The 64,733-nt window shown below is 52.3% G+C and overlaps 1 protein-coding gene across 1 annotated transcript; it reads left to right on the forward strand.

The window, feature by feature from the left end:
- Positions 1–40,074: 40,074 nt before the first annotated feature.
- Positions 40,075–60,480, forward strand: DLL1 (delta like canonical Notch ligand 1). Its single transcript, XM_007950499.1, has 12 exons — positions 40,075–40,128; positions 40,447–40,755; positions 41,296–41,356; positions 41,521–41,778; positions 43,679–43,739; positions 44,107–44,237; positions 44,339–44,508; positions 44,616–44,832; positions 46,066–46,855; positions 46,947–47,181; positions 55,915–56,038; positions 60,422–60,480. The coding sequence occupies exons 1-12, from the start codon at positions 40,075–40,077 to the stop codon at positions 60,478–60,480; spliced, it is 2,469 nt and encodes an 822-aa protein (XP_007948690.1).
- Positions 60,481–64,733: the final 4,253 nt, after the last annotated feature.

Genomic DNA, 64,733 nt, shown 5'->3' on the forward strand with positions numbered 1-64,733 from the left:
TCGTGGGAACGCGCACATTCAAAGTCACCAATACGTGCAGTTCACTGTATGTCAAGTATACCTCAAAGAGTTGTTTTTAAAACATCAAATTCACTGAACGTTTGTAACCTTTGAGATACTGACTCTAAATGGAAAACTGCCGATTCTAGAATGTAAGAAAATGTAGAAAGTAGTTCAAAGGATTAGATACCACAACATGGAAAAGATCGAAGCAGACTTCTTTACACAGTAAAATCTGCGAAAGCTGGAACCTATAGAGGGCAGAAACCTGTCAGAGAAGGACAAGTCAAATATTTCCCACAAACAGTGACAGAAAGTGGTCAGATTACAAAGGCAGGAGACTTGCAAGACCCAGAAAAACGAGGCTGCCCTGTGGAGTTCTGGTGCTCACAGGTTCACTGCGGAAAAGGACGTAAGATGTCCTTCCATATGATGGTGCCAACTGAGGTCCTCCACTGACCACCATGAAGGGGGAGGAGAATCACCATCAGCATCAGCCCAAAGCTGATTCCTATGAGGCAGAGGTCAGGCATGTGGCCACCTCCAACCTTTCACCAATTCTGACACCAGCCGTCCTTCCCACGGCACCCTTCCCTCTGCTGGGTTCAGCAATTATTGCGGTGGCCACACAGATCTCACACATCACAGACCATATGCACAACTACTCGGTTTATTAGGGAAGTAAAGGTTACAATTCAGGATCAGAGTCAACTCGGAAGGAACAGGACAGCTACTCCACAGCTGGCATTGCCAGGCCCTCACTCTTGGCGTGGGCCCTGCTTAGCAAGTGTTACAAAGCTCTTTAGCTCTGTGGATAAGTGCCTAGACGTGCCCCACTCAGTCCAGGAGCCTCCTGCCCCAAGGCACTCAGCTCTCTCCCTTCTTGGGCTGGTCCCATGCCACCGACACCACCCCGTGTAGTGTTTAGTTACGGCTGTCCCTTGGGTCTAAGAGGTTCTCAGAGCAGGCAGCCGGGTTCCAAAGGATGCACTCTGCTCCTGGCTCTCCTCCAACTGCCAGTCTCTGGGATTGGCTCCTTCTAAGCTTAGCAGGATGTCAAAACTGGCCAATCCTCTACAAGGGTTCCATGCACTTTATTTGCATGGCCCTATCCAATCATTTCATGGGACTTAGAGAACCACGGCTAGAAGGGCCATATTAAAGCAATCCACCACACCACACTTCACTTAGGTCATCAATAACCAATAGATAATAATAGATAATTGATGGATACCAGTGCCACCCATGGTCAGCTTGCACATTGCACACGTCCCTCCAGAGGTGGCTGCTTGAGCTCAGTGGTCTGTATTCCACTCTTGTCCTCTGTAAGAGGGCTCAAGAAGGGAGTCCTCAGACCAAACAGAGTCCACAACCCCCAGACTGCAGACCCACCACGTCAGTGGGAACAAGGTCGTCAAATGAGAATGCCCTGGCCACCACCAGCTCTGATGTCCGCTCTGCTCTGTGCAAGACGGGCACGCGAGGGCATGAGTGGGCCGAGGGACAACACCTGTGGGTGATCTCCAGGGATTCACTAATTGTAAATGGATACTGCTCCAAATGGTAGGAGGCAGGCCATGTGCTTCATAGACACTGATGACTAAGCAACAGAGTAATTGCGTGGACAAAAAGGCCACATACTTCATGATACCATCTGGCACACCCTGTCTGCGATGTGACCAAACGTGGCAGGAATACGAGTCTAGTCACTGTTAAGGTCTCCCGGAAACTGTGAGCTCAGGTATGAGTGACTTCAACGTGGCCACGGCAGCTGCAGGCTGCTTTGCACTGGGCTTGCGGCTGGCCCACTGTTTCTGAAGCAGTGTGGTTGACCCCCACCACTCAGCCACTGTAGGCTGGCAAACAGGTGCAAGAGTGTGAAAAAGGCTGTGGGAAGAGTATACCCCACACCTCGATCTCACAACTTCTAGGCCAGCGGCCGACGCCCTGCAGCTCTGACAAGCAGGCCTTGGCAGGTTGAGGACGGTCCAAGGACACTGGTACTGACAGCATCTGGCTCTTCTAGAAGCCGAGCCTGGTTCAGGTTGTTCACTGGGAGAGAGGATCCCACTTTAGCCCCACAGCTCCAGAGGGGGAAGAAGCCAGGCCCAGCTAGAGAGAGGGCTCTGCAGGCAGGGGGCCAGAGCCCGACCACCTTCACCGCCAGCTCCTCTCACCTTCAGGGTGGCACCTCTCCTCACCAGTAAAAATGGCTTTCTTTCAAGTCATGTGCTACTAAAGCTGCAGGCGACAGGCTAGAATTCTCAAACCATCTTTTTATTTTGCAAGAAGGCAGGCCCAGTCTTCAGCTTTGATTTTATTCAAATGTGTACCCTCCTCTCTCAGGGCAGGGGTGAAAACTCACACCTTGAATTCAGCTTCTCTGCCTTCCCCACGCCAACTCTCCCTTGAACAATGTATCTCCCCGTGCTCTGGCGGCATCCTGCATCCCAGAAGAGCTGCCTGAAGGAAGGGTTCCTCCCAGAGCTTCAGCACCACCAAGGCTCCAAGGTTCGCCTTCTCCCATCCCACCTCATCCCTGGCCTCCAATGCCGGCCCTGGTGCCCTGAGACAGCAATGCTTCAGCCACAGAAACCTACAGGCCGTGGCTTTCTTAGGAGCCCTGGTGGCGTAGTGCCTAAGGCATTTGACTGCTAACCAGAAGGCAGGCAGTTCAAACCCACCTGCCTCAGAAACCCAAGGAGAGGTCGTCATGATTCGGATGGACTTGACAGCAGTATGTTGCATTTTGTGTTATAGCTTTCTTAAGTTACTCTGTTTCAGGCCTTTGATTGCTGGCAGCACCTACAAAACCCTCTCAAGGTTGTTACTGTAGGACAGCTGCAAAACCACACATGCAACACACACAGAGCTGCCGACAGGCTGTGTGCCCTGGTGAGGAGGTGCGCTTATGACCTCCCAGGGTTTGGTACATCTTTGTTTAGTAGCTACATTATGCCTATAGCACTGCACTGCTCCACTGCTGATGTTGTCATCCTCAGATGCCCACTGCAGACATGCAAAGATCAGATTTATGAAATATTGATAATGTTGTGTTGTTATTAGGTGCCACTGAGTCAGCTCCGACTTGCAGTGACCCTACATACAACAGAATGAAGCCCTGCCCGGTCCTGTGGCAGCCTCACAACCGTTGCTATGTTGAGTTCATCGTCACAGCCTCTGTGTCAGTCCATCTCGTCGAAGACCCTTCCCTTTTTCACAGATGTTCTCCTGTACCCAGCACTATGTCCTCTGGGGACTGCTCTCTCCTGGCAACATGTGCAAAGTACAAGAGACAGAGTCTGGCCACTCTCACTTCTAAGAAGCATTCTGGCTGCATTTCTTCCAACACTCATTTGTCCGTTCTTCTGGTGGTCCACGGTACTTTCGGTATTCTTTGCCAACACAATTAAAATGTATCAATTCTTCCTCGGTCCTTCTTATTTACTGCCCAGGTGTCACATGCATATGAAGCAACTGATAATACCATGGCTTGGGTCAGGCACACCTTAGTCTTCAGAGAGACATCTTTGCTTCTGGACACTTTGGTCTTTTCCAGCAGATCTACCCAGTGCAATATATCATCTGGTTTCCTGACCATTGCTTCCGTGGATGTTGACTGTGGATCCAAGCAAGAGGAAATTCCTGACAACTCCAATCTCTTCTCCATTCATCATGATGTTGCTCGTTGGTCTGCTTGTGAATGTTTCTGTTTTCTTTATGTTGAAGTGTAATCCATACTGAAGGTCTGCTGAAAGTCAAGAAGACTTGAAGCACTTACTGATGAAGACCAAAAACTACAGCCTTCAGTATGGACACTGACAATAAAAGGCAGTAATACAAAAACTAGAACATAAAAAGAAGAGGTATTCAACTTACATCACAAGTGACTTATCCAGGAGTCAATGGGACAGAAGCCCACAGTAAGTCAGGGAGCACCTGGGAAGTCATGTTATGATGTGTGAGGTACAGCACATGCGTGGAGCTTTCCCACCTGCACGTTACGCAGGGAATGTCCTGCCTCCGTAGGCAGAGTAACTGCCTTCTGGGTAGATGCCATTGTCTGCTGTCAGTGTGACACCCACACATCATTGGGCAGGAGAGATTCCTGATGTTTTTGAGCGGCTAAAGAGAGTCAAGACCCAACAAATTCAGACTCCAATCGTGGGGGTGAGTCAGTGCCCTCACACTGACAGACTGGTACGGGGACAAAGCATACACAGGAAATTCCACGTGGCACCCAGTAGGCAGGCACAGCTGGGTGCCTCCTGGGGCCCACGGCCCCACCCCTGGGAATGGCTTCATGCTGCCCTACAGCCACCACCCATCCACGGGGACAAGAGGAAAGAGACACGGAAGACCCCTGAGTCTGAGACACTCACAAACACAAACAAAGGGGCCTGGATAGGCTTGTGGTGGGTGAGGGAGGCACGTGCAGAGCATGGAGGGGCCAGACAGACTGTGCACCCACGGGAAGCCCCACAGCTTGGTAGTGCCAAGGTGCACCTTCCCAAGGCGAAGACGCAACCCTCGCACCAACAACATGGGCACGTGCACATACTACGCACGTCACAAACCAGCGAGGGAGCCTGGGGCATGCATCAATGCTCCCAGATGGGGCTGCCAGAAGGCGCCAGACACACTCTGCAGGCGGAGGTGGCCCGGTCCCCACGCCGCATGGTAAGTTCACCACCTCAGCAGGCAGAAACCCACAGAACAGTACCTTGTTCAGCACGTGGATGCAGATCAGCAGTGGGCCGCCCAGCAACACTGCCTGTCCTGTGGGATTGTTGGGTCGTAAGCTGTCACGAGACTGACAACGCTGGCTGGCTTCAGGGAGAAGCATCTTTTCTAACAGGTGACACTTTGAGGGTGAGAACAGAGCCTGCCACACATAGGCCACAGCGTCTGCATGACTGATAAGATGACTACCAGGTAAGGAAGCCAGCTAGGTCATGATGGCCTTAGTCACAGGAGCCACCAGAGGCCCCGTAAGGTCCGAACACATTCTGTGCCATCCAGTCAAGTGGCCCAAGGACCCTTGTGACATACCACATGGAGAAGTCACAGAACGAAGGGCACCTCAAGTCCTAACTACCCATTCAATAGCAGTGAGGCCTTGAGCAAGACACTAATTCTCTAAGCGTCAGTTCCTCACCCAAGATCATTCCTGAGACCTACCTCCTAGGTAGCTGTGGTGCAACCTTATTTGTAACCATATCATAAATTTGTTCCTCTAGGATTTATCAGTTGTCTAAAGTTTAGTAAAATCAGTCTAACACCAGTTAAGTCTGGAATTATCCCTAAATTTAAAACAAAGCCGCTTATATCATAGTGGGTTTTATTATATTTAGGATTTTTACAAGCTTTTTTTTTTTTTTTAAAAAAAGTCAGAACATATTTATTTGTAAAAAATACACATTTTCTGATTAAAAAAGGAGATACATTCTTTGCAGAAAATTCAGGGAAAACAACAACAAAAGACCCATAATCTCATCTTCAAAAGACGAGAACAAACATTCTAGAACACACACTTCAGCTATTTCCCATTGTTCAATGTTTTTACAAATTGGGCTCTTACTCTTCTGCCTTCTGCTCTTAGCGTCTAATGTATGTACTCCCAAGTCATCATCCCAGCCCTCTCCCACAGTGGCATTCCAACTCACAGCGCCCCTAGAGGACAGGGTAGAACTGCCCCACAGAGATTCCAAGGCTGTCAATATTTATGGAAGCACACTGCCACATCTTTCTCTCATGGAGTGGCTGGTGGGTTCAAACTGCCGACCTTCTGGTTACCAGCCCAATGGTTTAACCACTGCACCATCACAGCTCCTTTTTAAAGGATGCACAGGGTAAATGTAACATGGGTTGTTTAACCTGGCTGTCCAACACGTGGCTATTTCCAATACTGCACACCACATGGAAGAGTTTGAAACACATCCTTGCATATATACCTTTGAGCACATCTCCCATTAGTTGCTTGTGATAGATATTAGACATGAAATTCCTGAGTCCAAGTGTAAGCACTGGGGGGTAGTTTTTCTCCAGCATGACTGCACCATTCACAGACCCACTGCAACCCGTGAGTACTCAACAAGACCAGTCAGCTCATGACTACTCAACAAGACCATGCCAGTTTTTTGAGAAGTTTGGTTGAGGTAGGGTCCTTGCTCTCTAGTAAGGTGGGAGGCTCTAGCAGCTTGCAATCTGGCAGGGAAAACATCCAACAAGCAACAATCACATGGTGTTAATGGGAGTTAGGATGAGAAAGTGCAGCATGCAGGGAGCACTTGGCAGAGAGACCAGACCCAGTATGCAAAGATGATACTGCAGAAGTGACTTTAAGCTGAGACCGTAACAAAGGCAGCACTGCTCAGCGAAGATGGCAGAGTATGTGCAGATGGCTGATGGCAAGATTAAATGAGACAGAAAATAACAAATGCTGGTGGGGATGTGGAGAGATTGGGACTCTTATACACTGCCTGTGTGACGGTGAAGTGACACAACCACTGTGGAAAGCAACATGGCGATTCCTTAGAAAGTTGGAATTGGAACCATTGACCCAGCAATCCATTACTAGGTATACATCCTAGAGAGGTGAGAGCCAGGATAGGAACAGATACATGCACGCTCATGTTCATCACAGCACTATTTACACAATAGCAAAAAGATGGAAACAACCTACGTGCCCATCAGCGGAAGAGTGGATGACCAAACTATGGTACATATACTACTGGAATGCTATGCAGCACTAAAGAATTATGTAGAGTCTGCAAAACACTGCATAATATGGATGAACTTGGATGACATTATGCTGAGTGAAATAAGACAATCAATAAGTCAAGGACAAATACAGTATTAGTTCGTTATTGTGGAGGGTCAAGGTAAGGTTTATATACGGAGGGAAACTTTCTTTGTTGGTTGCCAGGGGTGGGAGGGAAGGGGACACTGCAAAAAAAAAAAAAATTGACCCATGTCACTTTAGTTTTATGTATTTCACTGTACATAAATTATATTTCAATAAAATGCATTAGAAAAAAAATAGGCTTATTTATAGTCATGAATGGGGGAAAAAAATAATACGTACAGGTGGAAGGAAGGACGACTGACAAGAAATAAAACGTTTTCAAAGTGCATAATGTATCTTTTTTTTTCTTTCTCTAAATGGCTACTTTTAAGGTGCTTAAAAGCAGCTCTGGTGTCATAATGCCTACGGTATTTGACTGCTAACGAAAAGGTTGGCAGCTCAAACTCACCAGCCACTCTGTGGAAGGAAGACTGGGCAATCTACTTCCATAAAGATTTACCGCCTTGGAAACCCAATGGGGTTTGCCATGAGTCAGAATTGATTTGATGGTGGCGAGTTTGGTTTTTGAAGATGCTTAAAACTTCTGTTGTATTCAGGAGTTTAACATACCCTACAATTCTGTTTACATTATTATTATTATGCTGTTTATGTTATTATTCTGTTTACGTTAAGTTCATCAAACTTGGAAAATGGGGAAGGGGCATCAGGAGGTCTCCTGTTCAAGAGACATGGGGTAAATGAGGTCCTCCACATGGGCTTTTGCATCTGTGGAAAAATGATGCAGGCGATTTCCCCCCTAAGCCCTGAGGAACTGTCACCTTTGCTCCAGTACACCGTTTTAGGGGACCTTCCAAGTTATTTTTCCCCCAGTGTTTGTTACTTTGGGGGAGGGCAGGCAAGAATGTTACTTTTATACAAGACCCAGTTGACAGATATCTCCTGGGTTACTGAGGATTGGCTGGGCTCCAGTCTGGTGGCTCCAACTCATAGCAACCCTATATACAACAGAATGAAACACTGCCCAGTCCTGTACTAGGCTTGCAATCCTTGCCATGCCTGAGCCCATCGTTGGAGCCACTGTGTCCATCAGTCCACCTCATTGAGGGCCTTCCCCTTTTTTGCTGACCCTCCACTTTACCAAGCATGATATCCTTATCCAAAGTAGGTGAGATGAGGTCCTGCCATTCTCACTTCCAAGGAGCATTCCAGCTGCACTTCTTCCAGGACTGATTTGTTCGTTCTCATGGTACTATGAGTATTCTTCACCAACAGCACAATTCAAAAGCATCAACTCTTCTTTAGTCTTCCTTGTTCATCATCCAGCTTCTGCATGCACATGAGGTGACTAAAATACACCATGGCTTGGGTTACTGTTCAAGGAGACATCTTTGCCCTTCATCACTTGAAAGAGGCCTTTTGTAGCAGATTTGCCCGGTGAAATATGTCATCTGATTTCTTGAATGCAGCTTCCACTGGTGTTGATTGTAGAACCAAGCAATACGAAATCCTTGACAACTTCAATCTTTTCTCCATTTATCATGATGCTGCTTACTGGTCCTTTTGTGAGGATTTTTGTTTTCTCTATGCTGAAGTGTAATCCATACTGCAGACTGTAGTCTTTAATCTTCATCAGTCAGTGCTGCAAGTTATCTTCACTTTCAACAAACTAGGTTGTGTCATCTACATATTGCAGGTTGTTAATGAGTCTTCCTCCAATCCTGATGCTGCATTCTTCTTCGTGTAGTCCAGCTTCTTAGATTATTCATTCAGCATACAGATTGAATCAGTATGGTGAAAGGATACAACCCTGACACACTCTCTCCCTGATTTTAAACCATGTAGTATCCCCTTTGTTCTCTTTGAAAGACAGCCTCCTAGTTTATGCACAGGTTCCTCATGAGTACAATCAAGTGTTCTGGAATTCCTATTCTTCTCAATGTTATTCATAATTTGTCATGATCCACACAGTTAAATGGTTTTGCATAGTCAATAAAACATAAGTAAACATCTTTCTGGTGTTCTTTGCTTTCAGCCAAGATCCATCTGATATCACCAATAATATAATTCACATTCCCTTCTGAATCCAGCTTGCATTTCTGGAAGTTCCTGTCAATATATTGCTACTACAATTTTTGAATTATCTTCAGCAGGATTTTGCTTATATGCGATTATTAATATTGTTAGATAATTTCCACATTCTGTTGGATCACCTTTCTTTGGAATGGGTACAAATATGGATCCCTTCCAGTCAGTTGGCCAGGTAGCTGTCTTCCAAATCTCTTGGCAGAGCTGAGTGAGTGCCTCCAGGGTAGCATCTGTTTGTTGAAACATCTCAATGGGTATTCTGTCAATTCCTGGAGCCCTGTTTTTCATTAATTCCTTCAGTGCAGCTTTCACTTCTTCCTTCAATAACCCTGGCTCTTGACCATATGCCACCTCCTAAAATGGATGAACATGTACCAATTCTTTTTGGTATGGTGACTCTGTATATTCCTTCCATCTTCTTTTGATGTTTCCTGCAGCATTCAGCATTGCCCACAGAATCTTTCAATATAATTTTTCTTCAGTTCTTTCAGCTTGAAAAATGCTGAGCATGTTCTTCTCTTTTGGTTTTCTCATTCCAGGTCTTTGCACATTTCATTATAATAATTGACTCTGTCTTCTTGAGCGATCTTTGAAATCTTCTGTTTAGCTCTTTTATCTTGTCATTTCTTCACTGGCTTTAGCTACTTGCCATTCAAGAGCAAGTTTCGGAGTCTCTTCTGACATCCATTGTGGTCTTTTTTCCTTTCCTGTCTTTTTAATGACCTTTTTCTTCACAGATGATGTTCTTGATGTCATCCCACAGTTCCTCTAGTTTTTGGTCATTGGTGTTCAATGCATCAAATCTATTCTTTAGATGATTTCTAAATTCAGGTGGGATGTAATCAAGGTTATATTTTGGCTCTCGTGGACTTGTTCTGTCTTCAGTTTCAACTTGAACTTGCATATGAATAGGTGATGAGCTGTTCCTGGCCTTGTTTTGGCTAAAGATATAGAGCTTCTCCATTGCCTTTCCACAGATGTAGTCAATGTGATTCCCGTGTATTCTACCTGGTGACATACACATGTGTAGCCATAATTTTTGTTGCTGAAAAAACGTATTTGTAATGAGTAAGTTATTGGTCTTGTAAAATTCTATCACCTGATCTCCAGCATCACTTCTATCACCAAGGTTGTATTTTCCAACTACTGGTGATTCTTCTTTCTTTCCAACTTTTGCATTTGTGGTAGTTACGTTTGCGTCTCATCTTGGCTGGGTCTAGTTGAGTGGCTGGGCAGCTGGTGGTAGTTATTCCCCATGATGAGACTGGCAATCAACTCCATGGTGGGATCTACCACAGCTGAGTAGCTGCCTTTGGGATGTGGTCTGCTTCCTGTATATAAGAAGCCTTGAGAATTGTCTCTATCCTATGGTACGCTTGGAGCCTGCGTGTAGCCGTGTCGTTGCAGCCTGCTACGTATGCTCTGCTGACCTTGGGACTTAAAAGGACTTAAGTTAGTGGCCTGCCGTGTGGTTTGGTAACATTAGGACTGTGCCTTTTTACTTGTCAACCTTGGGGCTTCTCAGCCTCAGCAGCTGTCTGAGTGAAGAAAAGCTTCTAGCTCCAGTGGGCTGGGAGCAGAAGGCAGAGATGGAGCCCAAGGCTGAGGGGCTTTCACCCAGCCCCTAGAGCCTGGCACTTTGAACTTGGACTTAATGCCTCTAAATTTTAAGAATAAACTCCTGTTTGTTAAGGCCATCCCATTTGTGGCATATTTCTTGTCAGAGTGGCACTAGGTAATCAGAACAGTATTCCCATCACCAGTGGTAATCAACATATCCTGATGGCATGTTTGGTCAATTTCAGAGCAGTAACTGACTATACAAAAGAGTAAAAACCCAGAGGGTTGGCAGGCTTCTTGCTGACAACAGCTGGGTGAGGAGTGTGTCCCTTGAGACATGCAGGCCCGGTACTTAACACTTTTCCAGACCTAGTAAAAAGCCAAGCTGCAGCTGAAACAAAAGTCACCACAATGAGGGCAGCAGCTCAGAGAGCAGAATGGAGCAAATTAGAACCGAGAGCTGCTACATAGCTAAAAGCTGGGCCAGTCACTGGTCCAAGGGCAGGGAGCCCAATGGCAGAGAGCCTACCAGAGAAGCCACATGGGGTCCCTCCCGGCAGAGAAGGCAGCAGTCCACAAGAGATGTGTGCCAGCTGATTGCTGCCTTAGAGCAGTCTGAATGCCCAGAAGAAGGGATGTGCTCCTAGCCATGAAGAGCCACCCAGACCTTGCCTGATGCTTCCTGATGCTGATCCCGGGTGTTGCTGTTACTTTCAAGATGACCCAGATTTCGAGTTGCAGCCTGTAACTTCCCTAATGAGCCACAGAACTGTGAGTATGGTCTTTGATTTTCACCTGACCACTGTAACAAATTACTAAACCCAGCAGAAATGTAGAGTGCCACGGGGGGAGTGGCTGGTGTCAGAAATAAGGGAGAAGCAGGAAGACAGAGATATGCGTGACCTCTGCCTCACAGGGACCAGCTCTGCACTGATGCTGAGTCTTACTGCTCATCAACTTAGACAATCAGACATTTCAGAGCAACAGAAGAGAGATGAGGAGGCTGCAGTGCACGGGGCCAGACTGTGCGGGTCCCTGCACACCTTGTCGAGCTCCTGCCCAGGCAAGGGAAGCGGGTGTGCATCCTACAGCGCAGCCATGCCTACAGTGTGGAAGACGGATGGAGGCAGGCAAGACGGGGAGCAAACGGGCTGTGGTGGCCAGGAGCATTCCCAGCTATTCAACAGCCAAACACCTTTCCTACCCGGGAGAATCTGGAACTGGGGGGTACGGAGCCCATCCCCACTGCTGACCCCCAGCAACACCCTGAGGGCATATGGTGGAAGCACAGAATTTGCTTCCCACCTCGCCAGGCAGACCTCATGGATTGCACGTGGTGCTCCAGGTCCTGCCTTGCATAGCACCCAGCACGCACTCATTGACTGTGCACATGTTCCAGGCTCTAGGACACTTCCTTGTACAATAGCTGGCAAACCTCATGGATTGCACATGGTGCTCCAGGTCCCTGTGCACAAGGACCCGGCACACACTTGACTCTGCACAGTGCCCTAGGTCCTGCCTTGCACACCACCTGCACACACTCATCAACTGTGCATGTGCTCCAGGTCTCTGCCTTGTACAGAATCCAGACAGACTCATCTACTGTGCACATGCCCCACCTCTAAAGCAAGGCCCCCTGACGGAGATGCTTAACTTGGGGAGGGAGTTGAAGGCTCAGGGTCCTCAGAAAAGCAGCAAGCAGATCAGTGGTTCCTGGAGGGGAGTGGCTCACAGGTGTTGCCATGTGTCAGATGTATGGAATACCACACTTCCTTCCAGGAGTCTCATGGCCGACTGCACCCTCGTCCTGCTGGCTGGGACTGGATCCCTGACCCAGCACCATGTACAGAGAGAGTGGAGACTTGGGTTTTGGCTCTGGTCAGACCCCACTGTGAGAGGCAACCCTGAGTGACCTCCAGGACATAGGTCCAGAGAGCAGACAGGATCAGTGATGCCCAGATCTGAGCCTGGACTCCGTGCACCAGGCCCAAGCCCTGCCTTACACCAGTGAAGCTGAGTGTAGCCAGTGGTCACTGCTGCTAGGCCCATCCACACTACGGGGTGTCCTAATCACTGGCCCCTCAGCAAACACAAGTGTCATTGAGTCACCTCTGACTCATGGTCCCGACATGTATCAGAGTAGAACTGGGCTCCAAAGAGTTTAAATGGCTGGTCTTCTACAAGGAGATCAGCAGGCCTTTTTTCCTCTGGGTGGGCTTGAACCTCTAATGTCCTCCTGGTACGCAGCTAAGCATGTTAACTGTTTGCACCTAATATGACAGCCCAGACTGGAGTGGGGCTCTGGCCTCCTCTTGCCCCACTGTAGCTCTCCAAACCACCAAGAGAGAGAAGGCTCACGAAGAAGCCAGCCTTGCCACCACAGTAGACAGGAGGACGCAAGCACACCTGTGAGGACGCCTACAATGCCTCATGCGCCCAGAGTTCAGAGGAAACAGACACAGTGAGAAGCAGCAGCTAATGAATGAACGCTCAGATGCTTTAGTCCCAGGGGCCTGTGCACTGTTCGCCCATCACTCTGACAATCAGCTGTGAACAGTGATCCTGTCTGCCAGGCCCACAGGACAGAAACCCGGAATGAGAGCAGCTGGGGGCAGGCACAAAGACCAACCACAGCAAGGAGGCTGACAGCTGACATAGGAAAGGAGAGAGAAGCAGCAAAGATGAAAGATCAAAACTCCCAATAGGGGAAACAGCTGCCTGCCCCTCAATGAGCCTGAGAGCCGTCACCCTTTAATCACCGCCTAACAAATCCTAACACATCACGTTAAACATCTACTCAGACCCTCACAGAAGGGTCGTCACACTCAGCATATTCTATCTAAGAAGCAGGGCATTAAGAATTTTAGAAACAACCCCATCCCAACTGGGGTATCTTGTGCTTTAGTGGGCAAAACTCAAGTCTCTCCAGGCAACACTCAGTCACTTCCCTGCTGCGCGGGGCCCCACATCTATTGAGTGACCCTGTAACAACTCACACAACGCCAGCATGAACAAAGAGGGACTACACAAACTGGTCCATGTTACATAAAGTGTTTTAGAATAAAAGGTTTCTATCCTGGCTGCAATGACAGGCTCAAGCCCAGCAAGGACTGTGAGGCTGAGGCAGGACCAGGCAGTGTCTTGTTCTGTGGTACGTGGGGTTGCTATGAGTCAGACCCGACTCAACAGCACCTGACAACATGCTGAGAGCAAACCAAACACGCTCTTTACTGAGTAAAATTCGTTACAAGGAATGGGGGCTACAGACCAGCTTGTGGGGCCTAATTTACTGCACAACTGAAGACAAATCACTAACCTCTTTGTACAGCGATGTCCCCAGCTATAAAAATAAGGCCCTGGTCTGTCTCTCAAGTTTGGTGGATTTTACAACTACTACAAAGCCCCTTCCAGCCACTCCTCGGAAGGAAGATTGGGCAATCTACTTCCATGGAGATAAAACCTCGGAAACCCAAGGAGGGGTCGCTATGAGTCAAATCAACTTGACACTAGTGAGTCTGGGTTTTGGTTTTTACAAGGCCCCTTACAAATGCCTTTCTGTGTTTACGTCAGTAACTTAAATGCTAAGCAACCTGCTCAGAACCTCTGCAGGTTTTCCCAGCAGAGCACCTTCCAGAAACAGATGTCTGAAAAGCAAATCACAATAAAAGGTGATCTCATCCGTCTGTGACACTCAATGGGAATAACTGACAGAGTCAGGGTGGGCTCATCTTCAGAGCAATGAGAGTGACAGTCCGGTGGTCCCTCCAAGAGGCTTCCAGTGGCCAATGTTGGTTTCTGTGGAGATCTGCTCTGACGGTCTCAGTGAGGCCAACTTCCATCTCACCACGTTTGTTTGCAGGAGGCACCCGACAATAATACGCATCTAACAGCATGCACTTAACTTTCTAATCAAGGCTCAGTAAGGTCCTGTGACATGCAGTTGGGAGCCTGTCACCTACCTCCCTGACAGCAGAGCAGCAGGAGGGAAGGCAGGTATCGGTCAGCTCCTTGCTCTCCTATTCTCTCCCCCAGTCTCCAGAGCCTGCACACACGATGAGGAAAGGGTCAGACGTGTGTGTGCCAGGATGGCAGGACACAAGCGGCTGGTCTGTAAGATCCAGGATTTGTACCTGGGAAGTTACATGATGTGACAAGGTCCTTCCCAGGGCCTGACAAGTGATTGGCCCAGAGCTGGAGGTGACCCCGCCCAGGAGCAGCACCCAGGCTCGGGCTCTGGCGGGGGGAGGATCACGGAGCGCTAGACCCAGCAGTGCCCCTGAGGCTGCCGACTGCAGCCTCCTCCACGTCCGGATGAGAAAACGATGGGCGGCAAAGACTTCAGCGCACACGGAAGACAAGGCGGTTGGAAGTGAGCCAAGGAAACCGAGGCAAGGTGGTCAGGAAAGTGGCTGTCAGCACTGAGTCGCGAGGCTGGCTCTGGGGCTGCTTGGGACTGTCAAGGACCCCTTCTGGAAGGAAGGCAGAATGAGGGTTCCCAAACTGCAGAGTGGCAGGTCAGAGAAGCCCATGGTGGAGAGAGTTCAGACAACAGGGGTGGGGGGCACTGGGGAAACCCCCAGAAAGAGTGAAGGCTGGCGGGGCGGCTCCTAGCAGCAGTGTCAGTGACCGGGAGGGAGCGGGCCCCAGAAGTGGCAGCATGGTCCACAGAAGGGGAGTCACACCCAGCAGAAGTCGGGCTGGCAGAATGGAGGACAAATGCTGGTCAGACCCTGATCATGGCAGGAGGTGGGGGGCACATGCTCCACAAGTTTCCTGCGCCATGTCTCTGAGCCATCCACTGAAGGGCTCATGCCACAGGCCTGGGCCTCACAGGATTCCATCATGCCATTTCCATACCTCCCTCCAAAACCTAACTCACTGCCACGGAGTCGGTTCCAACTCATAGTGACCCCCACTGGGTTTCCCAGTAGGTCAATCTTTATGGAAGGAGACTGTCCCATCTTTCTTCTGTGGAATGGCTGGTGGGTTTGAACTGCCAACCTTCTGGTTTGCATCAAACATCTTAGCTACTACGCCAAATCCTCCACACCAAAGCTGTGCCAGGCTCCCGGCTCTGAAACTTTCTGCCTGGGCTGCCACATCCTGTGGTGTCACTCCACACCCACATCCCCACAGCTGCCCGGCTTGTCTGCGCACCAAAATCGGATCCACCCCTCCTCGCTCCCAGGGCTCTGTAGCTCCCTGCTACTCCGTCCCTACCGCACATCTCTCCTCAAGGCAATGGTCTGCAGTCCCCGAACGGACCACTCTGCTGCTCAGCCAGGAATGGCTCTTCAGTCTCCCCCAAACCCCTGCTGAGCCCTGCCTCCGGGGCCACTTCTCGCCTCCTGGGGCCCACCTCTCTTCCGGTAGGTGCCCGTCCAGCTCTAAGTGCCGGTTTTTCGCTGGCAAGGAGCCCTGGTTTCCACCCCTGTATTCCTGGGAACCCAGAACCTGCCAGGTGCCGAGACACGTTCGGGGCAGCTGAGGACATGCCACATACAGCAGCTCTAGGACGCACGTGCAGAGGCCACAGGGACCGCTCTGAGGACGCCCACCAACGTCATGCGGTGAGGCAGCTAGCGGCCACAAGTCTAACACCGAAGGACAACAGGCCAGAAGCAGGAAGGGTGGGTCCCAAGGCCACCAGACCGGTGTCCGCGCCGGTGCGGGGTCAGAAGTGACACTGGGTACAGACAGAGCTGTGACCTCACAGTTGGACTAAGGATGGCGCTAGGGAGAAAATGTGACGTCACAGTTGGGTCCGCTTCGAGCTGACATTACGTCACAGCCGGGTCAGGAGAAAGGTCTGTCATCACAACCGCTGGGAGGGGCAGAAACGACGTGGCGACAGGACCTTGGCGGGGGTAAGCGGGGATGGCACAGCCCGGGCAGCCAGCACCGCGCCAGGACGTGACGGCCAATGCTGTCGCGAGCGCGGCGCGGAGGCAATTACAGGACGGCCCGCTTGGCCTGCCCTACCTAGAAACGCAGCCACAGCCCAGAGCCTCTCTCTTCCTCAGCCACCGCCGCCGTCCCCGCCGTCGTCGCGCGAACTTCCGGTTCCGCTGGCGCCGCAGAAACGCGCGCAGGCGCGGGAGGTATGGGACGCGCGGAAGGATGGGCGTGCGCAGGCGCGGGAGGGCCCCAGAGGCGCAGGAAGCCTGCTGGGCACAGGCGCTAGGTCCCGTTGCTCCGGCAACCGTGCGCTGCTCGGCGGCACAAGTTTGGATTGAATGAATGTGATACCGCTGATTTACAAAAGAGTTCCTCGTGACCACCCGCAGGGTGGCTCATGAATAGAAAACTGGTACTAACCGGAAGTGGACGGGCTTTGACGAAGGAAGGCTTTGAGACAGGCTGAAGAAGCTGCTTCCTCGTGAGGCTTGGGGAAGGGCGGCGAGAATCAAAATGGGGAAGTCGGGCGGTGGAACGTGGGCTTCGTGGTGCTGAAGAGCCACGCCTGCCATGAGACCCCCTCAGCCGCCTGATCCGTAAAGTTGGGGTCAGAATGGCCTGGCCCTTGTCGAAGCTTTGTGAGAAAGGGCTGACGGAAGCCGGCAGGCTGGTTGGCCAGTTACAAAAGCAAAAACCGTGGCCATCAAGTCGATGGCGACCCTGTGTGACAGTAAAACTGCCCCATAGGGTTTTCTTGGTTGTAATCTCCAAGGAAGCAGGTCGCCAGGTCTTTTGTCCCTTGGAGCGGCTGGTCGGTCCTATGTGGAATAATGACAAGTGTGCCAAGGCTGCTGGTAGCTGGCCCGTAGTCACTGCCTTGGAGTGGTTTCAGACTCATAGTGATCCTGTAGGACAGAACAGAACTGCTTCATAGGGTTTCCAAGGCTAGGAAATCTCTACAGAAGACTCTCATTGTTCTCTTATGGAGCAGCTGGTGGATTTGAACTGCTGACCTTTTTTGCTTAGCAGCCAAATGTCTTAACCACTGCACCACCAGAGCTCCGTATTGAGGTTTCAAAAAGGGACGTAAAATGGCCAGATACTGTCCTGAGAAAGACCTGTTGATTACCCTCAGAGTGTCTTGCAAAGCATTTGACACACTGGGCACTCAATTATTACCAAACGGAAGTGACACCTCATGCACCTCAAACTGTTGGGACAGGACTTCACTGTTCAGCATGCCGGGCTTCCATTTCTTGTTTGTGTCTTCTGAGAAAAACAGTATCAATAGACGGCAGTTAGCACTGGAATATGGCATCATGAATTGTCGAAACTCATGAGGAACATAAATCAGGACCAGCACAAAGCTGGTTCTGTGAGGCAGAGCTCAGGTACGTCTCCACCTTCTTGCTCCATCTTTGCTGAAGCCACAGCGCTTGCTCGTCCCTCTCCGCTGGACTTGATAATGCATTGCAATGGCACACACAACTCACAGACCATACTCAGAGTTAGGAGGTTTATTAGGCAACAGGCTACAACTCAGGATCAAGGTCAACTTAGAAATGACAATACTAACTCTGGATCAGGTCAGAAAGCATAAGGCAAATTCTGCAAGAGTCCCCAAAGTGGAGTGCACATTCCTTTCTTCTTCATTGGAGGGCAGCTTCTGAGAAGGACAGCTCTCCACCATCAACCTCTCTGCTTCTAACTGGCCCAGCTCACAGCCAAGGTAGCAGCTTGCTCAGCTCTCTCGGCTCCTGGTCTCCTAGCAACAGCTCTCTGCTATCAGGCCTCTCAGCCTTAGCTCTCCACTGCTGACCACTCAGCTGCTAACTGGCCCAGCTCACAGCCAGGTGGGATATAATCAAGGGTGTATTTTGGCTTTCCTGGACTTATTTTAATTGTCAGCAGGACTGGTTCTTTCTAGAGGTTCCAGGGGACAATCTGTTTCCTTACTTTCCCAGCTGCTAAAGGCTTCCTGCACTCCCTGATTCAGTTTCTTTCTCCAGCTTTAAAATCCATCACTCCAACCTCTGCTCTGTCATCATACGTGTTCTGTGACCCACTGCTTCCCTCTCACAAGGGCACTGGGTCCACTGATTCTTCAGAATGATCTACCCATCTCAACATCCTTGTCTCAATCACATCCACAGAGGCCATTTTGCCATGTTGTTGTCTGTTGTTAGGTGCCATTGAGTTGGCTCCAACTCATAGCAACCTCGTACAACAGAACAAAACACTGCCTGGTCCTGTGCCAGCCTCACAATCCTTGCTATACCTGAACCCATCATTGCAGCCACTGTGTCAATCCATCTCATTGAGGTCCTTCCCCTTTTTCATTGACCCTCTACCAAGCATGATACCCTTCTCCAGGGAGTGGTCCTTTCTGATAACATGACCAAAGTAGGTGAGACAAAGTCTGGTCATTTTCACTCTCAAGGACCATTCTAGCTGCAGTTCCAGGACAGATTTGTTAGTTCTTTTGGCAGTCCATGGTACTTTGAATATTCTTTGCCAACACCACAACTCAAAAGCATCAATTCTTCACTCTTCGTTATTCATTGTCCAGCTCTTACATGCACAAGAGGTAATTGAAAATACCATGGCTTGGGTTAGGCATACCTTAGTCTTCAAGGAGACATCTTTGCTCTTCAGCACTTCAGAGAGGTCTTTTGCAGCTGATTTTCCCAGTGCAATAAATACATTGTGTGATGTCTTGACTGCTGCTTCTATTGGTGTTGATTGTGGAACCAAGTAATGTGAAATCTTTGACAACTTCAATCTTTTCTCTATATATAAGAGACACATTCATAGGTTTTTTGGGATTAGGTTGTGTACATCTTTGGAAGGCCTTTATTCTGTCTACCAGTGCAGGGAAAAGGAGTCAAAAACAGATGGAACAAGTAGAAATCAAAGAGTAAGATGGAAGACATAAGTCTAACCATATCAGTGATTATATAAAATATAAATGGTCTAAATTTTCCAATTAAAAGAGATTTTTTTGTTTGTTTGTTTTAATTTTAATTTTAAGAGCTTGTTTTACATTCAACGTCACGCATAAATTTAGTTTCATTCCCCATTCACCATGTCCAACTCTAACCCAGTCTCCTCCCCTCCCTACCCTGCAACCCTCCCCCTGTGCCCCTAATAATTATGCATTCCTGTTTGTCCTGTATTTCCTCAGTTTGAATGTTGGTCCTTTGGTGTCCCATGATCTATTGTTCTAAGGGCTGTATTACCATTGATTGTGTGGGTGCAGCATTCTGGGTTGAGTGGTCTGCGTGTACATCTTGTTAACTATTGGGTCGAGAGCCCGCCCCTGGGGGTGAGTTTTATTCCAGGTGCAGAATGTATTTCAGGGCCATAGTACTGGGAGTCTCACCAGATTTCATCTGCCCAGTAATTCTGGTCTTTATTGAGTTTTTGGATTTTGTACCATGTTTTCCCTCCCACTCTATCCAGGATCTCCAGATTTGATTCTTTCCTGAGTGGTTGGCATTGGTAGCTGGGCACTATCCAGTTCTTCTGGTCTCGAGGGCCATCGTGTCCTAGGATTGATTGCTTCTAAATGCCCCCCTCCCCCTTTTTTTTGCGTTCTTCACTTCCGATTCTAGGAGACCATTAGCTGCATCTAGGAGACCATTAGCTGCATCTTAGGTGGCTGCTTGAAAGCTTTTAAGATCCCACTCACTACTCACCAATGTAGGATGTGGAGCAATGCTTTTATGTATTTTGTTGTGCCAATTGAGTCTGGTGTACCCCAGTACTATGGTCCTGAGGTAGTAGCTCTATTGGGTCTCTCTCCCATAGGGTCAGGATGTCTGTGAGGGATTACTCTGTGTCTGCCTTCTATTGTTTCTGTAAGGACTGCAGGTATTTTGTATCACTGGTGTCTGTAGAAGATTAGCCTCAGCTGAGTCTATCTTTGGTCTAGAGTATACGTCTATTCGCTGACCCCTGTCTGATAATCTCAGGTGTTTATGTGTTTATCTGTATAGCCTAGTGTTTGGTGTTAATGGCAATGTGGTATTGTGGACACATTGGTTGGTTTTAGCATCTGTCGTCTATCACTTATGTGCACAGTTCGGTGTCCTCTCATTTCCCAGTGTTATCACGGTGACCATATATATATCCTTCCCCCTACTCATGTCAGCGTGTAAGCCCCAACTAGCGCTAAATTAATCCCTCCATTCCCTCCCCATCCCAGTAACCTACTAGGTGAGTTCCCTTTCCCAAGCAAACCCTTCTCTGTCTTTTTAAAGTAATGGGCTCATACAGTACTTCTGCGATTGACTTATTTCACTCAGCATAATGTCCTGCAGGTTCATCCACATTACGAGATGATCTGTGTATCCCTCATTGTTCTTTAATGTGGCATAGTATTCCATAATTTGGTTATCCACTCATCCGTTGATGGGCATTTAGGTTGTTTCCATCTCTTTGCTATGGTGAATTGTGCTGCAATGAACATAGGTGTACGTATGTCTGTCTGTGCACTCTCTCTCACTTCTTTAGGATATATTCCTAGTAATGGAATTGCTGGGTAAAGACATAAATCTAACCATATCAGTGATTATATAAAATATAAATGGTCTAAACTTTCCAATTAAAACAGCTTTGCATACAAGATTTTTTTTTTTTAAGCCACAGAAATATATATACCATGGTGTATGTGTTTCCTGGGGCTACTGTAACAAAATACCACAAACTACGTGGTTTATAAGAACAGAAATGTATCATCTAATAGTTCTGGAGGCCACAGGTGAAAATCAGGGTGATGTCACATGGATTTATCCTGAGAGAGAACCTGCTGCGTGCCTGTCTCCTAGCTCCTGAGCTCCAGGCATTCCTTGCTGGAAGCGCCAGCACCTTGACTTCCTTCTGTCTCCTTGTCTTGGCATCTCTTCTCCTCTTCTATAAAGACACAAACCATAGTGGATTAGGCCCCACCCTACTCCAGTATGACCTCACATTAGCCAAACTGATAACATCTTCTGAGATCCTATTTGCTTAGTCACATTCTCGGCACAGGGCTTTGGACTTAAGCATCTTTCCCTGAAGGCTGAATCCAATCCCAACACGTGCAAGCACTGGTCATAAGGAAGCTGTGGAGGCTCTGTTCCTATTGGTTAGAGCAGTGCGCAGAACAAGGTATTAGCAGAGCTGAGAAAGTACATTTCATACTTATAAAAGATTCAATCAAGTCATAACCATCCTAACTGTGGATGAACCTCCAAACACAGCTTCAAAATACATGAAGCTTCAAAATACAGGAAGCAAACACTGAGGGAGAAATTAATCCACTCAATTATATGCCTATGTGGTATTGCAGAAGGACAGACACATACATCAATGGAACAGAATCAACCTACTGCCATCAAGTCAGTTCCTACTCATAGTGACCTGATAAGACAGAGTAGAACCACCCTGTAGGGCTTCCAAGACTCTGAATCCTTACCAAAGTGGACTGCCTCATCTTTTTTTTTTTTTTTAGGATTTGGGTGAAGATTTACAGAGCAAATTCACTTTTCATACAGCAGTTCACATATACTTTGTCTCATGTCATTGACCAAAATTTACAATGCAGCAGCTCCCCTCCCACTTCCTCCCCACAGTTACCTCCTCCCAGTGTCCATCCCTTCATACTCTTCTGCACCCTGAGCTATCTCCCTGTGCATAAGCAGCCCTTCCTTCTCCCATGATTGTTCTCTCCAGGGCGTGTGTCTACTTGAGGTAAATGTTTAACTCACATGCCTGTACTTTGTTTGACTGGAAACCACAGTTGTGGGTTCAATTCCAGACCTGAAGGGCAGCTAGGGGCCATAGTCTCAGTGGTTCCACCAGGGACTGCCTCATCTTATGTGGAGCAGCTGGTGGGTTCGAATTTCCCAACCTTTTGGTTAATGGCCAAGTGCTTAACCACTGCACCACCGGAGGTCCTAGAAATAGACCCACACAAATATGCCCAATTGATTTTTAACCAAAGTACAAAAGCAATTTGATCAAGAAAGATTGTCTTTTTAAGGGGTGGTGCTGGAACAACTGGATGAGAACAAACAAACCAACCTCAATCCAAGTCTCACACTTTGTACAGAAATGAACTCCAAATGAATGATGAACTGAATGAGAGTCATAAGAAAAGAGGAGGAGACACAGGAGAAAACGTGGGGTCTCAGGCTTGGCAGAGAGTTCTAACACGTAACACCAGAAGGATCAACCATAAGAGGAAAGTTGATAAGTCAAAAATAAAAATGTTTGCTCTGAGAAAGAAGATGAAAAAACAAGCTATAAAGTGGGAGAAAATGGTTGCAAACTACCCATCTGAAAACAAAGCACACCAACTAGCAACTAGAAAGTATCAAGGGTTCTCAAAACCTAACAATAACCAACAAAATGCAGTGAGGACAAGGGCAGAGGACATGAGTGGACATTTCACTAAAAAGATACACAGATGGCAAATAAGCATATGAAAAGATGTTCCAAATCATTACCCATTAGGAAAATGAGAATTAAAACCACAGTGAAATACCACCACATGCTTATCAAAATGGCTAAAAGGAAAACTAGTGACAACACAAATGCTGGTGAGGCTGTGGGGAGACTGGACCACATGTGCATTGCAGGTGGGAATGCTGAATGACACAGCCGCTCTGGACAATAGCTTGGCAGTGCCTTTAAAACTCAACGTCAGCTTCCAGATGACCCAGCAGTTGCTCTCGCGGGCATTTCCCCAAGAGAAAACCTGTACACAAATGTTTATAGATGCTTTATTCATACCAGACAAAAACTGGAAACAACCCAGATGCCTTTCAATGAGTGAAGGGGGATGCAGACAGTGGTGGACCCGTCCCATGGAAGACTACTTAGCAATAAAGAGGAACAGTGGCTACATGCGATGACCTGGGCCAAGCTCCAGAGGATCACGGGAGTGAGAAAAGCCAGGCCAGAAGTTTACATATTGCACGAGTCCCTTCACATCACGTTCTTGAAGTGACAAAATTGTAGAAATGAGCTGCTTGCTGGAAGCCAGGGCTAAGAGGGAAGGGCTTGAGGGAAGTGGGAGTGGCTGTGGGAGGGCACCATGATGGACACCTGTGGTGATGGAACATTCTGTATCTGGGCTGTACTGATGTCAATATCCCGGCTGTGGTTCCTGCTGGTGCTGCAAGGTGTTAACACCAGAGGAAGGGCTCTTCTGTGTGGCTACACACTACTGCATGCATATCTGCAATTTGCTCAAAATAAAAGGTTTGATTTTCAATATTAAACCTGACAGAATCACAAAAGAAATAAATTCATAAATGTCCCTGGAGATTTTGACACTGTCAGTAACTGACAGAACAAGTGGACAGAAAATAAACAATGTTGCAGAATGCTTGACCAGGCGCAGGTGAGTACACGTTCTTCCAACGGCACGTGGACATGCACCTGGGAGCCACATGGTGGGCCACCAACCATGTCTCAGGACACATCAAAAGATGAAAACCAAGCAAATAAACTCTTTGACCACTCTGTATATGGATTTGTCTCCCCTGGGACTTAAAGAATGCCATCATCATGCTGTCCCACCCAGCATCGCCTCGGATCAAGGGACTCACTTCACCAGGCTCACATGTTCCCACCATTCCCATGCAGAAGAGTTGATGCATCTGAGTTGTGATATTGCCAAAGAATACTAAATATCCCATGGATGGCCAGAAGAACAAAGAGAATGTCTTGGAGGGAAGTAGAGCCATAATGCTCCTCAGAAGTGAGGATGGTGAGATTTTACCTCTTATGCTTTGGATGTGTTATAAGGAGGGACCAGTCCCTGGAGAAAGACACTATGTTACGTAAAGTAGATGGGCAGCAAAAAAGGGGAAGACCCTCAATGAGAGGGATAGACACAGTAGCTGCAATGATGAACACAAGGATAGCAATGATTGTGAGGATGGTGCAGGAGCAGCAGCATTCTGTTCTGTTGTGTGTGAGGTCATGATGGGTTGAAACTGAGTCGACGACACCTAACAACAACAACCATGTGCTCCATCATCCTGAAGCAGCTAACTTCGTAGGATGATGGAATGGCCTTCTAACGACAGCTACAATGCCAGCTAGGTGGCAATACTTTGCAAGATTGAGGCACTGTTCTCCAGAAGGCTGTATATAAACCAGTGTTCAGTATATGGTGCTGTTTCCCTGATAGCCAGGATTCAAGGGTCAAGGAACTAAGGGGTGGAAATGGGAGTGGCACCACTTACTATTAACCCTAGTGATCCACTCAAAAAGTTTGTGCTTCCTGTCCTTGAGACCCTATGCTCTGAAAGTCTGGAGATCTTAGTCCCAAAGGAAGGAACACTCCACCTGGACACACAATACCGATTCCATTGAACTGGAAGTTCAGAGTGCCACCTGGCCATTTTGGGCTCCTCATGCCTCTGGATCAACAGGGAAAGAAGGGAGTTACTGTCTAGGTTGGTGTGGTTGATCCTCCTTACCAAGGAGAAATTGGGTTTATATTACATAATGGAGGTAAGAAGAGCATATACAGAACACAGGAGACTCCATAGGATGTCTCTTAGTACTGCCATGCCCTTTGACTAACGTCAATGGAAAACTACAGTGACCCAATTCTGACATAGTACTAATGGTCCAGCCCCTTCAGGAATGAAGGTTTTGGGCACCCTACCAGGCAAAGAACCACGACCAGCAGAGGTGCTTACTGAGCCCAAAGGGAATAAGGAATGAGTGTTAGAAGAAGGCAGTTCTAAGTACTGGCTACGGCCATGGGGCCAATGCAGAAATGAGCACTGTAGTTGTCATGAGTATTTCTTCCTTGTATGTGTACATCAGGTGCTTTCGTTTTCTTCAGTTATAAAACATAAGATGTAAACTGATGCATTTTTTTGTTGTACATGTGCTAGTTGTATCCTGTTAGTGCAAGTGTTGTTGTTGTCATTTTTAGGTGCCATTGAGTCAGCTCTAACTCTTAGCAACCCCATGTACAACAGAAGAAAACACTGCCCAGTCCTGTGCCAGCCTCACAATCCTTGCTATACCTGAGCCCATCGTTGCAGCCACTGTGTCAATGCATCTCATTAAGAGCCTTCTCCTTCTTCGTTGACCCTCCACTTTACCCAGCATGATGGCCTTCTCCAGGGAATGGTCCCTTCTGACAACATGACCAAAGTAGGTGAGACAAAGTCTGACCATTCTTGCTCCCAAGGAGCATTCTGGCTGCACTTCTCCAGGACACATTGGTTAGTTCTTTTGGCAGTCCATGGTACTTCCAGTGTTTGCCAACATCACAAATCAAAAGCACCAACTTTTCTTTGGTCTGCCTTGTTCGTTGTCCAGCTTTCACATGCATATGAGGTGACTGAAAACACCATGGCTTAGGTTAGGTGCATCTTAGTCTTCACACAGACATCTTTGCTCTTCAGCACTTTAAAGAGGTCTTTTACAGCAGATTTGCCCAGTGCAATGCATCATCTGATTTCTTGAAGAGCTCTGGTAGCATAGTGCCCAAGGCACTTGACTACTAACCAGAAGGCTGGTGGTTCAAACCAACCAGCCACTCCTCAGAAGGAAGGTTGGGCAATCTACTTCCATAGTGATACCGCCTTGGAAACCCAAGGAGGGGTCGCTATGAGTCGGGTCCGACTCGACAAGCACATAAAAACAACAACAACAACAACAACAAGCTTCCATTGGTGTTGATTGTGGAAGCAAATAATATGAAATCTTTGACAACTTCAGTCTTCTCTCCATTTATTATGATGGTGCTTATTGGTCCTTTAGTGAAGATTTTCATTTTCCTTATATAGAGGTATAATCTGTACTGTAGACTGTAGTCTTTAATCTTCATCAGTAAGTCCTTCAAGTCAAATTCACTTTCAGCAAGCAAAGTTATGTTGTCTGCATATTGCAGATTGTTAATGACTCTTCCTTCAATCTTGGTGCCATTTTCTTCTTATATATTCCAGCTTCTCAGATTATTTTCTCAGCATGTAGATTGAGTAAGTATGGTGAAAGGATATAACCCTGATGCACTCCCTTTTTGATTTTAAACCATGCAATATTCCCTTGTTCTTTTGGAAGACAGCCTGTTTGTCCATGTACAGGTTCTTTGTAAGCACAATTAAGTGTTCTGGAATTCACATTCTTCTCAATGTCATCCATAATTTGTAATGATCCATACAATCAAATGCTTTTGCATAATCAATAAAACACAAGTAGACATCTTTCTGGTATTCTTTGCTTTAAGCCAAGATCCATCTGACATCAGCAGTGATATCTCTTGTTCCATGTCCTCTTCTGAATCCAGCTTTCATTTCTGAAAGTTCCCTGTCAATATACTGCTGCAACATCACAAATTTTTGAATTATCTTCAGCAGTTGCGTGTGATATTAATGATATCATTCAATTATTTCCACATTCTGTTGGATCACCTTTCTTTGGACTGGATACAAATATGGATCTTTTCCAGTCTATTGGCCACATAGCTGTCTTCCAAATGTCTTTGCATAGACAAGTGAGTGCCTCCAGTGTAGCATCTGTTTGTTGAAACATCTCAATGGTTATGCTGTCAATTCCTGGAGCCTTGTTTTTCACCAATTCTTTCAGTGCAGCTTTGACTTCTTCCTTCAATACTGTTGGTTCCTGATCATATTCCAACTCCTGAAATAGATGAACATTGACCAATTCTTTTTTTTATACATGACTGTGGATTCCTTCCATCTTCTTTTGATGTTTCCTGCATCATTCAATATTTTGCCCATAGCATCTTTCAATAGTGCAACTCGAGACTTGATTTCTTTTCTTCCATTCTTTCAGCATGAGAAATCCCAAATGTGGTCTTCCTTTTTGGTTTTCTAACTCCAGGTCTTTGCACATTTCATTATAATAACTGACTTTGTCTTCTTGAGCTACTCTTTGAAATCTCCTGTTCAGCTCTTTTATCTTGTCATTTCTTCCATTTGCTTTAGCTACTCTCCATTCAAGGGCAAGTTTCAGAGTCTCTTCTGGCATCCATTTTGGTCTTTTCTTCCTTTCCTGTCTTTTTAATGACCTTTTGCTTTCTTCATGGATGATGTTCTTGATGTCATCCCACAATTCCTCTGGTTTTCGGTCATTGGTGTTTAATGCATCAACTCTATTCTTTAAATGGTCTCTAAATTCAGGAGGGATATATTCAAGGTCGCATGTTGTCTCTCATGGCCTTGTTTTAATTGTCTTCAGCTTCAACTTGAACTTGCATATGACCAGTTAATGGTCTGTTCCACGATCAGCTCCTGGCCTTGTTTTGGCTGAAAATACTGAGCTTCTCCATGGCCTCTTTCCACAGATGTAGTCAATCTGATTCCTGTGTACTCTGTCTGGTCAAGTCTACATTTATAGCTGCCATTTATGTTGTTGGAAAAAGATACTTGCAATGAATAAGTTTTTGGTCTTTCAAAATTCTGTCATGCAATCTCTGATGTCATTTCTATCATCAAGGCCACATTTTCTAGTTACCAGTGATTCCTCTTTGTTTCCAACTTTTGCATACCCATCACCAGTAATAATCAACACATCTTGATTGCATGTTTGGTCAATTTCAGACCACAGAAGTTGGTAAAAGTCTTCCATTTCTTTGGCTTTGGATTTGGTGGTTGGTGTGTAAATTTGAATAATAGTAGTATTAACTAGTCTCCCTTGTAGGTATATGGATATTATCCTATCACTGACAGAATTCAGGACAGATCTTGAAACATTCTTTGTGATGATGAATGCCATGCCATTCCTCTTCAATTTGGCATTCCCATATTAGTAGATCATATGGTTTTCTGATTCAAAATGGCCAAAACCAGTCCCTTTCAGCTCACTAATGCCTAGGATATTGATGTTTATATTTTCCATTTCATTTTTGACAACTTCCAAGTTTTCTAGATTCATATTTTGTACATTCCATGTTCTGACTATTAATGGATGTTTCCTCTCACTTTGAGTCATGCCACATCAGCAAATGGAGGTCTTGAAAGCTTTACCCCATCCCTGTTACTAAGGTCAACTCTACTTTAAGGAGGCATCTCTTCCCCAGGCATATTTTGAGTGCCTTCTGGCCTGAGTGGCTCACCTTTGGGCACTACATTGGACAATGTTTCAGGGCTATTCATAATGTTTCCAGTAATATATCAGACAGTGTTTCACTGTTATTCATAAGGTTTTCACTGGCCAATTCTTTGCAAAGTGGATGGCCCCTTCCAAGTCCATCTTAGTCTGAAAGCTCCACTGAAACCTGTCCACCATGGGAGACCCTGCTGGTATTTTAAATACCTGTGGTATAGCCTCCAGCCTCACAGCAACACATCACAGTACAACAAACTGACAGACGAGTGGTGGGTTAGTGCAACTATGACTTTGTAATTGTCTTTATTTAGAGATTGTATATGGTTAGGTGTGCCTAACCCAAGCCCAAGACAATTTTCAATTGTCTCATTGCTAAAGGGCCAAGGAGGCCACATCTCCTTACCTCCTCTAAGCCCACAAGAGGAGGACAGAATCACCCATCAATAGCCCAAGGCCTATTCCTGTGAGGCCAAACATGCTGCCTCCCTCCAGCCCTTTCATCAGCCCTGACACCAACCGTTCCTCCCGCAGCACCCACCACCTTTCTGCTCAGTGTTTGATAATTCGCTGCAGTGACCACACAGAACTCATAGATTATATAGGGGTTTATTAGGGAAGCACCAGGCTACAACTCAAGTTCAGGAACAATGCTCAGTTTCTCTCAGCCTGCTGTCTCTCAGACAACAGTCTCTCTCAGTCTCTCTTCCAGCAGTGCGTGTCTCTTGTTGCCTCTCTCTTAGCAATGTCCTTCTCTCGGTGTCTCTTTCTCAGCAGCACATGGCTCTTAGGAATGCGTGTCTCTCAGTAGCACGTCTTTCTCAGCCAGCAATCAGAGATACTTCTTCTGCCTCTAAGAGGCCTCCTTTTGAGCCTGGCAGAGTGGCCAAACTAACCAATCATAACATCAGAATTCTAAGCCCTTGAGAGAGAGCGAACATCCCAGAACATTGCTTTGTGCCACTCTCAACAGAAATAACCCAGGTGGATAACTTGTAAAATCAGGAGCTCCTCAGTTGCTCACAGCAAATTCCACCATGGAATTTACAAAGACTTATGGCTAGAAAAGTCATACCAGGTAATTTACTACACTGCATTCATATGCATATGTGAGCTGGATAATGAATAAGGAAGACCGAAGGAGAGTTGATGCTATTGAATTGTGGTGTTGATGAAGAATACTGAAAGTACTATGGACTGCCGAAAGAACTAACAAATCTGTCCTGGAAGAAGTGTAGCCAGAATGTGTCTTGGAAGTGAGAATGGCTAGACTTCGTTTGACCTACTTTAGTCATGTTATCAGAAAGGACAACATGGATTCCCTGGAGAAGGATGTCATGCTTGGTAAAGTGGAGGGTAAATGAAAAAGGGGAAGGCTCTCAATGAGATGACTGACACAGCGGCTGCAACAATGGGTTCAGGTATAGCAAGGATCCTGAGGCTGGCACAGGACCGGGGAGTGTTTCGTTCTGTTGTACATAGGATCACTATGAGTTGAGCTGACTTGACAGCACCTAACCACAACAACAACATGTAGTTTAAGGTGATGTATACAGGTGCCAAGTTGACAAGGGGTGGATTGTGGTGGATAAGGTTGTGTGTCAACTGGCTGGGCCATGATTCTCACTGGTTTGGCAATTATTATGTAATTATCCCCTGTGATGAGATCTGATATAAGGTAATCACCTCCAGGATGAGATCTACTATGGGCAGCCAATCAGTTGAAAGGGAGTTTCCCAGGGGCATGGCCTACATCCAACATATATGGACATTTTGGCAAAGCGCTCTGGATATTTGCTCAATCTGGATCTGCAGCTGGCTCATCATCATGTCACCTCTCTTCTTTGGACTTGAGTTAGTAGCCTGTTGTATTGCCTGCTGATCTTGGGATTGTTGCCTTCACAGCCTTGAGCCAGCAGCCTGCCATCTCATCTACCAATCTTGGGTCTGTCAGCCCCTGCCACTTCCTGATTCAGGAGAAGCCTCCTAAAACCATGTGAGCCATTTCTTTGAGATAAATCTCCTCCCATTCCCCTCTCTATATTGAAGCTTCACTGGTTCTGGTTCTCTAGAGAATGCAGCTTGAGACAATTCGATGTCAATAACGGAAAAGCACATCTGGGAAACTCCCAAGTATTCAGGTCTTAAGACACATTTAAGTCACTCCTAGGTCCAGGGTGAAGGTACAAGGCAATTTAAAATATACTTTGAAGGAATTATAATGAAAACATGACATACCAAGATTTGTAGGATGCAACTAAAGGAGCACGTGAAGTGAAAGTTGGAGCCTGAAAGGCATGTATTAGAAAATTCCTAAACCAATGATCCAAATATTCGAAAGCTAGAAAAGTTACAGCAAATGAAGCCCACATAAGTAGGAAGAAAGAAAGGAAGATAAGAATAGAAATTGATGCAGTAGGGAACAGACAACAATGGGATCAATGGGACTGAGAGCTGGTTGTAAAGAAAACAGATAAACCCAGCGACACAGTAATCATGATAGAAAGGGCACACATCACCGTCGACAAGGAGAGGCAGTCCGCACATGGATTTTACTTACACAAGGCTTCAGTGGAGAACATGCTGAACACCTTTAGATGAAATCACCCATCTCAGATGCTCAGATCCAACGGCAAACCAAGGAGGAAGTCTGAGCAGCCCTACACATATTGAAGGAATGCAATCTGTCAGTAAAAACTCCCACGTAGAAAATTCCAGGCCCAGATGGCCTCACTGGTGAATTCCGTCCAACAACAAGGAAGAATTAATATTAATCCTACACAAACTGGGTCAGAAAACGGAGAAGAGGGAGACTTCCCGATGGTTGGTGCCTCATGGGATGGCGGAGGCCCAGTCTCTTCTTAGTTGGGACCCTTGGTGTTGAGTGAGTGAGCCCATAAAAGGACTGGCTTTTCTCCCACCGACCTCTGCTTCAGGACAGGCAGGGCTAACCTTCCCCCACCTGTGAAGTGTGAGCCTGAACCACTCAGGGTTCTGTTGTTTACCTGTGGGAAGCTGACTCTTCTGGTGAATGAGGACACATGTCCTAACCCTTAACACATGTACTTGTGTCTACTGAGGACAGTTCCACTCACCATGCAAAGAACATAGTTTGTGATTGTTTCTAGACAATCTATTAGACGGCAAAAAGGAAGCTAATTAAAGGACAGCTTTATGAAAAAGAAAAACCAGATGAGCCGATGCCCCGTCTATCGATCTCATGAGTCCTTCGGCAAGCACTCTGCAATCATGGTGCTGATGACTGACCAGCATGCTCCTCCCACCGCCCATTCTCCTGCGAGAAAAACAGAAGATTGACCTTCCAGTAGTGCCCACCCTGTATTTCCTGGTGGGAGGTGGCATGCGGGAGGCGGAGTCTAATGGCAAGAAGGAAGGAAGAAGTTGAGGCTCAAGGAAGACACCCCTAAAAGCATGCTTTGTGTTCTGGGATTAAGAAATGTTGATTTGAAGGTGAACAAAAACTTGCCCAATTTTGTCCCCTGGTTTTTTCCTCCAATGCTGGGCCTGTTTATTGGGGTCCCTTTCTCTGCAGTCCATTGATTGGAGCAGGGCTTGCCAAGCCGTCGCCTAGCAGCAGGATGCAGAAGCCTCATTCCCATCACAATGGACAGAAAGGGAAGAATGAGTGCGGTTTGTTTAAACTGCCCCTGTCCTCATTCACAGCCTGATGTCCATGCGCATTGTGGCACCCACAATGGCACTAAAGGGCTCATTGTGGCCGAAAACAAATCAAAATCGAATGGTGGATGCAGAGATAAAAGAGTCAAGCAACAAAATTGCTTAAAAACACCCCAGCTTCCATCAGAGATTTACGTTCCCTTGTGGCTGTGTGGCCTATTGACCGTGTTTATAACAACCACGAGAGTTTAACAAACAAAAAGATAAAGGGGGACTCGGAGCCCTTCTCCGGTACTGCCGCAGACCCCGCGCATCCCCGGCCGCTTGGGAAGCTGTTTACTCGTTATTGTTCCCCTGTTTGCACAACATGTGGGAGCCACACTCGCACTTGGCCTGTGTTTATCTGCCTGCCGATAAACATGCCCCAGCTCTGCCCAAGTGGCCCGACAGCATCCCCGCACAGGCGCCCCCAGCCCGGCCCGCGCGCCAGCCCACGGGAGCTGCGGCCAGCACCCAGGCCGACTCTGCAGACAACAGGTGGAAGGCTGAATAACTTCACACGTTCTGCGCGAGAGGGGGTGGGGAGGAAGAGCGAGAAAAAGGAGGGCGGGGGAAGGCTTTGGGGGGCCGATGGAAGGATTAGATCAGATGTTATTGCTAGTGAAAAATTAAACAGGCCGGGACTCTGGGGAGCACAGATTAGTATCTTCAGCGACTCCGCGCGCACAAAGGCCGCTCATTGTGTTGGTCGCAGCGCCTGGGAACGGGACGCGGCACATGCCGCCCGGCCCGCAGGTGCTCACATCTGTTCCCCCGGCAGATGCTCGCCGAAAGGGGCGCGGGGGCGGGGCGGGCTGCGCAGCCCGGCCTTCGCTCTGGTTGCCCCGGGCGGCCGGCCGCGGCGCGGACCCAGGAGAGGGACCCTAACTGCACGTGCCCGGGGACACTCGAGGAGGAGCGCCCCCCAAGGCCGCCCCGGACGCCGTTTTAGGCCTCGGAGGTGTTTTTGCGCTTGCTTTCTCCGGGGCCCTCCGGGCAGGCATCCTCCTCCCTCGCGCGCACCAGCTCCTGCCAGCTGCGCCCACAGTGGAAGGAGCCGGGCGGCGACTCGCTTGTTCCCTTCGCACGACAGCGACCGGGGCTCGGACTGTGCCCTGGGAACCGGCCGGCGGCGAGCGGGCAGTTCCGGCAGCCCGCGGCGGTCCGTCGTGGAGGGAGTCCACGACTCCTGGCTGCCTCCACGTCGCGGCTGGCCCCCCTCACGACGCCGTCTCCCCAGTGGAGGAGGGGCGGGGCGGCTCGGGCCCCGCGGAGGCTGCAGGCGGGCGCAGGGGCGCAGGTCTGGGTATTAGCCGGGGTGGTCTAGCATTGCCTGCACCTCGCTCCCGCCGCAGGGCTGAGTCGTCCCTGCGCTCCCCGCCACCAGGCACGCGGGCTGCACGGGGCTCTGCGGTGCCCCCCACCCCGGCTCCAAATGAGCTCCGTGGCTCCATCAGGCTCTCGGTTAGAAAACCCAGTTTCCGCCGAGATTGGGGCACGGATCTCCTTCCCCTTGCCGGTGCGGGGACGGTGGGTGCAGTCACCCCTCTTTGGGCCAAAGCGACTCGCGGGTCCAGCCCGCGCCTAGGGCGTGGCCTCTCGGCCCCATCCCATCGAGTCACCCCTGGGACCCCCTTCGCCCCGGCCCTTGCCCGGCTGCCCATGGTAGCCAGGGGAGGGAATGAGTGTCCCCGGCCCTGAAAAGCTCCTCCCTCCCTGGGGACTCGTCCCGCTGTTGGTTAGGAACCAGAGGCGCGTGAGGTCCCCGGGGGAATGCGGCGGGCGGCGGGAGACCACACGGTGTCCCCTCGTCCTGCACCCCACCCCCCAGTAGCCCCGAGGCGGGACCCGTGGCGCACCGCCGACTGGCGCTCAGGCCCTGCGGCGGTCCACCTGCCTCGCCCCCACGCCACCACCTCCAGGAAGCCCTCCACCTGCCTCGCCCTCACGCCACCACCTCCAGGAAGCCCTCCGGAGCGCCTCCAGGCTCGGGTCCCGGGCCCCGCCCCAGCACGCTGAAAACCAACCGGGCTGCGAAGGCGGCAATGGGCTGCACCTACGGGCCCCCGCCCCGCGCAGTCGGACCGGTGACTCGCGGAGGGGCCGCGGTCAGATTTGCACAGGAAAGGGCCGCGGAGCAGCTGGCCGCAGTAATCTGATCTGCAGACAAAGGCGGCCCGCGCGGCCCCGGGATCACAGGTAAACACACGCGCTTTGTCATGGAGATGAGGCTGCGGCGGCGCAGAAGCAGACGACCCGCGCTGGCGAGGGGCGCGGCGCCGCGCAGGAAGGAGAGGGGCGGAGGGCCGGGCTGCGGCGCATCCATCATCTGCGCCCCGGGCTGGCCAGCTGAGCCACGCGACCCGTCCTTTCTCATTCAAATAAGCACATGCCTATGCAACTTCCGCAGACCTGCGGCCGTGCGCCTGCGAGTCTCCACGCACAGGAGAAGGTTCGCCAAGCTCACTGGGCGCGCGGCACCACGTCCCGGACTCATCTCGCCCCTTCACCCCAACCCAAGCAAACCACCACGTGGGCTGGAGCATTCCTTTCCTCGTTGCGGCCTCCTGTCCTATTGAAAATGAGAAAGATTACGTTACACGCCGGCGACCCTGCCCACACGGGCCGTTGTCTAGCTCCCCGGGTGCCCAGTCGCCCAGCCTGTGGCCAGAGAAGCATCCGGCCCCGATACCAGTTTCTCCCGGCGCCTGCCTCCCTGCCTCCCGCTGCCATGCCACAAATGCGTCAGGCGCGACCGCATCGCTGGGGGTGCCCGCGGGCCACTGCTGCGGGACACTTGCGCACAGGCCCTGTCTCCCCTGTCTCCCGGGGGCCCAGGGACGGCGGCCGTGGATGGGCTGCGGGTTCCCACTTGATCCTCCTTTCCCACCGATTCCAGCGAAACGGAAGCTTCAAGAGTGTAAATATAGGGTAGAGCGGCCACCCGTGCTTTTTCCGGGTGTGGGTGAAGGGATCTCTGTTAGCAAGTGCTTTCGCCTAGAGACACCCGTGGATAACTGCAACCAACGGAACGCTTATCTGTAGTAGCCAGGGCCAGCTCGGGCTTGTTGAGGAAGCAGGCCAAGGTGGGAGGGGCGCGAAGGTCAAGAAGTCCCATGTTCTGGGTCTCTGGGGCTCCAGCCTCCAAAAATAACCGCAGAAGAGTCCATCACAGCTCCACAGGGCTAGAGCCATCTCCCCCGGGTAAATGTAGGAGCTCGGGGAGGCAGGCCGGCCCTTTCCGCTCCCTCTGAACTGCTTGGAGACTTCAGGACTGTGACTGATGACGGGCAGGCTAGGTTGTCTGGAAATGTGCTGCTAATACTAAACAGGCCTCTCGTTCTCTCTCTGTCTCTGTGTCTCTCTCTCACTTTCTCTCTGTCTCTCCGTGTGTGTCTCTCTCTCTCATAAGCTGGCATGTTTGACCAATTTGCCACCTGAAAGTTTTTTATTTTGCTGTTTCAAACAAGGCACCTGATTCTTTTGTGGGGATCAGAGAACCCCTCTGTTGGGTTGACAGTATTCAGTTGGCATGAGAAAACACCTAAACCCAGCGTGGCCTCCAGCCTTGTCTGCACAGAATGCCGAACCTGTGGCTGGCTCGGGGTCTGCAGCCTGTTTGGCATGGCATTGTTTACTGCGACCACCCGGACCCCCTCCCTAGCCTTGGCGCACACACCTACCTACAGAGTACCACCCGTCCCTGGACAGAGGGGGTCGGAACAGGGTCGAGTCCCAGCAGTGTGGGGTCAAGATGCCACTGAGGACGGGAAAATTCATTTTGACAGGATAAAGACTGGGAGCATGGCTTTTATTCCCAGGTGGCCTAATGAAATTGTGGGGAAGCTCCTGGGGCCACAGCACGAAGAGAAGCCCAGATGCCAGGGGGGGGGGGGGGGAAGACACAGGCCCGGTGATCACTCAGCCTGAGGCCGGCCCATGTGAGGTCACTCGGGCACCCAGAAACACCACTACTGGGCAGCATATCCCCCTGCGGTTCCTGCCGCTGACGTAGTGGGGGCCTTCTACACCCTAATGAGCCCCACTTTGTACAGCGCATTTGCTAAGACATCAAGACGTATTTCAAAGAAAGTGTCCTGCAGGTTAAGGATTTAGGGTGTGTGGGGAGGAGGGGCTCCGGCTACTGGGGCCAGCCTGGAGGAGAGGCCCTTTAACACACTCCAACTTAAGCTCCCTCCCACACTGGGGGCTCAGAGTATAGAGACATGCAGTCAGGGAGTGAAAAACGCCATTTGGTTCTGAGCAGATGGCTGGCTAGGGGGCTGATGGCGTCTAAAGGCGTGTCATCCCCCTTCAGCTTGAGTCCCTAAGGGCTCCCCTTGTCTTCCCAATCAATGAAAATTAAAGTGCAAAGAAAGGGTGAATAGTTGGGCCTCGAGTCTCTCTTTTGTTCGTCCCAGCTACTGGTGCGCAGGAGTTAAACTACAACCGCGCCTGTGGAAACAGCGCAGTTAAACTGTCTCCTGGTTAGCTCGGCTTTTGAAAGACTGGAGAGCAGCAGACCTGGCGGGGGGCGGGGAGAGAGAGAGAGAGAGAGAGAGAGAGAGAGAGGGAGTGAGAGAATGAATGAATGAAGAATCAGGAGAGGCAGAGCAACACAACAACAAGAACCAGAACACCACCAGGAAGGGCTTGCTGCTAGACTCCCCCGCGCAGAATCGCGTGGCATAAATTAAGCTGGGAAAGAATGAGCTGGGGGCAGGGTTCTGCGCATTTACCAAGCCTTTCAGTTCCGCTTTGCGGCCGTAATCGAGAAATCTGGGCGACTTCAGTGTAACAAACGCCGCAGGATACGCGGAGGTTTGTTAAAGATTTCGGCCAAGTCTCGCTCACCTCCCCCCCACACCTCTCTCCAAAGTTTAAGCCCTTGCGTGTGCAACTTTTTATTCCCAGTTTTCTAAGCAGCCTTTCCAATGAACCTGGGTCCCACTGCCATTTTGTCAGGAAAGATCCCTGAGAGCTCATTTCTTGCCAAGTGCCGCCGGGACTCCGGGCCCCACCCAAGCCCACATTCCCGCACGAGGTACTGCCTCCTTTCTCAAGAAGCAGAGCTCTCAGAAATCAGCTTTCGGCGGAAACCTCGACCAAGTGAAACAGGATGCTGACACTAGGTGGCAAGAGTCAATTAGGATTCGCGCTGGTCCAGCCCTGCGGTGCTGGGGCCAGGCCCCACAGAGCCACCGAGGGCGGCCGAGCGCCGAGCCTGGAGGCACCGAGTCGGCGGCAGCTTCGCCCCAAGCCTTGGAACGTTCTGCGCCGAGCGGTCCCAGTGTCCTGTGGGAAGCCAGGCCTTGCCCACTGCGCGCTGCCCCTCCTGCAGGCAGCTACGGCGAACCCGACCTTTCCCACTCAGCCCTGCCGAAACTCGCAGGTACCTGGCGAACGACTTCACGAGGCACTGCCACTTCACGACTGATGTTCGAAGTGGCTGTTTCCCGGGTTAGAGGGGCCCCTCCCCTTCGTGGGCATCCTATGAGAATTTGTGACCAGGACAGTTGCGTGAATGAAATGCACATTTTGCTACGGGAATGCACGTTTACACCCTGAAGCGGCTAAGACACGGCCCACCCCTCCAGCGAGGCCCCGGAGGGCCACCGCTCTCATGGCCCAGCCCCGCCTGGAACGACCCACAAGGATCAGAGTGACTTGACTCGGACGCTCACACCTGGCTTCCCAGTGAAGCTGCGGCGAGGTTTGGGAGCGAGATGGGGTTGAGCGAGGAGGGGAGGGAGAGGTGTCCCCTATTCCACCCCAGCGCCAGCCCCCGCTAAGTCAGGAGTCCCTGCCCCAACCTTCCGGCTCCCAACTCCGCCCTGGAAGCAGGAGGGTAACTTGGGTAAGTCCTGTGTGATACGTGTGTGCTCGGCCCTGCCAATAAACTCATTTCCCTTAAAAAAAAAAAAAAAATCAAAACAAAAGTTCCTGCGCCCGACGGCCGTGTACAAAAATAACCGGGTGCGGTGCGGGGGCGGTGGGGGCGGGGCGGCCGGGCGCGGGCGGCACATTGTGGCAGCGGCCGTGGCGTGCGCCGGGGGAGCCCTTTCTCCGCGCGCATTGTACGCGAGCAGGTGCTGGCCGCATTACCATACAGCTGAGCGCACAAAGGCCTACTGATTCAGCCGCGCACAATAACAAACTGCCTAATGACAGCCACGCGAACGACACACACCAAACTCACTTTTTACCAAGCGGAGGGAGGCCGAGGGGGGAAAGTGCCTGCAGAGAGGGCGGCCGAGACCCGCGGGGGACGGCGGGGCGGTGCGGGGACCGCGCCGGGGAGGCCATGCCGAGGGGCGGGGGCCCGGCGCGGCCGTGGACAGGAGCGGGGACCCTGGGCGCCGCGCGCTCCCGTCCCGCCGCCCTTGCCGGCTGCGCCTTCCAGGACGCTGGGTCGCCCTCTCGGCCGGGAGGTGTGTCGCTGCTAGCCTTTCCCAACTTGGAGCCCGGGCTGCTGTGGGGTCCCCACTCGGCCTCCCGCCCGCCGCCCGCACCACTCCAGCAGTGGTCTCTGCCCTCCCGCCGGCGGGCGGCTCCTTCCGGGGAAGGCCGCACTGGGTAGGGGAGTGGCGCCGCCGCGACTCTGGGCCTCCGGGACGTGGTCCCCGCCCCAGGCCGGGAGAGGAGCGGGTCCCTCGGCGGCCAGAGGCCGTGTCCCGCTGGCAGAAGTTGGTCGCGGTGCTGCGGAGAGGAGACGCCCACGCTTCCATGTATGTGTGTGTGTGTGTGTGTGTGTGTGTGTGTGCGCGCGCGCGCGCGCGCGTGCGTTTGCGCCGGGCGTGCGCGGAGGGGCCGGCGCGGCTGCGGGGGAAACGGGCACCAGTGCGAGGAGAGCAGCACCAGCACCGGGCACAGGAGCCGGCGCGAGCGCGGGGCACCGGCGCGGGCGCGGAGGGGCCGGGCGGCCTGCGCGCGCGGGTTCGCAGGAATGTAAATGAGCGCGCCGTGCGGGTCGGGCGGGGGCGGGGGCGGGGCGGAGGTGGGAGCGGTGGGGGCGGGGCGGGGATTGCACATTTTACAGCTCACTGACCATTTGGCGAGCATTGAGAGGAGGGTTTGGAAAAGTGGCTCCTTTGTGACAGCTCTCGCCAGATTGGGGGGCTGCTCATTTGCATCTCATTAGCCATGCGGGCGGCCGGCGGCATATAAGGAAGCCGGGCGCCGCCGAGACGCAGATCAGCGGCGCTCGCTCTCCGAGTTCAGGCCGGCCGCGCAGGGACCGCCGTAGGACGCGCCGGCGCCGCGTCCACTCCGCGACACCGACCGCTCCCCGACCTCGTGCGCCTCTGGGTGGATTCGTGGAAAAGACGCACATCTTCTCTGCGGCTCCAGAGAGGCGGCTCCAAGTGCTCTCTGAGCAGCCGCGCTGCCGAGTGGCTCCCGGGGTCGCGATCTGCAGGGCGCACCAGCCCGTGCACCCCGAAACGGCGCCCGCCGCAGTTGGCCCGCGCTCCCCGAAACGGATCGCGCCTCCGCCGCCCGTGCACCCCGCCGGGTCGCCGCCTGCTCCTTGGGCGCGGGGATTACCGCCTGGCCGGCAGGGATCGCCCGATCGCCGCGTTCTAATCGGCCCTGGAGGCCGCTGGCAACGCCTGGGAATTAAACTAACCAGTGGCCGGAGACAAAACCAGGAAGAGGACGCTGAGCCTCCCGCGGGCTGGAAGGGAGGGAAGCAAACCGAAAGTTGCGCCCGGCGAGCACCCCCCCCGCCGTCGGAGAGCAGCCACCCTGCGCCGTCCGCCGCCGGGAGGCGACTCAGCGGGGACAGGGCAGAGGAGAGGCGGGGAGAGCCAGTCCTCCTTATCCCTGCCCCGGGCAAAACACCGGCCTTTCGTCTGTCCGCACTTCTGGCAACCCCTCCATCCTCCATTAATTGCCTATCATTTTAAGAAGAAAAAAAAAAAACAAAAGGGGGAGGAAACAGGGCGAGCGAGCGCGCCATGGGCCGTCCGCGCGCGCTGGCCCTCGCTGTGGCCTCCGCCCTGCTGTGCCAGGTGGGTCACTGGGGCTTCTATTCAGATGGGGCCTGGTGTTCTAGGGGGAGGGTAACCGGGCTCCGCTGTGGCAGGCGCCGGGTAACCCCAGGCCCTGAAGTTCAGGGAGTGGCTCCCGGGCCTGCTGTGCCAGGTGGGGGACTCGGGGTTCGGGCGCACACGGATGGGCGCAGATCGCGGAGGCCCGCAGGGGGCGGGAGCCCGACACGGCACGCACACTGTCGTGGGACAGCGACGCCAGGAGAGGCGAGCCGGCGGGCGGGCTCCGGGCGCGGGGTGCGCTCTGCCCGGCGCCCACAGCCCTACCCCCGCGCGCAGGTCTGGAGCTCCGGCGTGTTCGAGCTGAAGCTGCAGGAGTTCGTGAACAAGAAGGGGCCGCTGGGGAACCGCAACTGCTGCAGTGGCGCGGCGGGAGGCTCGGGGCCGCCGCGCTGCGAGTGCAGGACCTTCTTCCGTGTGTGCCTCAAGCACTACCAGGCTAGCGTGTCCCCCGAGCCTCCCTGCACGTATGGCAGCGCCGTCACGCCGGTGCTGGGCGTCGACTCCTTCAGCCTGCCCGACGGCGCGGGCGGCGGCCACGCGGCCTTCAGCAACCCCATTCGCTTTCCGTTCGGCTTCACCTGGCCGGTGAGTACCGCTGGGAGGCCGCGGGGCACCGGGGCGGCCGGGAGGGGCAGGCGGAGGACTAACGGCCGAGGGCCCACAGGCTCCCAACCCTGCGCACTGCCCAGGCTCCGGCAGCGAAGGGAGCTCGGTACTGGGACCTCCTGGTTCCGGGTCCTACTTGGGGCTGGTGGTATAGGGCCGGCCCAGGTGACATGTCGGGCCCAGGCGTCCGACCTTGGGCAAGGATTTATACCCAGAACGCTAGGAACAACTGTTCCCCGGCCCCTCCCCCCAGTGACCCTCCTGCTCTCCCGAACTTGTTTTAAAGCATAATATCCTGTAAAACAGGCTGAAAAAACACAGCAGGAAACAGCTCTTAAAAAGTTCTTCCATTTCCTTAAGGAAAGTGAAAACAGGCCAAAGAGATCCCGTCTGTGTCCGCCCTGCCACACACACACACACACACACACACTCGCACACCCAGGCCTCTGTGATCCGTTGCACTGGGATGGGGGCTGGTTTGGGGAACCCGGGGTTTATGAGCACTGCCTTCCATTCCAGGGCACCTTCTCTCTGATTATTGAGGCCCTTCACACGGACTCTCCAGGGGACCTCACCACAGGTAAACACAATCCCGAAAAACTGTGGGACTGCACCCTCTCCGCCTGCGTGGCCACCCAGAGTGTCAGGACAGAGGGGAGCTGCCCTCTGGTGTCTCTTAGCTCCAGAGGGATGATCCCTGTGTTCCACCCTGCTGCCCTTCACCTCTGTTTCCTGCCCCTACAGAAAACCCAGAGCGTCTCATCAGCCGCCTGGCGACGCAGCGGCACCTGACGGTGGGCGAGGAGTGGTCGCAAGACCTGCACAGCAGTGGCCGCACGGATCTCAAGTATGCCTACCGTTTCGTGTGCGACGAGCACTACTACGGTGAGGGCTGCTCCGTCTTCTGCCGCCCCCGGGATGACGCCTTTGGCCATTTCACCTGCGGGGAGAGGGGAGAGAAGATCTGTGACCCTGGATGGAAGGGCCAGTACTGCACTGAGCGTGAGTCTCCTTGCTGGGATTCTGGGGGGTGCCCGGGCCCAGGGCAGAGCACCCAGAGCCCCTGCTCCTGGGCTGTTCAAACCTCCCAGAGCCCTTATCCATCGGAAGCTGTCTTTCTTAATCAGAGGGTTTCACCATGGGGCCAGGGGTCAGGAAATCAGCGTGTACAGCCCCGGGGCGTGGATGGTAGGCTGGGAGGACCGGAAGGAAGGAAGCCAAGGGTGGTAGGGGCAGGCTGCAAGCCAGAGTTGCTGCAGCAGCCTCTCATCTGTAATTGCTCGCGAAGGTGGTGCCCCCAGGGCCATGTTTCTAAACGTCTACAGTGACACACACTGTGTTATCAACACCCCATGTCACTGTGTGTGTGTGTGTGTGTGTGTGTGTGTGGTGTCCCTCCTCCCCCCAGTGTATGCAAACATAGAACACCACCCAGAGAGGCCACTGTTGTTCTCGTCATCCCAGGACAGTGGGTGTCCGGAAGCTTGTCCACAGGGACAGTGGCTGTCAGGCCTGGGGAGGGCACAGTGTGCCCTGCCTGCCCCATGGGTTTTTGTGCCCTTTTACTTGTTCAAAGGCTTGCCCAGTGCCTGGCCTGGTGGAGAGGTGGCTTGGTGCTACAATAGTGAAACCAAGCTTCCCTGCCAGATTACTAGGACCCAAATGTCAGCTCCCTGGTGCCAGGCGGAACTCTGCAGGAAGCAAAGTTGTCAGGGATGGGGGTGGGGCTGACTCCCGGCCTGGCTGGCTTCCCTGGGCCTCTGCCGGTCCCCAGAGGTCTCAGATTTGCTTGGTGAGGAGTTGGTGGGGCCTAAACCGAAAAACCAAACTCACTGCCATGGAGTCGGATCTGACTCATAGCTATCCCTCCTTGGGTTTCTGAGTTTGTATCACTGGGGAAGTAGATTGCCCAACCTCAGTCCAAGGAATGGCCCGTTAGGTTTGAACCACCAGCCTTCTGGTTAGCAATCCAATAAATGCCTTAGGCACTCCCCCACCAGAGCTCGCGGCCTGGGCCTAGAACCCTCCAGAAAGCCCAGTCCAGGGGAGAAGGTGAGCTAGGGGGCTCCCAGGCAGCGGGGGGTGGGGGTGGGGGGGTGCACGCCCGGGAGGTGCAGGGCCCAGTCTGGCCCCGCGCCAGGGGGTGGGGCGGCCCGTCCCTTTGGCCAGCCGCTTTCTCGAGTCCCGAGTCCCCCAGACCCGGCCGAGAGGCCCTGGTCAGCACGCCTGGTCTGAAGCTGACTGTCCCACTGAGCACTCGGCCGTTGCTTGACGCGTTTCCGAAGCCGGCCACAGAAGCCACTGGGCTCGCCTGGCCCTCAGCTCGGCCACAGGCTGCGCCCACCCTCTCCTTCCTCCCGCCAGAAACTTGGACTTTTCCTTCTCATTGCAATGCTCGGCCGCCCCCGCCCCGGCGCGCGTGCCGTAGATTAGCTCTCTCCCCGCCGCCGAGTGTGCGCTCCGGGCGCGCGTGTGCGCGCGCGTGCGCACGCGGGCCGCCGCGGGGGCCGGGGGAGGGGAGGCCGCATTGTGGCCCCGGGGCAGCTGCTGGGAGAGCGCAGACAATGGAGCAGCTGTCCTGCCCGGCACCCTGCACGCCAGCTGTCCACTCTTATCTACACACACGCTCCCCGGGATGGGAGGAGGGTGGGGCTTAGTGCTTAGAACGGGGTGGGGGAGGGGCGGAGGGGAAGGACTTCTGACCCTCGGAGAAGAAAAGGGGGCGGTGGGGGTGGGGGCTCCGGAGTCCGCTTTTGTCCGCGCGCAACTGTGTTAAGAGGAAGGTTGGCCCGAGGGCTGAGTGCGGTCCGCGGTTACCAGGCAGGATGGATCAATACCCCGCCAGATTGGGGAGATTAAGTCCCAGGCGCCGACCCTCACGGGCCCTTCTCTCTTCCTACAGCGATCTGCCTGCCCGGGTGTCACGAGCAGCACGGGGTCTGCGACAGGCCAGGGGAGTGCAAGTGAGTTGGCGGGCGCTCCTGCCCTTTGCCCTTCGGGTCACCCTTTTACACCCAGTGAGTCTGTGCTCGGTCCCTAGGTCATCCTGTGAGAAACCCCGGCGGGATTAGCGGGGGGGAGGGGCTCTACTGCCGTGCTGCTACTGGAGGAATGTGTGGGGTGTGGGGTCACTGGGTCACAGGGAGCTGTTTACAAAGGTGGGCACTGAAAGTGAGGGCCTTTAGCCTCTGGGCTCCCAACTGTGGGCCCCCGCTAGCACAACCTGGGCAGCTTTGGCTGCCTGCAGCCGACTCCCTGGGGGCCCCAGGCCTGGTGTGGGTGCTGCTGTGTGGCGGCCTCTGACCCAAGGCCCTCCCGTCTGTCCTGCAGGTGCAGGGTCGGCTGGCAGGGCCGGTACTGCGACCAGTGCATCCGGTACCCCGGCTGCCTCCATGGCACCTGCCAGCAGCCCTGGCAGTGTAACTGCCAGGAGGGCTGGGGCGGCCTCTTCTGCAACCAGGGTGAGCGTCCTGCCCGAGCCCGCCTGCCGCGAGGGGACCCCTTGCGCGGTGGCCACTGCGGCCGGCCTTCCTGACCTGACGTGCGTCCCACCCCCCCGCAGACCTGAACTACTGTACCCACCACAAGCCCTGTGGGAATGGAGCCACGTGCACCAACACGGGCCAGGGCAGTTACACCTGCTCCTGCCGGCCAGGGTACACAGGCCCCACCTGCGAGAGCGAGGTCAACGAGTGTGCCCCCGGCCCCTGTAAGAACGGAGGAAGCTGCACAGTACGTAGTGGGTAGTGGTGGGGCTGTCCTGGGAGGAGGGGCCTGCAGGTGGGGGTGGGGGTGGGGAGTGGCCTTCGAAAGCCAGTTTACCCCCATCTGTTACCTAGGACCTTGAGAACAGCTACTCCTGTACCTGCCCACCTGGCTTCTATGGCCAACACTGTGAGCTGAGTGCCATGACATGCGCTGACGGCCCTTGTTTCAATGGGGGGCGGTGCTCGGACAACCCCGACGGGGGCTACACCTGCCACTGCCCTGTCGGCTACTCTGGCTTTAACTGCGAGAAGAAGGTGGACTACTGCAGCTCCTCGCCCTGCTCCAACGGTAAGCGGATGGCCTGCAGCGGCCGAGGCAGGCCACCGAGGCACACTCCGTCCCGCCTCACCCACTCGCTCCCTCGTGGGGTGGGGTGAGCAGTTAGGGTTGGTGGCTCAAGTCCGCCCAGAGGTGCTTGGGAATAAGGGCCAGGCGACCTGCGCTATCAGCGCAAACCCCACAGAGAGTCCTCCCTGGCACCTGGGAGTCGCCACGAGTCGGAGCTGGCTTGGTTCTTGGGTACCATCTCTTTGTGAGGGACTTTGTGGCGTGCTGTGTCTGAGAAGTCGAGGATTCCCTGCAAACTTTATCCCTGAGGCCCTAACACCCAGCAAGGACAGGCAAGCAGGGCCCTCCCCCCCGCCTCTCATAGGGAAGGCGTCAGGCGGAGCATGGAGTGGGTGCGCCAGCCGGCACGGCCCCTTGTAACTCCGTGGGTTCACGTGGCAGCGGTACCCTGTGCATGCAGGGAAGCCCAGCCCTGCTGCCTTGTTCCCAAACACAGCAGTCTGGGGGTCGGCGCCTGGGAACCCGGGAGAAGGGAGTCTGTTGCTGCTGGAGCAGAACGAGGGGGCCCTGCCAGCGGGGCCTCGATGTGCCAGTGGGCTCGGCCCGGCTACCTCGGAGGGCCTGCCGCTGGGCGCAGAGGAGAAAGTGCCATGTAGGCGAGCAGGGCAGGGCCTGTGGGTCAGCTGTATGTCACTTCCACGCCCTGGACCAACGTGGCCACACGCCTTCTCCTCAGAGACGGGGTTGCCGGGAGGTTTAGGGAGCTTGGCGGGATGAAAAGACCTGCCGGCACCCGTGCCCCCTGCCTCCTTCCTCCTTCCATCCCCCCCTTCCCTGCGCACCATGCTCTTCTTCCCTTGCCGTGTCCCTGTGGCCAGGAGCCTGGCCTTCTTGAAGCCCTGGTGCCTTTGCATGACTCTTGTGGGGACTGGCCCCTTTCTGGGTTCCGTGAGGGCTGAACGAAGTGGGGTGGGTGAGACGCTGTGCCCAGTGCCAACGCTCCCCCTCTGATGCACGGCCCTGATGGAGTTTACTTTCTGAGCTGGAGTTGGACTCTTCCCAGTGGGTTAATCATCGCCAGATAGGGTACAGTGCCTTTAGCGGTGGACGCGTGGAGGCCAAAGGCTGTCTTTCGTTTGTCTTTCTGGCTCTGGGGTCCACTTGGTGCCAGACACGTGGTAGACGCGTGAGCAGGTGCCAGGAGGTGAGTGACGTATCCCTGCTGTGTTCCAGGGGCGCGGTGTGTGGACCTGGGCACTTCCTACCTGTGCCGGTGCCCAGCCGGCTTCTCGGGCCATCACTGCGACGGCAACGTAGATGACTGTGCGTCCCTGCCCTGCGTGAATGGTGGTACCTGCCAGGACGGCACCAATGACTACTCCTGCTCCTGCCCCCCGGGGTACACGGGCAAGAACTGCAGTGCCCCGGTCAGCAGGTGTGAGCAGGGGCCGTGCCACAATGGGGCCACCTGCCACGAGAGGGGCCGCCGCTACGTGTGCGAGTGTGCACGCGGCTACGGCGGCCCCAACTGCCAGTTCCTGCTGCCTGAGCCGGGGCCTGTGGTGGTGGACCTCACCGAGCGCTACCTGGAGGCCCCGAGTGGGCGCTTTCCCTGGATCGCCGTCTGTGCCGGTGTCGTGCTGGTGCTGCTTCTGCTGCTGGGCTGTGCGGCCGTGGGCGTCTGCCTGCGGCTCAAGGCGCAGAAGCGGCGACTGCCGGCCGACGTGTGCCGGGCCGAGGCGGAGACCATGAACAACCTGGCCAGTTGCCAGCGTGAGAAGGACGTGTCGGTCAGCATCATCGGGACCCCCCAGGTGAAGAACACCAACAAGAAGGCCGACGTGCACTGCGACCACAGTGCTGACAAGGGCAGCTTCAAGGCCCGCTACCCAGCCGTGGACTACAACCTGGTGCAGGACCTCAAGAGCGAGGACCCTGCCCGGGACGCCCACGGCAAGCGCGAGGCCAGGCCCGAGCCCCGCAGCTGCGCCGGCGTGGAGAGAGGCCCCTCGACGCTCAAGGGGTGCGTGGGGCACCGGGCAGGGTGGGGCGGATGCCTTGGGGCCTGGGTTTCCTTCCCAGCTTACTGTGCTCCTGGCTTGGCTTCTCTTCAGAGGAGAGGTGTCGGAGTGCAAGAGGCCGGACTCCACGTGTTCCACGTCGAAAGACACTAAGTACCAGTCGGTATATGTCATCTCCGAGGAGAAGGACGAGTGTGTCATCGCGACCGAGGTCCATATGGGGCTCATGTCGGGGCATCGGGGCTCGGTGTGGGGCTCGTGTCGGCATCGGAGGCATTGGGGCGGCTCTGTGGGGCTCGTGTCAGGGTGTCGGGGCACTGGGCTCAAGGTGGGCTCGTGGGGCATCAGGCACTGGGGTTCAGTGTCGGGATGTTGAGGCTTGGTGTTGGGGCTCAGTGTGGCACTGGGGCATTGGGGCCCAGCTGTGGCATCAGGACTTGGTGTCAGGGCACGTGAGCTGTGTGTGGGGCCTGGCGTGGGGCTGAGCACAGAGCTCGGTGTGGGGCACTGAGATGTGGGAGTGCAGCACATGGCTTGGTGCAGAATCATTGGGGTGTTGGGGCTCGGTGTCAAGGTGTAGAACTTGGTGTAGAGTTTGGTGTGGGGCTTAGCACAGGGCTTGATGGGGGGACATTGGGATGTCGGTGCATGGTGTCAGGGTATGGGGCTCAGCACAGGGCTTAGTGTGGGGGTGTCGGGTCAGGGTTCACTGTTGGGGTGTCAGGGTATCGGATTCAGCACAGGGCTTGATGTAGGGACATTGGGGTGTTGGGGCCTGGTGTCGGGGTGTGTGGCTCAGCACAGGGCTTGATGTGGAGGCATTGGGGTGTCAGGGCCTGGTGTCAGGGTGTGGGGCTCAGCATAGGGCCTTGTATGGGGGCATTGGAGGGTCGGGGTCCATTGCCGGGTGGTTGGGGTATGGGACTCAGCCCAGGGCTTTATATGGGGGTACTGGGGGTATCAAGATGTGGGGCTCAGCACAAGGCTTGGTGTAGGGGCTCTGGGGTGTCGGGGCTCACTGTTGGGTTCTCGGGGCTGCTCCCCTGGACGCCGGGAGGTGAGGAGAATAGAGGAGGCAGAGAACTGTCTGACCCCATCCTTAACGCCGCCTCTCCCTTCTGTTTCGTGGCCTACCCAGGTGTAAAATGGAAGTGATACGGCAAAATCCCCATTTCTCTTCAAATACATAGAATTCCAAGGATAGCTGCCCAGACGGATGCTGCTGTGAGAGGGGCGGAGGCCCCGGACTGCTGCTGAGAACGCCATTCAGACCGAGCTGGCCCTCTTGCCGACCTTGACAAGCGCCTGCAGACGGCCTGCGCGGGCCGGCGGGCAGGACGCCCCTTGCACTGCCCCTGAGTTTCCGTTGCACTATGGACATGGCTTTGAAAAGATTTATATTGAACGGACGGACAGCCTGAGGACAGATGCTCGTGCTGCCTGAGGTGTGTGTCCTGGGCCCTGTGAGCCTGTCTCTCCTTCACTTAGAAGCCCAAACACTGCCTTGATTGTCCTCTTTTTGATACTGAAATATGTTTTTCTAGGTGGAAAAAAATGTGTGTTATTTTTTGGATTTGTAAAAATATTTTCATGATATCTGTAAAGCTTGAGTATTTTGTGATGTTCATTTTTTATAATTTAAAACTTTTGGTAAATATGTACAAAGCACTTCAGGTCTATGTGACTATATTTTTTGTATATAAATGTATTTATGGAATATTGTGCAAATGTTATTTGAGTTTTTTACTGTTTTGTTAACGAAGAAATTCCTTTTTAAAATATTTTTCCAAAATAAATATTATGAATGACAACCAAAGGTGTCCTCACTCACGCCCTGTCCCTGGTGGGAGAGGTCCTAGCAGGCATAAACTGGAACTCCCCTGGCTTTAACCAAGAGGTTCATGTCCACTGAGATGTGCCTTGGGGAAAGGGCTGGAGATCTGAAAAGTCAGCCGTTGAAAGCCTCCTGGAGCACTTGACTCTGCCACGCACGGGGCCTTCAGGAGTCACAGTCAACTTGCTGGCACCTGTCTGCTCTTCTCTCATCAGTTTCCTTGTTTGAGGCCCTGGCGTTCCTGTGGTAGATTCTCACTGTGCATGGCGACAACGGTTTGATTCCCAGCCAATGTACCTCAGGTACCACCACCTGGAGGTCCATGGAGGCTGCATGTTGCATTGATGCTACACAAGTTTCAACAGAGCTTTTAGGCAAAGGCCTGGCCGTCTAAGTCTGAAAATCCACCACCAATGAGAACCAGTGCAGTACAGTTCGACTGACACACAAAGGGTCACCAGGAATCGGGCTCAACGAGGTGGTAACTGGTTTGGTTTCTCCTAAATGGACTTGCCCCGCCTACTTGTTCTGGGAGAACCCTGGAGACAGAGATGACCTTGCCTTTGCTCTTTTAAAAGTGTGTCTGGCTTCCCTGCACTGATGCAGGGTGACGTTCTCACTCCCATGCTGCATGGAGGACCTCCCTGTGGTGGTGCCATTGAAGGGATTTAACAAGGCCAGCTCTGCCACTGCCAGCAACTGACCTGGGAGCAGCGTGCTGTCTCGGATCATAGCTCATAGGGTCTTCTCATGCTGGGCTTTATTGGGGTGGCCACTTGCCTTTTGAGCCTTGCTTTTTTAAGACTTGAGCAGAGCCTCATCTTGCACCAGATACCCTGCTTTCCTCTCTGCCTGCTTTGAGCATCAAACACAAATCTGGACCTGGTCACCCAGGCCTTGCACAGGCTGGCCCCTCACTCCCTCCTGCCTTGTTTTATGTTCTTTCCACCCACTTTCTCCTGTCACTCTCTGCCCCAGCCCCACTGGCCTTTCTCCAGCACACAGGGCTCTCCTCCCCAACACTGTGAGCTTTCCGACGGGCTCCTCCCCTGCCCTAAAGTCTCCCTAGCTCGCCATCATCCAGAAGCCTTCTCTGGGCCCCCAAACTAGGTGCCCACCCCTGTGGACAGAGGCCCTCAGAGCAGCTTACTTGTGGCATTGTTATTAGTGAGTGCAAGCAATCCTCGGTGTGAGTTCTGCAGCCCATGACCCCAACTTGGTGCTTCAAGATCCTCCAAAATGCTGCTCAAAAGTGGGAGCTACAGGTCGAGGACACACACAGACACACATCCAAAGCAGAAGAGGTGCTTGTCAAAGTTTGTAAGGACACTTTGTCGTGAGAGTTGTCTGATTTTGGTGCTCACTCTTACCAGGGTCACTGGGATTTTGACCCTGCTACCATCTAGTTGATTCCAACTCAGTGACCCTAAAAACAGAGTAGAACTACCCCATATGTTTTCAAGGCTGTTGTCTTTATGGAAGTGAAGCCCAAACCAAACATACCACTATCAAGTAGATTCTGAGTCACAGTGGCCCTAGAAAATAGAGTGGAATTGCCCCAGAGAGTTTCTAAGGCTGTCAGTCTTTGTAGAAGCTGACTGCCCCATTTTTCCCCTGTTGAGCTGCTGGTGGGTTCAAACTCCCAACCTTTTGGTTAACAGCCATATGCTTTAACCACTGTGCCACCGGAGCTCCCTAGTACTTTGGAACTAAAGAGTAAAACCAAGCGAGCGATTATCTGCATGGACAGTTGTGTCCTGCTGTTCTCACTTTGATACCTGGTTTCCAGACATAGCTATTCCCAGGTGGTGCAGACAGGCATGTCGCTGCTAACCAAAATGTTGGCCGGAGGAACTCGCCCACAGGGGCCTTGGAGACAGGCCTGGTGACCTGCTCTCTGAAAGTCACAGCCACGAAGACCCTACGGAACAGTTCTACGTGAGCACGTGCAGTCACCACGAGTTGAAGCTGACTGGATGGTGACCAGTTCACCACACCAGAGAGCACCCTGGGTGTGTTTGCGTGGTGTCCAGCAGAGTCAGATACTGTTAGTTGCTTCTCAGTCTGTGAATTTCTGGGAAGGGAGGGGAGTTCACATGCTGTCTAAGAGGAAAAGTCCTAGCGAATTCAAGTGTGGGCGTGAGAGGCCAGCCTCCAGGAAAGCGCAGTGGCTGCAGTCGAAGGTGGTGCCTCACGCCACAGGCACGAGACGTTGAGGTGCCTTTGAGAACCTCCAGTGCTTGCCACATGAAAGTGATCACAGGTCATTTTTATAGGTGACATGCATCACTGCAAGGTGTCTGTGTTTTTCTCAGAGCAACCTTTGTTCATTCTCATTTGCTTAAATCCATGATTTTTCCTTTCAGAGAGACCCATCTGACCTCAAGGACACAGAACTGAGGCACACCTGCGCCTGACCCAAGCCCTTGTCTTTTCAGTCACCTCCTATGCATGTGAAAGCTGGACAACGGATGAGGAAGACTAAAGAAGAACTGATGCCTTTGAAATAGAGTATTGGTGAGCAACATTGACCACACCGTGGACTGCCAGGAGAACGAACGAGTCTGTCTTGGAACAAGTGCAGCCAGGATGCTCCTTAGAAGCAGGGATGGCAAGGCTTCATCTCATGCATGTTGGACACGTCATCAGAAAGACAAGTCGCTAGAAAAGGACATGATGGTGGAAAGTGGAGGGTGAGCACAAGGAGCCCCTCCAGGAGGCGGCTAGCGCTGTAGCCACAATGGACTTGAACACACTGATGATCGTGTAGACGGCGCGGAGCCAGGCAACGTTTTGTTCTGTTGCGCAGGAGGTTGCCATGAGTAAGAGCCACCTACGGGAAGACGACGGGCTATGACGGGATGTGATCAGCAAATGGAGGTGGATGGTCATCCCAGGACCTCTTCTACGATGGTTTCTCTCTCTCAGGCAGGGAATTTATTTAGGTCTATTTCTCAAACTCCCCCGGGGCCCCCAACCCTCTTCCGGGGGTGCAGGCTTGCCTCTCCCGTCAGAATGCCCCAACAGAGCCCTGCAGAGGCACTGGCCTCTTCATAGTGACTGAGGAAGGGGGCTGGGCTTAGCTCAGTGCTCACAAGTGAGGACTGTTTTGTGAATTGGCCATGGCAACATGAACTTTCCCTGGCACACTGCCAGTCGACACTGCATTTGGCGAGTCCCCAGGAAGCACAATCTGACCCATCCGGAAGTCGGCGGGTTTGTATGTTGCAATCCACTTGCCCCCTTCCTGCTACACAGTTCTTTCCGGGAACAGAGAGAGGCGTTTTCACTCTGCCTGCCATTTCGGATGGTCTGCGCCATCGCCTCTCACTAGCCTGGGGAGTGTCACCGTGGGGTGAGCCTTCCCCAGAACCATCCGCACATTCACTTGCTCCCATTGGCATAAGCACAGGTGCCACTCCACACATAAAAGCCACCTTGGAATTGGCTGGGTGTTAGATCTCATCCTCTCTCCAGACTTGCGTGTGGAGCCGCGGGCCCAAGGGGGACCTCGACCACTGGTTGAACATGGGGTGAGGCTGAAGCTGAGGGGCTGGGCTGCTTCCCTGAGGCCAGCAGGACAGCTCTCTGGGGCGTCCTCCTCTTCCTGCCTCTGGGGACAGCCCCTTGGAGACTAGAAGCTGTGGGAAGGAAGGAGATTCTCTCCTCCGTTTCTGTAAGGCCTATTTTGATTCCAAGAGTAGAATTAAGAATGTAATGGGACAACCGAAGGCTCTGGGGAAAGCCTGTGATGTGAGGCCAAGAGTGTGGCTTCCGGACCCGCTGGGCTGTCAAGGACAGCGTCGCCAGGTTCTTCTAGGGGACGCCTGAGGGTCTCACGGCAGAATGAGGAAGTGTCTTAATAATGTGTGTGGCTTGGGATTAAAGCCAGAATTGAATAGGAAATTCAGTAATATGTCTGAAGGTGATACTCCATCCTTAAAAAGACAGTCTTTGAAATGAAACTAGCAGGCAAGCAAACATGTAAATAATCAAAAATTACCTAAGAACAGCAACAAAACAAGAAAACTTCAGAGTTTTTGCTCCCTATTCTTGCCCCCTCTCCCTGGTACTGTGACACCCCTCCCTTGCATTGCTCAGTTGCCTGTGTGTCAAAATATCTCGTGGACCTTGGAAACTATTTGAAAATGTATTGTGTAGAATGTAATAAAATGATGAGATTTTTATACAAAAAAAAAAAAAAGAATGTGTTTGACTACGGACTTAGGACCACAGTTACGGGGACGCTGAGGTCCACTGGTGTACCATAGTTCACAAAGACGATGTTCTACTTCCTACTTTGGTGAGCAGTGACTGGGGTCTCAAGAGCTTGTGAGTGGCCATGTAAGATGCAACTAAGGTCTCTCTCCCCATCCAGAGCAAAGAAAATGCACGGTGCAAGGCAACGAGCTATCCCAAGGACTAATGGACCCTGTGAACCTCAGCCTCCAGGACCCTCAGACCAGAGTTAGATGGTGCGCAACTCCTGCTGCTGACTGCTTTGAAGGGGATCACAACAGAAAGTCCTGGACAGAGTGGGGGAAAATGGGAAACAAAACTTAGAATTACAAAATGACCAGGCTTACTGGTCTGAGAGAGACTGGTGGAATACTGGAGACCATGGCCCTTAGACACCCTTCGGGTCCGGAATTGAACTCACCCGCATGGCTCAGCTTCCAATCACAAACTAGGCAGGCCTATAAGGTGACCGACAGCCCCTGGGAGGTGCGCACGCATTAGAATGATCAAACGTAGGAGGAGATCACGAGGGCCAAGCGGGCAGCGCTTGCCCAGGATAAAGCTGACAAAGGAGGAAGAGGCAGGAAAGTAGGACCAAGGGGACGCCCAGGAAGTGGGGAGAGAGCTGTCACAATGTTGTTGTTGTTGTTGTTAAGTGCCGTCGAGTCGTTTCCAACTCATAGTGACCCCATGCACAGCAGAACGAAACACTGCCCGATCCCACACCAGCCCCACAATCCCTGCTATACTTGAGCCCATCATCGCAGCCACCGTATCAATCCATCTCGTTGAAGGCCTCCCCCTCTTTCTTCGACCCTCCACCCTACCAAGCATGACATCCTTCTCCAGGGAATGGTCCCTTCTTACAACATGACCAAAATAGGTGAGACGAAGTCTGGCCATTCTTGCTTCCAAGGAGCATTCTGGCTGCACTTCCTCCAGGACAGATCTGTTAGTTCTTTTAGCAGTCCATGGTACTTTCAGCATTCTTCACCAGCACCACAACTCAAAAGCATCAACTCTTCTTCAGTCTTCCTTATTCATTGTCCAGCTCTCACATGCATACCAGGCGATTGGAAATATCATGGCTTGTGTCAGGTGCACCTTAGTCCTCAATGAGATATCCTTGCTCCTCAGCACTTGAAACAGTTCCTTCGCAGTTGACTTTCCCAATGCTACACGTCGTCTAATGTCCTGACTGCTGCTTCCGTTGTCACAATGTGGGGACTGCAATTGGCGTCACAAAGCAGAATGTGTGTGCATTGCTGAATGGAAAACCAATTTGCTCTGTAAACTTTCACCCAAATCATAATTAAAAAAGAATGTGATTGCATGTGTGTGACGTGTCAGTGTGTGAGCATGTGTGTGTAACTGCATGTGTGATAACATGTATGTACATGTGTGTATATCAGTGTGAGTGTTAATTTTTGTCAATGAGTGGGTGAGTGTGAATGTATGGTATGCATAAACATGTATGTGTTTGAGTGTCAACATGTGTGCACATCATTGAGCATGTGTGTTAGCATGTATGCATGTCAGCAAGTGTGTATGAGTGAGTGTGCACATCAGGAGTGCATGTGTGTGTCAGTGTGAGCATGTGTGCACATCAGGGACTGTGTGTCATAGTGTGTCAGTGTGAGCATGTGTGCACGTTAGCAGGTGTGTGTGTGAGCATGTGTGTACATCAGCAGACTGTGCGAGTGTGTGTCAGTGTGAACATGTGCGTACGTCAGCGACTGTCATAGTGTGTCGGTGTGAGCATGTGTGCATGTCAGCGAATGGGTGTGTGAGCGTGTATGCACATCAGCCGTGTGTGTGAGAACATGTGTGGTGCTGCTGCTGGTGGAGGTGCCCACCAAGTCCTGGCGCATGTGTCCTCTCTGGTATTTCTGGCCCTTCCCCTTGAAGAGTCCGAGTCTGGGCAAGAAAATGTCTCTTGATGCTGGGGCAAGTTGGCTGTCCAGTCCTGGGGAAAGTGAAATGGACATTTTAAGTGAGCATCTAGGAAACAGGCCTTGGTGTCCTTCTGTCCATTTATTCGCCAGAAAAGTGCTTCTTTCAGATGCAGCTCAGTGGTCATTCAATGTGTACTTTGCTCCGAGATGGGTGCTGCCCGTGCAGTGGGGATGGCTGCCAGCTCTCTGGGGCTCCTGGATTACTGGTGGGAAAGGGGGCGCCTCTGCTGAGGTGCACAGGCTCCTGCCCATCTTGGGACGCAGGGGCCATGCTCCTCCACTGCAGTCAGCTGTCGAGGCCGGCTCTGGCCAGCGGCGCGAGCAGAGGAATGGCTCTACCTCTGGCTGACGCGCTGAAATGCTGGGATGAGGCTCTTCTGCCTCATCCCTGCATTGGATGCCTTCTTCTTGGTCTCTGTCTTGGGAGACTGACCAAACGGGCAAGAGAACCTCACTTGACACCTCCACCAGTCAGTAGACCCCGTATCACCTGACCACCCGCCCTTGAACCCTGTGCCCCGCCCCCAGCCAACATCACCCCGAAGTGCCCGGATGTAAGATCAGCTGCAGAGGCCCTTCTCCTGGGGTTGACCCCTGTGTCCCCTCACCTCTTCTTTGGAGCATTTGGGTGTTGTTGATCATCCCCATACATACGTCACTGGGACTGTCTCATTTCTCCACTGTAGTGAATTGCTAGAAGTGGAATTATTTTTGTCAAAGGGAAGACACATTTTAAAGACTCTTACTATATATTTAGAAATTTGTGTCTGGAAAATTTTTGCCAATTTACAATCCTACCACCTGTTCTTGGCCAACATGATATTAGCGTTGAAAAACCTTTCTTTTGCCTCTTGAGGTGGACATAGCAGACCATAGTCCCTTTAGTCTGTGTGCTTACAGTTTTGAAGACCTGTTTCCATGGGTTTGGGGTCCTGTTCCCCTCACCTGCTCAGGATCTCGCAGAGTCCAGACTCTGGCGTTTGAACACACTGTGTGACTTAGACCTGCTGGCTGGGTCATCACCCTCCTTCAGGTGGGTCATCGCTCTCCTTCAGGAGGGACAGACTCCTTCCTGCCGGCCCAGCGGCTGGGGTCCCGTCTGCTAGGGGGTTTGGATTATGCAGAAGTCGTGGCCCTGCACCTGTGGAGTTACCCGGGTAGGAGACAGGGCTTCTCTTTGTGATGTTGTTGAGGCCAAGCCTGTGAGGACTGGCCCCTAAACCTTGTCCCTTCTGAGTTCTACAAAGACTGGAACCGACACGGAGACACAGGGAGGAGAGAGACCCCTCGTGAGGCTGGATAAGGATCCAGGCATTGACACTGGCAGGACCCTGACCTGGATGCTTAGCCTCCCGAACTGTGAGACAATGTCTGTCCTTTACAGCCACCCCTGTGCCACAGCAGCACTGAGTGACAGGGACAGGGAGGGCCGGGCTCAGGGCTGAGGGAAGGGTCGGTGCCGGGCCAGCCCGTCCTGGTGAAGGCGCTCTGCCGTGAAAACACAGAGAGTGAGCCCTGAGCGTCTGCCCAACTTTCACAGGCGGCTCTGTCTGCTGCTTGTCTTTATTTTTCAGTAACCCAAGAAGACGCACACATTTCAAGTGAGCAGTTTGTTGAGTTTTGAGACATGTGTATAAACCAAGCCAAACCCGCTGATTTGGAGGCAATGCCCACCCACAGCGCCTCTAGAGGACAGAGTGGAACTGCCCTGGAGGGTTTCCAAGGCTGTCAGTCTTTATGGAAGCTGACTGCCTCATCTTTTCCCCGTGGAGCAGCTAGTGGGTTCCAACCACCGGCCTTCTGGTTAGCGGCCAAGCACTTTAACCACCATGCCACCAGATACACGGATAAACTCACGAATAAATAAAGAGACAGGAGAAATAAGCACGACTCCTGGTGACCCTGCCGGAGCAGAGCCGGCCTCAAGGGCCCTCAAAGGCGGGTTCTTCAGAGGCGGGTCACCAGGCCTCCTTCCTGGCGCCTTCTGCTCCTCGGGTTTCTGGGATTCAGCCCTGCCGCTGTGCACTCCCACACCTCACCTCTGCAGTTGCTGAGGGTGGGGACTGAGCCGCCCCAGTGGGCCGGGCGGGTTAGTGGGTCTGCAGATGCAGCCTTCACTGAGCCCCGTGGTGAGCATCTTCCTGCCCCGTCCTGGCCCAGACTGCATCCCCACCGGGCACCCCTCGAGCACCTGCTGCCGCTCTGTGTCTCCCTGACGCTGTTCCTGCTCTGACTCAGGCCTGGGCCTCCCTGCAGGGAGGGGCTCCTGCTGCACGAGGTGGGGCCAGGGGACCCCTCTGAGCAACTCTACTGGGGGACCGAGACATGGAGCTCATGCCTGGCACTGCCCACTGGCACCCAGGACGGTTTGGGCGGGGAGGCTCAGGAGGAGACACAGTGGCACTGGCCGGGGGTCACTGGGAGGGTGGCACTTTTTTTTTTTTTATTTTGATTTATATTTATTTATTTACTTTATATTTTATTTATTGTGATTTTGGTGAAGATTTACAGAGCAAATTCACTTTTCATACAGCAGTTCACATATACTTTGTCTCATGTCATTGACCACAGTTTACCACAATGTAACAGCTCCCCTCCCACTTCCTCCCCATAGTTACCTCTTCCCAGTGTCCATCCCTCCATACTCTCCTGCGCCCTGAGCTGTCTCCCTGTGCATAAGCAGCCCTTCCTTCTCCCATGATTGTTCTCTCCAGGGCATGTGTCTACTTGAGGTAAATGTTTAACTCACATAGGGTGGCACTTTTTAAGTGGGGGGTATCCCATCAAGGCTGACTCAAAACAGGAGAAAGGGTGTGGACTCTCCCCCGTCTCCGCTGGCCTGCGTGCCTGTCACCAGAAACACGAGTGGCTGCCATAGTGCGGCAGGCAGCGGCCACGCTCAGCACTGGGCCCAGGATTTCTCCCCCTGCCCCGTGCCCCTTCATGGCTCTTTTTTGAGACATGAGCCATCTGTTTAGAGAGACCACCTGGATAGAGGGAAAGAGAGGCTCCAGGGCTCACGCTCACCTTTATTCGGCTGGCGGGCGAGTGGTGCGGAGGGCTCTGTGCAGCTGTGGGACAGGCTGCAGCAGCTGTGGAAACTGAACCCCCGCTCGGCCCTGAGAACTTGCCTCACCTCAGGCAGCAGGTGGCTGGCTGCACGGCGGCCCCACTCTGGTAGCGCCAGCCCTCTGCATCCTGCTCAGTCTTCAGTCTGCCTTTGCTCAGATGGAATGATAGGGACCCCTTCCCAGATGGGAGAGCTAGGGCCAGAAGATGAGGGAGTCGGGGCAGGTGGGCAGGGAGAGCTGGGGCCAGAAGTCCTCATTCATCAGAAGGCCAGGGCTCTGGCTCGTCAGCCGGGGAGGTGGCCTCATTCCTCCTCCTCAGTGACGAAGAAGCTCTTCAAGCTGTAGGAGACGACACCCTGACTGCCACCCTTGCTGGTGCCGGGGACACCACAGCGCTGGGCAGGGGGAGGCCCCTGGGCTGGTGAGCTGCCGGAGGGCAGAGGCGGCGAGGGTGCCGTGAGGCAGAGTGCTCGGCGGGGAGGCACAGGGCTGACCGGGAGGGCCTGTTTGTGCACGGCAACACAGGGACGCTTCCCAGTTTTTACACTCCTTGTCCACAGGTAGCAGGGAGTCACCAGCCCATGTCATGGATCACCGGCCCTGGAGTGAGTCAGACTGGGTGGCTGGCATCATCCTTCCCAACAGACAAATGACTCACCTCAAACTGCGATTTCTCCCCAGCACGGCCAGGTGGGATTTGGGTGATCAGCCACTTGTTTTGAAAATATTTTAAATGTGTTCAGAACCTAAACTCATCATTAGGGGTCAAACATCTGTGCATGTGGATTGAGTTAACCTGCTCTTACAAGCCACCCGTGGGTGTAGTACTGCAGATGTCCAGTGGAAGCACAGCCAGTTTTATGCCCAAAATAGAAGATTCAGGAACAAGGAGCTGGGCGCTGCAGCCCTCTGACCATATGTTGACAGACGTCTACAGGCAGAGGGAGAGCAGTCTCAGAGTGAAGGTGACCAGTAGCCTGCTCGCTGTTGGGTCCAGGTGGGAGGTGCTGGACTGGAAACGTGCACCAGCTCTTTGTGCAGAAGGGGCTTCAGGATCAATGCTGGGCAGGACTCAGCTGTGTTGGGCTTCAGAAGCAGGTTGCCTGGTATCCTGGCCTCTTCTGAGGAACACGTCCTGGGCAGCCGTCAGCCTGTGCCCAGATGGTTGGAGAGGAGTGGAGCTCCAGTGTACTCCTTCCCAATCAGGACGCAGATGTGCTGTCAGCTGCAAATGTCCAGCCAAGGCACGATGGGGGTGGGGCTGCACACGCACGGTGCTCCATCAACTGGGCTCCTTCCACGTGTCCTGCTAGGTCCCTGCTCTCTGCTGAGGCACTGAAGCCCCACACAGCAGCTCGCCGGAGGTCGCAGATGACAAGGAGTCAGCATGTCCCCTCAGCCCATGGTTGCCTGGCAACCAGCACAAGCATTCGAAATACTTCCATCTTCTGGAAATGGTCTCTGATTCTAAGAGTCTTGGACTCTAAGTAGGGCAGATAGGATTTCTATTTTATCAGTGGGGAATCTGAGGCTCCAGCACATGTAGGTAGCATGGTAGGACATCAAGCGAGCTTACCTTCCCATAACCCTGAGGCCCTTTAAATGGGTTAGAAGGTAACTTTTATTCGATTATGTCCTTTGCAAATCTTGATATTCTTCTATTGGATAGGCTTAAAACAGCCACTTGGATCTAAGCATTATATTTCTTGTGTACTGCCCTGTTTCCAGGTCACACCAGAATGACAAAACAAGCCCACTGACAGACAAAATTCCAGCTACTCTGTGGAAATGCAGGGCCCTTTCCCATTCCTCCAGAGCAGTGCCGGCAGCACTCTCTACAGTGACTGGAATGCCTCCATCAGCCCTGTCCAATATGACGGCCACATGTGGCCAGTGACTACTGTACTGGAAGCACATCTCAGGAGAAGGGTTAGCGTGGTGCTCAGTGGCTGCCATTGCCTTCCTCTGCTGCAGCTGTCCGTGAAGACCCGGCTGCTCTCTCTGCTGCTGATGTGGGCTAAGTGTGTGCATTCCCAGACTGAATCCTGACTCCATTTCCTATGCCTCCATTAGCTATGCCAATTTGTGCAATTGCTTTTTGTCTCCCAAAATATTTTGTTTAAGTCCCAACCTCCAGTACCTGTGAACGTGACCTTGTTTGGAAACAGACTCCTTGCAAATGCTATTTGTTAAGATGGGGTCATCCTGGAGCATGTTATTGTTAGCTGCTGTTGAGTTCACCCAACTCATGACAAACCCATGCACAACAGAGTGAAGCCCTCCCCAGTCCTGTGCCTTCCCCAAGACGAGAAACTCCACTGAAACCTGTTCACCATCTTAGCAACATACAAGTCTCCACTGACAGATGGTGGCTTCACATGAGGTCCCCTGGTGGGGACTCGAACCTGGCCTTCCCCATGGACGTGGAAACTCTGCCCCTGAATCCTCCCTGTCCCCATCCTGGAGTAGGGTGGAAGGAGATGATGAAGAAGCTCAATGTCACCAGTCAGGACAAGATCACGGGCTGACCACAGAACCAGCCATCAACTGCTCATTGCAAGTTCAAGTTGAAGCTGAAGAACATGAAAACAAGCCCATGACAGTCAAAGTACAACCTTGAGTATATCCCACCTGAATTTAGAGACCACCTCCATAATAGATTTGATGAATTGAACATGAATGACTGAAGACCAGACACTTGGTGGGATGACATCAAGGACAACGAAGAAAGCAAAAAGTCATTAAAAAGACAGAAAGAACCAAAATGGACGTCAGAAGAGACTTGGATACTTGCTCTTGAATGGAGAGTACTCAACACGAAAGGAAGAAAGGATGAAGTAAAAGACAGCTCTTTTACAGAAGTTTCAAAGGCAACTTGAGAAGACCAAGTCAAGTAATACAACAAAATGTGCAGAGACTTGGAGTTAGAGAACAAGAGGGGAAGAACATGCTCAGCATTTCTCAAGCTGAAGGAAGCTCGAAGGTGCATATTGAAGGATTCTAAGGACCAGGCAGTGTCCTATTCTGCTGTACACTGGGTTGCTGTGAGTTGGAGCCAACTTGATGGCACCTAACAGCAACAACAACATGGGAAAGAATTGACAGACACAGGGGGCATCAGAAGAAGGTGGAAGGAATCCAAAGGGTCACTGCACCGGAAAGAATTGGTCAACCAATTCAGGAGGTGGCGTATGATCGAGAACTGATGGTCCTGAAGGAAGAAGCCCAAGCTGCAGTGAAGGCATTGGTGAAAAACAAGGTTCCAGGAGGTGACGGAATACCCACTGAGATGTTTCAACAAACGGGTGCAGTGCTGGAAGCACTCTTTTGTCTACACCAAGAAATGTGGGGAGCTGGGGACAGGGGTATGGGGAGGGGCCCTAGAGGGACATGGAGAAGGGGCATGGGAAGGGTTCTGGGGAGGGGATAAGAGGAGGGAGTGTAGGGAGGGGTGCACGAAGTATGGGGAGGGGAGCCCACGTTGGGCATGGGAGGGAGCCAACAGGCTGCTGTGGTTCTGTGTGGTTGCCTCGGACGCTTCACGGGGCCCCTTTGTCTCGGCTGACAGTTGGGCCCTGTCATCTGTGCCCTAGAACCCAGGGTGCTCCTGGGGAGATACCCAGCTCCCCCCACCCCCACCCCAAGAGGACATTTCCGACGGGCCCAGTGACAGGTGCGGGGGCAGCTGCTCCTGAGTCACGGCCCGGCTTCTTTCCAGTCCGCTGTGTGTGGGGTCAGGGGCTCCCACAGGGCTTTGCTCACAAATGTTCAAGGCATGCTCTCGAGTCTCCTCACTCCGGCAACAGCTCTGCTATTTATTAGCTGAGTCACGGGACCGCGGCAGGTCTGGGGGTCCCACGTGAGGGGGAAGCCTCGGTTGCCAGCCCCTGCGGCTGCTTTGAAGTACGCTGCTTCTCCAGGGGCGTCTTTTGGAGAGGAATCATCCAGCCTATGCTTGGGGCAGGCTCTCAGAGATGGTGTCAATTGTAAAGGGGCTCAGGCTCATTTTGGGGGTGGGGTGGGGAGTGAGAATCTCACTGTGCTCTGCCTGTGAAGGCTCCCACCCCGACTGATGGGCCCGTCTCCCAGTAGGTGTCACCCTACTGGGCGCACGTGTGCATGCCTGTGCACCGTGTGAATGAGTAGGGGTGCTCGGGGCACGGTGGCCTGGTAGCGGCACTGCACAGCCGTTAGCTCACTCACTTGACAAATATTTAGAGAGTGACCTTGGGCCAGACCCTATGCTTAATGAGCAAATCAGCAAGGTGCCCGTGGGTCTCATGGCACTTTTATGGAGTAGTGCCTAAGGCACTTTGACTGCTAACCAGAAGGCTGAGGGTTCAAACCCACCAGCCACTACTCGGAAGGAAGACTGGGCAATCTACTTCTGTAGAGATACCGCCTTGGAAACCCAAGGAGGGGTCGGATCTGACTGGACGGCAGTGAGTGAGCACTCAGTGTGGAGGGCATTTGCAGGCTGAGAGATAAAGAAAGGCCTGTGTTTGGCAAAGGGTGTCTGGTTTCAGAGGAGTCCATAGGACTCCACAGCTCCTCTCAGACTTTGACCCCAAACGCTATGAATGTCCATGCTTGATCGTCATGGCGTCTCTGCGTCTCCTGGAAACTTTGGCTTCCACCAGTAAGTTGTTCCTTTAATGTGGTGACGGCAGCATCTCCCATGATGGCCTGTTTACGGCTATACCTCCTTATGCTCAGGTCTGACAACCAAACTGAAAAACCAGCTGCTGTCAACTCTGCCTCCTGTCGTCCCCACATGTGTCAGAGGACAACTGTGCTCTGGAGGGTTTCAGTGGCTGACTTACTTGGAAGGAAATCACCAGACCTTTCTTCCGATATTCAGGCCAAAACCAAACTTGTTGCTGTCAAGTTGCTCTGGACTGATAGCAACTCTAGAGAACAGAGTGCAACTGCCCCACAGGGTTTCCAAGGCTGCCATCTTCACAGGGACAGACTGCCACATCTGTCTCCTGTGGGGTGGCTGGTAGTTTCAAACTTCGGGTCTTTTGGTTAGCAGCCAAGTGCATAACCACTGTGCTGCCAGCCCTCTTTCTTCAGATATGTTGTTGTTGTTTGCCGTCGAGTCAGACCTGACTCATAGCGACCCCTCCTTGGGTTCCTGAGGAGGTATCACTACGGAAGTAGATTGTCCAATCTTCCTTCTTCAGGTATAGGACTTCAAAATACTCTGCTGGCAACGTACCAGGCCTTGCTCTTTAAAACATTTCATCATCACAGGTACTGTGTGTTCATGAAGTGTTGTCACCTGTGGGGAGAAATCTGACCTGGTGCCATGGAGTTCAATGATCCACAGATATTCAGATGAGAAAGAACGTCACTCAAGAGCGAAGAGCCTTTTGAGCCTTGATGTCTTCACAGCCCTAGATGGGATTCCATTGTCTGTCCCATCAGGCTGGGCTTTTTCTCACTGTAGTTAGGTGCCATCCAATCGGTTCTGACTCATATCGCCCCTAAGAACAACAGAACGAAATGCTGCCTGGTCCTGCGCGTCATCACAACCGTTGCTGTTAGAGCCCGTTGTTGCAGTCACTGCGTCAAACCAGTTCGCTGAGGGCTTTCCTCTTTTTCGCTCACCCTCTTCTTTACCAAGAATGCTGTTCCTCTGCAGGCGGTGGTCTCTCCTGAGAACATGACCAAAGTGTGTGAGACGAAGTCCTGCCACCTCCCTTCTGAGGGGCATTCTGGCTGTACTGCTGGCAGTCCATGGTGTGTGCAGTATGCTTCTCCAACAGCATAATTAAAGGCACCAGTTCTTCCTCAGTCTCCCTTTTTTATTGCCCAGCTTTTGCACACATATAAGGTGACTGAAACTATCAAGGCTTGGGTCGGGCACCCCTTAGTCCTTAAAGTGATATCTTTACTCTTTAATGCTTTGAAGAGGTTGCAATGTGCAGTATGCTGGTTGATTTCTTGACTGCTACCTCCCTTGTATTGATGGTGGATCCAAGTAAAATGAGATCCTTGACAAATTCAGTCTTTTCACTGTTTCTCATGATGTTGTTTATTGGTCCATTTGTGAGAATTTTCATTTTCTCTATGTTGAGGTATAACCCATACTGTCGGCTATAGTCTTTGATCTTCATGAGGGAGTACTTCAAGTCTTCTTTGCTTTCAGCATCGAGGTTTGCCATCTGCAGATTGTATGTTGTTAATGAGTCTTCCTCCAATCCTGATGCCTGTTCTTGGTTTAATCCAGCCTCATATTATTTGCTCAATATAAAGATCAGCCAGACTTCGTCTCATCTACTTTGGTCATGTTGTCAGAAGGGACCATTCCCTGGCGAAAGATATCATGCTTGGTAGGGTGGAGGGTCAGTGAAAAAGGAGAAGGCCCTCAATGAGATGGATTGACACAGTGGCTGCAACAATGAATGGGCTCGAGTATAACAAGGATTGGGAGGCTGGTGCACAATTGGGCAATGTTGCGTTCTGCTGTATATATGGTTGCTTTGAGTTGGAGCTGACTAGACAGCACCTAACAACAACAACAGCATAAAGATTGAGTAAGTATGGTGAAAGGATACAACCCTGACACACACCTTTCCTGATCTTAAGCTATGCAGTATCCCCTTTTTCTGTTCAAATGACTGTCTCTTGGTCTATGTACAAATTCCACATGAGTACAACCAAGTGTTCTGGAATTCCCATTCTTCACAATGTTTTCTATAATTTTTTATGATCCACACAGCCAAATGCCTTGGCACAGTCAATGAAACACAGGTAAACATCTTTCTGGTATTCT

The sequence above is a fragment of the Orycteropus afer genome, unplaced genomic scaffold (genome assembly GCF_000298275.1).
Source record: "Orycteropus afer afer isolate SDZICR_OR568_19922 unplaced genomic scaffold, OryAfe1.0 scaffold00273, whole genome shotgun sequence".
In the NCBI taxonomy this organism is placed as follows: Eukaryota; Metazoa; Chordata; class Mammalia; order Tubulidentata; family Orycteropodidae; genus Orycteropus; species Orycteropus afer.

What these genes read in the sequence shown, in the direction of transcription:
- DLL1 (XM_007950499.1), top strand. Translation starts at nt 40,075, where the DNA reads ATGGGCCGTCCGCGCGCGCTGGCCCTCGCTGTGGCCTCCGCCCTGCTG. An exon ending in GACAGGCCAGGGGAGTGCAA is followed by an intron (nt 43,740 to 44,106) that starts GTGAGTTGGCGG and finishes TCTGTCCTGCAG; the next exon opens with GTGCAGGGTCGGCTGGCAGG. An exon ending in AGAACGGAGGAAGCTGCACA is followed by an intron (nt 44,509 to 44,615) that starts GTACGTAGTGGG and finishes TCTGTTACCTAG; the next exon opens with GACCTTGAGAACAGCTACTC.